This window comes from Perissodus microlepis, chromosome 7 (genome assembly GCF_051167445.1).
Source record: "Perissodus microlepis isolate ML-2025 ecotype Zambia chromosome 7, ASM5116744v1, whole genome shotgun sequence".
NCBI classification, from domain to species: Eukaryota; Metazoa; Chordata; class Actinopteri; order Cichliformes; family Cichlidae; genus Perissodus; species Perissodus microlepis.
The window spans coordinates 38,368,040-38,440,128 of NC_140467.1; the positions used below are offsets into that span (position 1 = coordinate 38,368,040).

Here is a 72,089-nt window from a genome sequence, read left to right on the forward strand (position 1 = left end):
CATTAATTCATGTAGGAATTTATAAACAATCATCTCATATAGTATTTAATGTACATGTACATACATTAATTATGCAACAACTAAGGTATTTCAGTCATCATGATTTATGAGTTATTAATCATGTTCACATCTTCTTTATTCTCCACCCTACAGTTCACAGGACCACCAAAAAAGTGGCGCTAAAATGAGTGAATGTGTAATCAGATGAATTAAAGTAGGTAATCGTGACTGACCGATTAGGTCTAATTACTTCATGACATGATTAAAATATCTTCGTTTTCACATTAAGGCGTGAATAAGAATAATTAATGCATGTACATTCATGATAGTTTATGGTGTTTTACATGAATTCATTTGTGCTTTTTACGCATTAAAGCCATGAAGGAATTCATAATTTATGTACATTTCCCATAAAGTGTTGCCTGCGCTTGCATAAATGAAGGAAACACTTTTAAAAAAAAAAAACTTACATAATAAAGCACAGGTGAATATAGTGCACACTTCAGTTCCACACGCAAGCAGCTGTTTGAAAATTTGCAACCATTTACCAAAAAAGAAAAGAAAAAAGAAAATCTGATTTATGTGTCCTTTGTGTGAACCGTGTAACCCCGTCATAGCACTTCCTTAATTAGCGACTAGATCAGAGTGAGTGGCAGGGTGGGGCATTATGGGATTGACTAGTCAGGGGATTGAGGCTTCCCCCCCCCCTCTATTAATCATCTGCTGCTGCTTGTATCAGGGGAAGATGCTGAGGAGACTGGAGCAGTAAAGCTCACATCTTTCTTACTCTCTTGAAAATGCCCCCCGTTATCCCTGATGCATATGTGGTGGCCATCTTCTCTTCAGCCCTGCTGTAGTAGATTATACCACTTTATACTTTTTGAAAAAATGTTTGTATTCAGCTAAAAAGCCTCCAAAGCATCATTATTAGTTTGGGTTTTCAGTACATTTAAAACTCTGCCACTTGCCTACTTTTGGAAAAAGTATAAGATATTACTGACAATACGCCTGTCTGTAATTTTTGTCATTACTTGTAGTCTTATATATCCTGTCAAATTATTTCAAAATGCCTTGATCCTTACAGAAAGCATGTAAGGGTGAGATCACATCAGTCACTGTATTATCAGTCTCAGTATGATCTCTGTCTAATGAGCCTGGCAACAGCTGCTCACACATGCTTTTCTGAATAATAGATGTGATGGGCCAGTGCGCCCACCGCTCGTCATCTTGTAGTTGGAGAGAAAAAAGAAAAAGCCTAATAACTATTCAATACACACTTTGTGATGAATCCATGGCATTGTCAGTGTTTTCAGTAGTGTTGGGATTTCACCTGCAAAATTAGCAGACCATGTGTCAAAACATTTGTTAGAGACGTGGCGCACGATGTAAGGATGAGCTCATTACATTTTGGTGCCAGTCTGGACAATGTAAAGTAGTAAAATAAGGCACCCCCAAACAAAATGCACACTTAATCCTGCTTGTGTCTTTATTTAACCCAGTTGTTGTTGTTGTTGTTTTGGTTTTTTCTGCCTGTCCCATTTGGTTCTGTAGCCGTCAGAATTGTTGTCTGAAGACCAACAAGGATACCCAATGGATTTACTTTGCCAAATGGATCATCATGGCCTTGCCGTATTGATCCATTTGATCAACCTTTGTTGTTATTATTTATTTTATTTTATTTTCAGTTGTTACAGACGGGACAGACATGATTGAGGAATAGGACAGGGAGAAAGAAAGATGAAGGAAAAGAAAAACAGAAGGGAAGAGGGACAGTGAGAAAGGGCACTTAAAAAGAGAAAGAAGAGGAAAAAAAAATCTCCTGGATCACCTGTTGAGAGAAAAAGAAGAGAAAACAAGCAAAAAAACAGAGCAACATACTAAACACAACACCATCACGTTAATCTAGCTAAGTGTAAACAGCAGTAAATACTAAATATTGAATGTTGTTGTGCAGCAAGCAGGACTGACAGCGCACAATGTGCTTGGAAATAGCAGCCAATAAAGGTGTAGTTTATGTCTATGAACAGTGAACACCCGTGTGCACACCTGTGTGGATCAGCGCGCTTGTATTCAAAAGGTTTCCCCATGTAATGGTCTGCTAGAGGATGTAGAGAGCCATAACCCTGTCCCCCAGGGCATGAAGCAGGCATGGAGGAGATCCAGGCTCCAGACATCCAGAGGCCCCAGAGTGCGAGAGCCCAAGGAGGACCACCGGAAGGGCATCCGTGCCACCCTCCTGGGAAGAGCTGAGGAGAGCCCCAGATGAGGGGTCACCCAGTAGCCACGGAGCAGAAGCCAGAGGGGGCTGTGCCAGAGTGAACCGAGCCGCAGGCCCAGAGGTCTTTGCCCCGGAAGAGGCCTGACCGAGCAACAGGCACCAGGCCCTGCCAAGTAGTCACCGGGAGTGAGCTGGTACATACCTGAGCGCCCAGCCCCGGACACCAAGAACCACCAACGCACCGACCCCTGAGGGCATCAGTTGTTGTTGTTGTTGTTGTGGTTTGTTTGAGTTTTTATTGAATTTTCTAATAAAAAATATGTATTAATTTGCAAATATGAGCTTTTATCTGTATCACATTTGCACATCATGTATTTTTTTGAAATATATTTCTTAAAAATGTGTCATTTAATTTATTTTGGTTTTTCAGTGGGAACGTCTTAAAAACGGTCTGAACATCTATCAAGTATGATAAACAAGGTTAAAACATATATATTGTCAATCCTCATGTACATACTGTACATATAGTAACTATTTATCCATCCATTAACCATTTATTCTATAATCTATTCCAACATCGCTGCACTCTACACCATTGCACATCCATTACCTTTGTCATGTTGTCAGTATTGTCTGCTGTCTATGCTTGTCTGTCCATAGCTGGAGCCTAATTCCTCGTATTTATACACATACTTGGTCAACAAAGCTGATTCTGATTCTAATGGGATTTGGATACCTTGGAAAACATACCCATTAAAAGTACATGCACAGCAAGTCAATCAATCTTCCTTTTCAAAGACGTCTAAAAAGGGTCTCACCTCCTCTGTTTTAGCTTTCTGGCAATTATACAGCTGAAATTAAAGGCTTCACTGCTGGCCTATGTGAGAGGGGGGTTTTGTCTTGTTTTGTTTGTTTTGTTTTTTTCATCTCTATTGAGCTGGGGTAGGAAGGTTGATGGCTGTTTCATGCTCAAATAAGTAATTATGTGAAGAACAAAATGAGCAATCTTAGAATTTTGAAAAAAAAATAGCATTCTTCTTTAGACAGACAAATTTAGTAGCTAGGGATAAAGGTGCATTTAATAGATGCTGCTACATACCATTACATGCATATATATGCAGCATGTACACCCATAAATGCACAGGAACATCTGGTCCTCCAAGATCATAATCCTCGGATGCTGGATGTATTGTACAAGTATCCCATTCTTCACTGTGATGCTTCTCATTTGTGAGACATTCATGAGGTATGGACCATCTTTAGATCCGCTCTGCACTCCAGAGAAAGAAGTCTCCCCATGTTCGTATATGCATTGCCAGCAGGCATGCTGGAATTCAGCAGCCTTTATCCATTTTTCTGGCCTTGGCTCTGCTGGCATTACTCTGACTCACCCCGCTTCCTGTTGCTGTGATCACCGAGCTCTGATCACATCCCTTTATCTGCTGTCCTCAAGTGAATCCAAAGCCTGAAATTTCATCTACTTATAAACACCAAATGTATTTGTGTGATTAAGCAAAGAGTGGACAACCAGAGCCATGACCAGTTGTTTTCTTAACTGTGTGAGGGCTTTCTTTCTCTTTCTTTCTGTTCTATTTGTTGTTTATTTAAAAATCATATTTAAAGACTCCAATCAATCTCTTTAGTGATTAAAACAGTTTTCAGAGCAAATATAAGTGCATGAAATTTATGTTTATAATGTGGAAATCACTTATGATGAACTAACATATTCTGAACTATATTACTGTATATGAACCATTTTAAAGACTAGCAAGTCCTTCTTTTCATATCTCATATTAAGTGTTGTGATTTAGCTCCTTTTCCATTCTGAAAATTACAGTTTTTCAGGCTTTCTACATTTATTTGAACCAGGGTGCATTTACAAAATGACCATGCGCAATATTACTTCAGATACTGCAATGTACACACTCTCTTATCAAATAAAGGCACTCTGTTTAATTGACAGCACTGACTGATTTGTGTTTTGTGTTGAACATTGATTCCTTCGGGGGCTGTTAGTGCAGGATAGAAACATCTTCTTGGTTAGCATAAATCTCATTAAGTATTTCTACAACATCAGCAAACAGCAACAAACCTGCTCCTGTCCTAAAAGCTCTACATCATGTTGTTGCTGGCTAACCATGAGAGTGTCAGCTGGCATCACAGGCACATAAACATCCTCAGACCGCTCAGTGTCTTCATGCTGTTTGCTTATTGCTTCATCTAAAACTCAGGGTTTCTCAAGGGGAATCAATATTAAAGGAGGTTGTGCCTTAGTAAACATAAGGACACTTGCTCACTTTGTTTATTTTCTGAGATTCTTTGATCCAGCTATGCTCCGCAGTCCATCTAAACAACCAAACAGAAGTCGGTGAAGGAACAAAACTGCAACTGATCTTTTAAAATGTTGATGGCAACATAATAAGACCTCAGGGAATTATGGAGTTCTAAGGAAAACTGAAAATGGCTTTCTGTTAAATATTTACAAATTAGGCTTTTCCCAAGCTTTGACTCTTTTCTTGAAGTGTGTTCAAATGGGATCTCAGTTGGATTGTTGCAAATTATGAACAACAGAAAGTATTTCTCGTGCTTAATGATATTGCTGTGAGTATGAAAAATATGTTAATCCAAAGCCTTCCTTGACACCATATTTCGACTGAGTTGATTACCACTGAGATTTTGGACCAATACTAGATTTCAAAACACCAAATTAGGGAATGTCTTGGAATAATGCCAGGTCCTCCTTGTAGCAAGAGTTCAAGAGACTTGCGAAATCAATGTCAAGGCATTTTGAAGATGTTCAGGCAGGATTTAATTTGTCACTTGTCTGTAAAATACTCACAAGCCAAAATGGTATACACACTTGCACACAGCTTCCTTCGATGTCTCTATCCAGCTACAAGAGGTTTGTAATGGTGTACAGTAATATAATAACATACCTTAGCCAGCATAAATTCAAGAGGACGAAGACACAAGCTCCTTTATATACTGTACAAGGTCACTGAGGAAGTGATGGAAAGAAAAATGTACTATTCTATATGTTATGCAATAAATCATGAAGCCCTTACAAGGTGAGACTTTTTTTTGTCTTGAGGGGACGGGGCTGATAGCAGTCTACATTTGTATTCCATTACAGTACTTTTACACCCCATGAAAAGTCTTTTTATTCCCTTAAATCAATCATAAAACTTTTTTTATTTACTGATATTGCCTTTTGCTCTATTGTTTCCATTGTGTGAGTATAGTTTCAGCCAACTTCAAAGCAATAACTGCATTCAATAAGTTGGTCCGTTATTATGTTATATTGCAGAGTACTGCAAGTAAATGTGATTGACTTAAACATGAATCTGAAGCAACACAAAAAAGTATTGTGCGGCAATGAAAGGAAAGTGCCGCTTTAAAAATCGATGAAAACCGTCTAAAACTGCAGTTATATTTACTCACAAGGACTTTATCAATGCAAGGGAGTCCTATTCAAATTAGGATTATTGTTTCACAAGATCTCCTCAAAACAAGCCTTTAAAAAATCACCACAGAGATTCGGGGGGTAAAGGATTTAGACCTCTGAATGTTATCAATAACATTAAGATAAAGGTGCACAGGGCTTATTGATGGGTCAGCCCCGCAGAGATGTTCCTTCTGGCTGCATTTGAAATATTTGCTGTGTACCCTAGACAGCTGCTTTGAGCACACATTCTGATTGCAACGGGTTGAAAAGGTCCTTCAGTCGGCCCCCTGGTCAATAACTTGACGCAGTAATCTGTCTAGATCTGAGGCAACCGAGGGAAATGATCCAAACACCTGACCTGTGCATCTGTCCCCAGAGTGAGATATCCAGACTCATTGTCACAATCTCCAACACTGTTTAAACGTCTTCATTTGGTCTACAGTCCTCCAAATCTGATTCACAGCATCCTAGGGAAGATTCCAATTTTTAATACATATATGTAATAAATATAACCTCCAGCTGATGGCACCCAGCAGAATGGCAATGGAAGGATGTATACCATAAGATGTAACTTGTCCAAATTTGCCAGGTCTGGTTTCCAGTAACAGTAATAAATCCATGTTTTGTGAAAAAATGACAGCTATGAAAAGACTCATCATCAACCAATTTGGGCAGCACTAATGTCAAGCATTGCCAAGCTTTAACATGGGCAATTTAAAAGCCCAGTGCCTGCTTGTTTTTAGCACCCTGAGGCAGGGCTGTTTAAAATGGCATTAGATTCTGGCAGGTATGTTGGTTGTCGTGATTGAACAGAAGAAATTGAATTTCTCCTCCATAGAAATTTGTTAAAGAGGAAGCAATATCCGACTGAAGATTGAAACATAGTCTATCGAGGCAACAATTCTGTCACATGATTAAACACAAGACTTTGACATTGGTAACAGGGTTGTGTCTTGGATTGAATGTGTTTGTCGGACCTTAACAAATTGCTAGTTGCCTAGACAATGACTCCCTCAGAAAAATGTTTTCCATCGCTGCTTTATAAGCATTTGTCTGTATTTAATGGCAGGAAATTAAATCTTTAAGTAAAGGAAAAAGTTAGTGCACAGTGACTTGATTTAATCGGGCAGCACTGTGTCCTTTGTGTGCCTTTTAATAGCACGTGTTTACCAATAGAAGAAAGTTTTTTCTACTTTTCTGCTGGTCTGGTGTCTTCTAAAATGTTCACAAAAAGAGAACTCATTGGTATTTGGGAGTTTATTAAAAGATAAAGTCTATAGTTCGTCCTTAAAGAATCCTTACTACACTTTAGTTCTTTGGAGTGAATACAAAAGGGAAAATCTATTGGCACATTGGTAATGAACATGTCAGTCATTAAAAATAATTCCAATAAATATATTAATTATAACCTGAGACTGTGTGGAAAATTAGAGTGACTCACATCAGTATCTTTTTCTTTAGTGAGTTAAATATTGTGTTGTGCTGTGTGCTGTTATTTCAGAAGAAACTGGAAACATTTACTCTTTCACAGCTAGCACCTCACCGCTGTGCCAAGTACATTAGAAAAACATTGATTCACCAAGCACTTCTTGAGGATCACCTGTCCACATGTTTATTTATAAATAAATTCAATCAGAAAAATCACACTAGCAGTGCAGTATATAAACTAACACAGATACATGGCTTTAGCTAAAGCCAGTGTTTGAATCCAACTTCAGATCTTAGTGAATTTAACCATGGTGTGATTCTTGGTGCCAGATGGTCCAGTCTGAATATATTTTAAAACTGTTGTTCAAGGAGTTTACTCAATAAAGTGAAAAAACTCTAAAAGAAAAAAAAAAGGGGGGGGGGGGGGGAGAATGGCCAGACTGTTTGGCAGCCTAAAAGGCAACAGTAACTCAGATAAATACTCTTTATAATAGTGATGAGCAAAAAAACATCTCAAAATGCACAGCATGTCAAGCCTTAAATCCAAATGGGCAACAACAGCAGAAGATCGTTTTGGATTCCACTCTTTAAGCCAATAACTGAAATGTGAGGCTGCAGTGGGTATGGACTCGCTAAAAATGGGCTGATGAATCTTCTGCTGAGGCATGCAGATGGTGGGTTCAGCATTTGGCATCACCAGCATGAATCCATGGACCCAACCTGCGTTGTGTGAACAGTCCAGGCTGGTGGTACTAATATAAAGATGTGGGGGGATTTGTTCTTGGCACACTTGGGGAGCCCTAATGTAAAGTAATGATTTTAATAATGTAGCCTGCTTGACTGTTGAGCAGTCATCTTAATCTGATCTCATGACAATGATAGCGTACTACGAGGCATCTAACGCAATCTAAGGAGCTTGGAAAGAAAGTGACTGCACTTCTTTAGGTTTGGGGAAGACATTTCACCTCTCATCCAAGAGGCTTCTTCAGTTCTAAAACCAAATTGTGGATCGTCCCAGGTATTTCAACCCTAGTGGGGGTTGTGCATTAAGAAGAAGAAAGAACAATGAAACACTGTGCAGTTTGTACATCTATTATATTCTTTTTAGCAGTTAGGTCAGGTTTATTTATATAGCACATTTGCAAATGCTCATGCTGCACAAAGTGCTTTACCAAATAAAATGCAACTAAAATAAGTAAATGCACAACAATGATGCAATAAAAATATATAAAAAAGAATAATACAATAGACAGTAAAAACAACTAAAGCAACAATGACTAAGGCTGTTTAAATAAAAAGTGTTTGGGGCAAACGTGTACTATAAGCCAGTCCATAAAAATGTGTCTTCAGTAAAGGCTTAAAATGTTCCAGTGTTTGTGCAGATCTAATATTTGGAGGCAGACTATTCACGAGTCTGGGACCTGCCACAGAGAAGGCTCTGTCGTCACGAGATTTAAGTTTAGACTGTGGAATAGATAACATTAGTTTTGAACTGAAGCTTATTGTTCTTTCTGGAGCATGAATAAATAGGAGCTCAGATAGGTAAGATGGGCCTTGACAATTTAGTGATTTAAAAACAAAAAATACAACTTTTAATTGGATCCTGTAAGTAACAGGAAGCCAGTGTAGGGAGGCCAACACTGGGATTATATGCTCCTTCCCATTTCACACCAGTCAGTAGACAAACAGCTGCATTTTGGACCAACTGAAGACAATAAATAGAGGACTTGTCCAAACAAAACTACAGGGGATTACAGTAGTCCAATCTTCAAGTAATGAACAGATGAATAACAAGTTCAAAGAAATTAGCTGGAAGGTATGGCTTTACCTTGGCTAGCTGTCTCAGGTGAAAAAAGCTAGACTGGACTACTGCACTCACCTGCCTACACAGCTTAAAGGAACCATCAAGGTACACACTGAGGGTTTTAACATTTGTCTTACAATGAGAGGATAAAGGGCCCAGAGCACTGTCAATATATTTGCTAATAGAACAATTTCTGTTTTGCTTTCATTTAATTTTAAATGGTTTAAGGACATCCACTGTTTAACGTCTTCAAGGCAACGTAATCACTGCTAAAATGAGTCTGGCCCTGTCTGTGCTTTTAAAGGCAAATAAACCTGCAAGTCATCTGCAAAACAGTGAAATTAAAGGTTATACTGTGGAAAAAATAGACCCCAGTGGCAACATATACAGTGCAAACAAGGCTGGACCCAAAATTGAGCCTTGAGGTACACCATAACTAAGAGTGGCTATTTTTGAGATGTAGGGACCCATGTTCACAAAAAAAGTCCTTTTTACTTTAATTTTCAATTAAGTAACATGGTAAATTTGACAGACTTGTAATAAGATAATATGCTTATTATTTATCTTTGTAATATTGTGGCTCCATACTATAGGAGTTTATACATTTGAACAATAAGCAAACATTTTCTTTGGGGTGGTGCCAGAAAGGGCATCTGTACGGTGGCCCTGAGAGGTTAAATGCACTGAAACCAAGAGGGTTTCAGGAAAGGGAAATAGAAACATTCTGCAAAGGCACACAAAACACAATGGAAGTTGAGTAAAGCAGAACAGAAGAAGAAAAACAAAGAGCTCACAAAACACCACAGAAGTGATCTAGGTGAGATGATAGCATGACAGAACAGCTGTGAAGCTGACTACCCAGACAACACCATCCATCAGCATTTGCTCATTAGTGAGACATCAGGGCAACTTTGATTATCTCTGCTTCAACACTACTTTTTGCAGTGTTGAAGCAGACATTTTCAAGATCATTTGGGAAGCATGAGTAGTGTAGCTGGATAATGCAGTGGCAACATTGTCATTTTTGGAACAATACATAACTGAAGCACAAGGTCACATATTGAGGAACTAGGACATAGTCTACTAATGGGTAGTTGGCTACTGAAGAAGGGACACTTACAGCTATGGATGCCCTATGGAACTAAAGATTGATAGGTCATTTTTTTAATACTGAAAAGAGGTTTCTAATAGCCCACACATTGAACTTTAGCATGTAACTATCGAAGTATTTAGATGTTATGTTAGCAGTAAGCTACATTAGTGCTACATTCTTTCAGTGGGAAAACAATGTCCATACTACATAATACTTCCCTAGTAGGAACAAGCAGACAGAGAAAACCCATGGGTGAAGTAGAGGTAAGCAACATTGTCCTGATGTCTTGCCAATGAGAAAGTTGCAATAACATTACCAAATTCCTCTCGCACAGAGAGAGGTAGAACGTAGGCAAAGCAGCCCTAAGCAACAGAGACACAACCTCTTCCCAATGAGCAAACACACGTCTCCACTATGTAACAACTACTACTACTCACATAGTGCATATAGGTCAGCAGTACTGGGTAATCTACAGTATCGTATGAATTGCACAGTTGAAACACACATTACCCTGCATCTATTTCTCCCTCACAACACTGACGAATTCCTTGTTTTTTTCATTGTGTTTAGTGCAGCTGTTCTGTTTTGCTTTAACTTCCATTGCATTTTATCAAACTTTCCTTGTGATTTGTCCTGGTTTCTGTGTTTTTCTTTTTGCTGGTATTTTCTTAGGTTACAGTGGATTTGACCTCTCAGGGCCACTATACATCAGATGTAAAAAGCTTCCTAAAATAGACACACAGAGGCACCAGCTGTGGAGACCCATTGTAAATAAGAGGCCAATAGTCAGTAGATATTTGTAACAAAATACATACTACACTCAGTTTTAATTGAACTAGCTCCTTATGAACACTGTGGGGAAGAGAAGCAAGGATGTGATCCAGATGTTTAATTCACTCAAGCTGCTCTTTCGGTTCACAATGAAAGCTTGTGTATGCACAATAAGACTCTTAAACAGAGAAGATGAACAACTACAAATAAATAACAGGCTTGTCTGATTTCTGACCCCAGCATTTCCTATTAGGATGTTCAAAGAAGATAAAAACACAAAATTCAAAGACCCAGTATACAGAGGAGAAAAAAGTAATGTACAGACTCTAAGAATTCAAACTGTACCAAGACCGCATGAAAACCAAAATAAATTGTCTGTGTCAGTTTATGTGATAGCAGAGACCAAAATGGAAAAAAAATTAAAGCCCAGACACAGGTGTGGAAGTAAGGGTGACATGCCCTGACTAATCAGACAATTAAGTAGGGCAAAAACGTCAGGATTTATTCTGTCTGGTAGACAATAAGATTTAGAGGGCTTAAGCAAATCAAACAAGGATGCACACAAAAGGGACTACTGATGTTTTACAAGGTCTAGACAGAAAACTTGATGAGGAGGTTATCTGCTGGAACCAAAGAAAGCAAACAGAGGGAGATATTTTTCATTGTTGGCTGTGGAACCAATCAGTGGGACTGCAGGTTCTCAAAGCAAAAGGGAAAAAAAAAACCCCAGCTCATTGTTGCTGGCTAGATCTGCCGTGCTGAAGTGCCAAAAAAAGAATAATAAAAATAATCCTCATTCATTCAGCTCCCCATTGTGAATTTAGCTCCAACAGACACTTAGCAAGAGCTGTCAGCTGTACCAATAAACACAGCACACTGTTAGACATTTTATTGTATTTTTACATTAACTTACTGGCAACACTATTGCCAGTAAGTTACTGTAATTACTGATCTACAGTATCTTTACTGTTGTGATGTTTTACAGTTCAACCACTTTACTGTAAACATATATTACAGTATAACAGCTTTACTGTAAATGTTGTTTGTGGTAATGCAGCTTTACTGTAAACGTGGTTTACAGTTAGAAAGACTTACCGTGATTAAGTTTTATAGTATCACTGTACTGCAATTGTGGTTTATGGTATAACACTGTAATTGTGTACAGTATAATTTGTTTAGACTGTAATTGTGTTTTACAGCATATAAAATAATATTAACATTCATATTCAATATAAGAACATTTACAAAAAACAATATAATTCAATAAAGTAGTCTCAGAATAGTGAATTAAACCAACATTTATTGTTGATAATTTTTTTTTAACAAGAAAAACATTTTTCAACTGAATAAAAACAATGTCAAAATAAATAGAAGCGTACATGAAAACTACACAGTCCTTCACCTTTCTGTGTCTGATTTTTTTAAGGAAAACAGTTTTTCATTCCACTAAAAACAGGACAAACCCACCAGCATGAACATTAGATAAGCTATTACAATTGTAAAACAAAAATTATTTACAAAATGTAATAATTATCAGTGGGTCCCAGGAAATAGAATGTGACATGGGATTTAGATTTCCGTTACCAGGATGGTCGGGTTCAGCGTAGTCTTTATCACCACCTGTCAAAGACACATCATCAATATTCATGTTTGCTCAGGTTATTCACTTGTTCACATCTGTCTGAGATCATTCATACTGTTGTATGGATGTGTGTACAGTATGTATATAATTATCAGCTATGTAAAAGATATTATCATCTCTGTATTCTTACCTAGTTGGAAGTCCTCCATTCAAACTCAGAGAGCCGCTGGAGGAAGGTGGTGATCCGAGGGCTGATGCTTGTAACCTTCCTCTTTACGACACGACCTGTCTTGCGGCTTGTACCAAGTTTTGCAGGGCATTTTGTTCCCATGTCTGGATTGATCCTCACAAAGAACCTTTTAACGGAAAAAAGGCTGCTTTAATTTCAAAATTAAAACATACATTACAGCAATCACCTATATGTTTCTGCAACTGTAGTCAAGCTATCACATATATTTCATTCTTAAATGGTGTAAAGTATTTACCTCTGTATCATCTCCAGTGTGATGGACGCTGACTCCTGATACTCAAGGTTGAAAACGTAGTATGACGCAAAGAAGACAGCAAGGGTGCTGGCAAAGTCATGCATCTGCTCAGGCTCATAAAATACCTTGCCCTCCAAACTGATCATCCAGCGGCTTGCAGACATGAAATTATTCCCTAAAAACAGACAAGAGTCCAATAAGACAATGTGCTCACCCTTACAAATAAGGTTTCCACAAGAATGCTGGATAGCAGGCCTCACACTGTACAAAAATAGAATCCACACGGTTTGCTGCTATTTCTCTTATTATTTATTATGTAATGAAAATTATGATCAATTACAGGAAAAAACTGCCTAATGTTTTGGCATTTTGGCCTGTGCTGAAATGTTAGGCTGTTTTTTCCTGTTGGTCATTGTGTATAATAAATAATAAGAGAAACAGCAGCAAACTGTGTGTATTCTATTTTTATACAATATAAAACAGACAAACCCCTGTTACGTAAGTTGTTGTGGGTACAAATACCACAATAATTACATAGATTTTTTACAAAAATATTACAAGAGGATTGAAACTATTTACTTACCAAGCGCTATTACCCTTGGTGTGATGGGTAAGGTCATCTCTCTCTCAACAGACATCTTGGTGGAAAAAGCCATTAAAACACAAAAGGAACTGATTTGAATGATGATACCCAAAATCATTGAAATATTTTTCCTTTGTTTATGTTGACAGTATTGAGAGTGCATGTGTAAAATTTTAAATATAATTACGTCAGCCAAGATGAAGATTGAGTCCTCTTTTTCTTGGAAGTACTTCATCAGAAGAAGGATGGCTGCTGTGGCGATCTGGTTGTGGTTCAGCTTTGCACTGTCGCACTCACGTAGCAGATGTTCAATCTCCTTGTTCCACTGAAGTCTCTGGCTTTGAAAGAAGTTCAAAATTCTCCTTCCTTTCGTAAGAAGGGCTTCACTGAGACGTGTCTCTACCTCAATATCTGTGAGTGTGTGGAAGTGAGTGCAGAGGCCTCTTTTAGTAAAAAGAAATGGCCAATGCTCTTGAACCTCACATAAGGTGGGGGCAGGCCAAGAATTAAGCATGTGCCTCTGGTAAATATAAGTCAAAGACATATAAGTATTTACATCTGTTGTTTCAATTGCTTGAGGACCTGCTGATCTGAAGACAGTTGACATAGTCTGTCTTTTTGTCTCCAAAGTTTCAGTCGTTTCTCCTTCTGGTAGGGTTGTGGGTTGCCAGTTGATGCAACCATAGCTATCAAGTTCAGATCTCCCCCTTTTGATGGCAACATCACCCTCATTGTTTTCCCTGGTAGACCTTTTTCTTGGCTTTTTAAATGGAACCTATGAAACAATAAACCACAGTTGAGATTAGAGCAGGCTAACCTGCATGAGAAACTTCAAAACTGGGTTAGATTGTTTTAGCAGTCTTTAAATTTCCAAAAAAATGTTGTCTACCTTTATTCTCACTAAATATGTCTTTTTACCTGCTGTTTTGTCTTGTCTCTCAAAGAACTCAGGCTACATCACACTGTCAGCGCGGCCAGCAAGGGCAGGAGGACAGCAATGCACCACACTGGGCGGGAAAAGACAGAGAGACAATTGTTAATTTAATGTTGCATTTATTTAACCCTTGAAAAATATATTTACATAAGTAAATAAAAGAAAAAAAACACACAACCCATCTTTTCCAGAATAATTCAACTAATTGCTCTTTTGACCAACCTAACACAGACGTTACATGGTTTTCCTATGAAAAAGACCCTGGAAGACGTTGTATTAAAGGAAAAAAAACATGCTCTCCCCTTCCCACTTAAAAAAATAATAAATATTAAACTTAGGTTGGAGTTCCTCGCGCCACCAACCTAATGTTATATTAACTTTTTAATGTTGTGTACTGCAGCTCACACAAAATTAAATAAAGCAGGCTAACCTACATGAGCAAGCTCAAAACTGGATACGATTGTTTTAGCAGTCTCTAAATTTCCAAAAAAAAAGTTGTCTTTCTTTATTCTCATTAAATGTGTATTTTTACCTGCTGCTTTGTCTTGTCTTTCAAAGAGCTGAAGCTAAATGTCCCACTGTTAGCGTGGCCAGCTTCTCAATAGTCATAGAACAGAAGCGCAGGAGGACAATGCACCACACTCAGCGGGAAAAAGACAAAGACTGTCGTTGCGCCTGTGTTCCTCGCCCCTCCCCGTGGAAAATATATATCTAAATATATATTTAAATAAGAAAAGAAAAAAAACACACACAACCTATTTTTTCCAGAATAATTCAGCTAATGTGCTATTTCGACCAAGCTAACACCGATTTTAAGCCCCCCCCTCCCCCACACAAAAAATATATATGCTCTTAAAAATTAATAAACGAGTATGTTAGGTAGGAGAGTCCTTTGCATTACCTTATGACGTCCCGTTTGCAGTTTCCACACAGAGGTCCAACAATAACAAGGTGCAAAATCTTTTGTCCTCTCGAGCATATCGTAAGGAAGAGTTAACAAAGTTGGCCTGTCTTTCCTCTCCTGTCAATCACTGGATCACAGGTCATGTCAGTCAGGATATGGAGTGGTGGTTGGTAGAGGTAGGTGGGTGGGCGGGGCCAGCATGCATTCAGTGTGTGTTTCACTAAGTTGGGTTGACTAGTTCCCAGAAGAGTTCTGTACATGTTGCACGTTCAGTAAATGAGCAATTCAGTTACTGCTCGACTGAGAAGCCTCCGCCAAATTATTACAATATTCTCCACTGACTGAAGTTCGCCTTTCTGCGTCTTTTTTAAATAACTTTATTCACTACTTGTCACAAGTACAAAATTACACAAAAACAGACAGCAGCAACAACCTAAGTGAAATCCAACAACAGAATAGTGGCAAGTAAAAAAATTAACAAAAGGAAGTGTGAATCTTGTTCAGGGTTAATCAGAGATAAGTGATGGAGATGCAGCAATGTGAATTCTGCTTTTTTTATTTGTAGTTAACCTTATAGTCTTTACATATGAATGGAAGTCAATTAAGAAAACACAGAATTTTGGGAGAGATTTGGAGAACCTTGCTTTATAAAATTTCCCTACAAGGAGGCCTTTCTGCATTCTTTTCCCTCTCCCCAGGAGCAGCTGTCACTTGAATTGATCTCTATGGCAACGCAGTGGCAAGCACACATTTGCAGCAGCTGTGCATGTGCATACAACTGCATGCAGCAGATTAGATGATCAGAATTCTTGAACCTTTCACACAGGCAAGTCCCCTAAAAAGTCAAAACCATAATACTTTCACTGGTATCATACTGACAAATGGCATAGGTTGGAGGAAAATCTGGAAATGGTTGGCAGTGAAAGAGTTAAAATGTAATGCACTATTGCAACCAACCACTGAAAGAGTAAAAATACACAAACAGTATGATGAACCATTCAAATCACATAATACAGTAGCACTACTGCTAATGTGTTAACGGTAGGTATAACTACTACCGCAATTTTAAAAAATACAGTAAGTAAATGTAAATAACCTTAATATACCCATAATGCAAAGCAAATTACAGTAATTAACTGTAGAAATGTTTTCAGGTAAGTTACTGGGCATTTTGTGGTATTTTACTGTGAAAAATACAGCAAAGGTTAACAGTGCACAGACATGCAGTTACCGCATGTACAAAGTTATGAACCATGATTCAAACAAATTTTGTCTGTTTAAAACATTATATGTCAAGTATGTGAAGATTCCAAGGTAAGTGATATTGTAGTTCCTCTTAAGAGACCAGCAGCTTGAACACTGGTCCCAGCATAATACATTATTTCAGTTCTGTTTGTTCTTTCTCTTGCAAGAAATTCATCTGGCTCTAAACCTTCTTTAGTATGGTATTCCTCAATACACAATGGATACACTATGTGTTTTCATGTGGTATTGAAAGTTTGCAATGTTGGTCACTTTTCTGACTGTACACATTTACACACAAATACATGATTAATTTTCCTTATTTTTTTTAGCAGGGTCCCATAGTCTGCTACTTTTTCCCAGTGATTTTTTAAGCAAAACTACAAGCATTCACTTTGCTATATGCTCAGCTACACCTGGAAAAATAATGTTCAAGTGACCTGTGACAGAAAACAGTTCTAAAATGTCATTGCAAAGGCCAGTCATGCACACGATCTGCTTGCCATGATGTTATTCAGCTGAAAAACATCAAATGCAGGTTTTCCACATATCAGAGCAACTGCCACAATAAAAGATCCCAGCTGGCCACTGGATTCAAACACAGGACTTTATTGTTGTGAGACAACTGTGCAGACCCAATGAAATGTTTTGTGTGCAAAATTATTTTTAAAAAAAACTTGTGCAAAGTAATATTTAGCTATAACTGACTAAAATCTCATATTAATAAATAATATATTTTTTGGCACACTTAAAAAAGTAGCAGATGGCTGGTCAGTCACTCCTTTCTACAAGATTGCAAATTATCTCAAAAATAAAGGAAGTCACTCAGCCGCAATCTGGACCCTTGCAAATACTCGTTCTCTGAAGCAGCAGAGAAACGCTGTGAAGTTTGTTTACTTGCACTCTGATTATTCCATTAATGTTAATTTAACGGAGGAATCAAAGGGAGAAATTGAATATTTTGAAAGCTCAAAGCAGAGCACACTCATCTGTGCTATGTTTCTATAAATAAGTAATCAGGAAAAAAGGTTAAAAGTCATTATTAAAGTCATATATTAAAAGATATTAAAAGTCATGGGAGGAATCTAGTTTGCTTATTTTACTGTGTTGAAGAGGGCTGTGCTGATCAAATCAAACCCATTGTTTTTAACCATGTAGCATTTGAAATTTTGTATGGTTTTTTTTTCTGTTTATTTTCTGGAGAGGTATTTTCACCGCAGTGACCATAAGGTTAACGCAGATATACGCATTAAACCTGACAAAGCATAATTACATTCTGTAATAAGAACTAGTTAATTCCTACCAAAGCTACAGCTGTGATAATCCTTTTAATGTCATCTCTCACCCTTCCATTCCAGTTCCTAATGTTTACACCCAATTAGTGTCTCTGCACAAGTCTGGCAGTTGGACTTGTACTCTTATGCATGACTTCGTACAATCTCTTGGGCCTTTCATCATCTCTAATACCTTGTTATCTGCAGTAAGCCAAGGGCCAGCTGAACCCGATATCGTATAATTACCAGTGAATGAGTCCCTAACTGCCTTTTATTTGTCATCAATTATTCATGTACTTGCAGGTGAGCAAGCTCATGCATCTGAGCCATACTTGTATGACCTTTTCTTAAATGAAAGGGTAACAAACAACCCCTCACACACATTCAGTGTTCTACAACCAAAACTCCAAAACAAAAACAAAAGTTGGAACAACATTTGCATAAAGTGTAAATCAAAAGAATGCAATCTCAAACTAAGCCATTGTGAACATCTCAAAGAAGCAAACACGCCTCAAAACAGTTTGTCGTGCCCAATAGATTCTTACTCAAAAAACAAAAAAACAGTCATTGACCCTGTTTTACTATTTTATTCATATATATATATACATATACATATATATGAACAATGTCGTTGACCCGCTGAGAATAACATAGCTGTTTGACTGACTGGGCATAGGCTTTGGCTTCCCCCCAGCACAGAAAATCTGCATATATTGTCAATCTAACACTAGAAAATGCCAAATAAAGAGGACATAAGAACAGTGCATAACCATAGTTATTCCTATGACTTCTGGATTGTCATACTGATGAATCCTACCTGTGGGTAATTTTCCTCTTTTATCTCATCAAAAACTACCAGAGACACGAAATTAATGGTTCACTACCTGCTGACCTTTCACTTTTCAGGCACCCCATGCTCATGTATGGAGGACTTTCCCCCCTTTGTATCACAAACTGTCCATATAAGCTGTTTTCATCCTTATTCAGCCATTATTGCTGGGCTGAGGGACCTAAAATGTCCACAAGAACATCTTAGGATTGAGCTTTCTATCATTAAAGTGGGTTAATGATAACAGCTTCATTCTGGGTTGGGGGAAAATTAAATCTACTGTGTTTGATTTAGTAGACCCTAAGTAAAAACAGCAGCAAGTTGCTTGGAGAACTGATGTCTTTGAGATCTCCAGTTCAAACAGTTATTTAGACTGAATGGCCATGATGGGATTTAAGGAAGATTAACTCAAGAATGAAATCCTAAATCCTAAATACTAATCTTCTAAATACAATAGTCTTACCCTAACAGCTTGCTTTTTTCCCAGTTCTACTTGCTATGAGGGTCACTCTCTAATGCTGCAAATGGAACATGTTTCTAGAAGTAGTTTCTTGATTTCTTACTTCATAACTGTTTTTGATGTTAAGGCACAATAAAATTGAAAACAAAAAACAAGCGAATAAGAATGAGAGAGGGGGTTTTAAATTTGGAATGCTCCCAAATGCTTTGGCACATTTTTCAAAACATTGTTTTTGGATTTCTCCAAACAGCTCATGTGCTGCAGATTGCTGTAATTCATCCAGAACCTTTTTGTATCACTGGAAAAAGCCGTCGCCACCAAAATGACAAGTTCCTTTGACAGTGTGTAAAACCAAGGAGGTCGACCTATTTAGATGGTGTATCAGAGTGAATACTCTATATTCTGATACATTCTACATTACACACAGACAAAACTATTATTTACCTTTTGTGTGAGAAAAATATCAAGCAATAGTAACACAATGTGGTACAATAAAGTACAGAAAAAATGAAAACTTACATATCACAGCACTGAACAACAATGTAAAGTACATAGATAGCACTTTTCTAGTCTTACTGGCAACTCAAAAGTTACAAGTCACATTTTAAAAATTCAAATCTATACATTCAAAGCACTTCACAGAGATATGCAATCACAAATTGCATCTCTGTGAACTGTGGGAGAAGGCCAGAGTACCCAGAGAGAAAACCAACATAGACACAGGGGCAACATGCAAACTCGGCACACAAAGGCCCCAGCTGGTGGTTTCAAGCCCAGGATGAAGTGGAAACCTGTATAGGGCGTACCCTGCCTCCTGCCCCATGACAGATGGGGTCTCCAGTCCCCCGAGACCTTGAATTGCATAAATGGAAGAGATGGATGGATGGATGGATTTCCTAAAGTGATCCAACATGCACACAAAAAATTGTTTTATTCTTTTGTACAGGTGCTACTAATTTTTGTTAAATTTGACCCACATCTGTTCAGATGAAATTTAGGATTACAAGGATGAATCAAATCAAATACATTTGTGTTTTTTATGGAATCTTGAAAGTTTATATGCCATGTCTGTGCATTTTCTATGAATAGAGTTCACCGGGTACTTTGACACTGTGAGAACTGTCTGTGTTTCTACTATATTTGCCCAGGTTTCTGCAGAGAGACAAACCTAATGGTCTTCAAATGATCATGAGGGAATTTTGAATCAGTGAAAACAACATAATGTATTTTTTGGACCACAAGGCGAACCGGATTATAATGCGCAGTCAGATAAGTCAAACTTTACTCAAATCATTCTTCTTGCTTCCTCCACTTCCATTCCATTGATTCATTAATGGTGAATTCTCTCGCAGCTGCTCTATTCCCATGTTGTTGCAGTATATTCATGACTAACCTCGTATTGTGGATGGATTATCTCAGTTGTTCTCCTGACTGAAGTTTGGTCCAGAGGTGTCGAACTCCAGGCCTCGAGGGCCGGTGTCCTGCAGGTTTTAGATCTCACCCTGTTTCAACACACCTGAATCAGATGATTAGTTCATTACCAGGCCTCTGGAGAACTTCAAGACATGTTGAGAAGGTCATTTAGCCATTTAAATCAGCTGTGTTGGATCAAGGACACATCTAAAACCTGCGGGACACCAGCCCTCGAGGCCTGGAGTTCGACACCTGTGGTTTACAGCATCCTGCCATGCGATTGCATTTGTCCCTAACCATCGGGAACCCTCACGTTAATGTTCATCGAGAGGAAAAAAGTTAGTGTTCATCCTCCAGCTTCACTGTGTTTATGTTATGCTAACATAGCTGTGTCGCTAGCTATCACGTAGCACATCATTATACACCAGCTAGTCCAACTTCAGTAATCCTACAAAAGTCACTGCTGTTTAGTTTCCTGTCTTCATTTATGTTGGAAGTGATAGCAGAGCTGTACCTTTTAATTCTTTCAGAAATTTCTCAGTCAGAACATGGTACATCATGTTTAGGTGGAAACTAGCGAGCTAACTTCCTGCTAACTCCCACTCCGATAAATTTAATAAATTCTGTTTTTATGGATGCCTGGATGTTAAACTTTATTGTTACAACTGGTAAAGCAGCAACACTGATGATTTTATTAAAGATGAAAGAATTTAGACAGTTTTTAACTCTCAGTGATGCCACAGTGTTCGTTTGACTTTGGGACATGAAGCAGAGTTTTCTCCTGGATTACTCCACGAGGCTCCTGACTACGGTACCCATAATGCTCTGACAATCCATGAAGCGGTGTGGCTTCGTAGCTTAAAATTAACGAATTTTAAGTGCGCCTTATAGTCCGAAAAATACGGTAGGAGTGATAATACGTATATAGTACACATGAAGAACAGAGGTCAGAGGGTGTCTTGAGAAATGCTGCCTGAACACAGACACACAATCTCTAATAGGGCAGCAGGATTAGCAGTGTTTTCTCATAGGAAGAAGGTTCTTGGTTCAAATCCCAGCTGGTGCCTGTTTGCATGTTCTTTCTAATCCTGCATGGGTTTCCTCTGGCTTTCTCTCAATTCAAAGACACTGGGTTAGATTAGGTTAAGTTAACTCGCAATTTTAATATGAAATTAATGTATATGAATGTATAATTAAAGTGTGACTTGTACTTAAAAGTGCTTTGAGGGGGTGCAGTAAGACTAGAAAAGTGCTATATACATGCAGTTGTATTTCATTGCACCTGAAATGTAACTTCAGAATCATCTAAAAATAAAAATCACAGAATCCATTTATTCCAAGGTTACTGAGATTAAAACAGAGATTAATGGGCGGGGGATAATATGATTATAAAAGCACATGAGCTGCCATTTCAATGAGTGTGGGGAAACACATGCAAGGTTTCCTGTCACTGTTTTGAATGCACAGACTAGTTTCCAAAAAGCAGTTGTTTATGTTTTGTGTTCTAAATCTAAATCAATATTATATTCACATTGGTAATTATGGATGGTAGTTATGAGGATTTTTTAATGACACAGCAGCGATGACAGTGTTTAAGTTGTTTAGTTGTATGAGAAATCCCAGTAGTTCCACAATGTTCTTTCACATTCAATAAAACACATTAAAATGATTCTTGTTGTCCTGTGTGATATTGTGTGATAACAGATAAAAGCAATTAAAAAAAAGAAGAAAAAAAACAACTTTACAGGTTTCTTTCAGCAACAAATCTAACACAACCTTTTGGGAAGACAGCTGTTGTATTGCGCTGGTGGTCCACAGCAGAGTCCGCCAGAGCAACGCCTTTGTGCAATAACAAATGTTGCCTGACAGAATGTCCTTGAGAGATGTGTGGAGGACATTAAAGGCGTAGATGAATGCATTTCTGTCCTTCAGTCACGGCAACACTGAATTGTGACAAGCCAGTTAATGCTAACTATTCCTTCCTTTGCTGACAGTCATTAACTTTGAAGGAAAAGCAGAACTGACCCTACTCCTGTGCAACAGGAGAGCAGGAAAGTGACACAGAGAACATAGAGTAACGCTTCCTTAGAATTAAACATAAAAATCAGAGGTGTGCTCTGAGACAAAAATCTCTATTTACTTGTAGAAAGATATGAACGAGTTGGGTTTTTTTTTTTAGTTTTTTTCCATGCAGGACATGGTACCATCATGTGCAGCTGGATGGACATGGCGGATGAGAAAAAAGATTACCTCAGGATAGGTGTAGATGAGCCCCAGGCACAATTTCAGAGAACCACTTCCAATCTAGGACACACTCACAAAACCTCTGGGCGGAAGGAACCATCAGGATTACTCTCCAGTCTGATTAATATGGACAAAAGAAAGGAAAGATGTGTATGTACTGCATGCCCAACCTCTTGGCCTCTCATTTCACTATCCAATATATGTTGTTTTTCTTGTTTTCCTTTTTTTTCACACTCAGGAGGACTAAGAAGAAGGAGGCGGTCACGTTGCACCTTCTGACATTCATCTTTTTTACAGCAGCAGTGTAGCTTGTCTGCATGCAGCTCTTTCAGCTAACATAATCAGATTTCATTATACTGTGCTACAGCTGGCCTGTTACAGATTTAATCAATCGTCTAATCGTAGTATTGCCACTAATTACAAATACGTATTGAGATCAATATGCATTTCACACATGCAGAATCTCTCAGGAGAAAATGCTGCACAGTGTGTGGCATCGTGTATAAACCAACCAGCTGGAGAGATCCGTAAATTAAATATGAATATCGCATTCATACAACTGAAACCTCCCCTGTTCTTTCACGTGAAATGTAACCCATACTGAATACTGTAGGATAATGCTATAAAGCCAATTTAGGCCCCTAACTGAATTAATCTGGTCATTAATTAAGACGGGATGATTAAAGGGAACACCCCGAGTGTGTTTCTGTCTTGAAAAGCTGCCACATGATTTTAAGCCAGTCTGTCATAAATCTATCTACCATTTATGTTGCATGGTTTGAGTGATGAGTTTAACTTTAAATGAAAATGTGGAATAGAAATTAAGCAGTCTGGCTAAGGTCTGGATTTCCAGCAAATGGAATTAGCTCAGATTTAGTTAGCTAGTTAGTTACTATAGTTAGCTAGTTAGCTAATAGGTAGTATCTGAAGCAAAAGTTCTTGTGCAGGAGATGTTCTTGAGGTCATAACCTGAAGACTTCAGTCAGCCTTAAAGTAACTGACAAACAGTCAAAACGCTCAGGAGAGCAAAGCATTGTTCTGCCTACTACACCTAAAGGCCAAGGTATTGCTAACTGGTTGATCTATGCCATGGTCTGTGGATAGTGAGTGAAAGAATAAAAATGCAGATGCAAGAACTGGAAATGAGTTTCCACTGAAGCATGTCTGAGATGGGAGCATGATCCTACAGGAGAAGAAAAGCTATTACTCCTCCACATCAAAAGGAGACAGTTGAGATGGTTTGACTAGGATGCCTGTACGATGCCTTCTAGTGTTAGAGTGTTTCATTCTCCTACTGGGGAAAGACCTGGGGCAAACCCAGCAAATGGAGATATTATGTTCCAGGGATCACTTAAGAAAATCTCTGTGTCATTCTGGAAAAGTTGGAGACAGTGGGTCTGGGTATTTCTGCCTACACTGCTGTCATGAAACTGAATGGATGAATGCAGAGTTGGAGTTAACTCCATGTGGCAAAATGCCATATGTTATTGTCAGAGCCCTTTGTGTATGCCATCATTTTGTTTGTTTTTTTTAATCTTGTTTGGCTTTTAATCAATAGCGATGTTTATGATTGTTAACAACAACAATTTTTTATATGAAAGGGTTTAAGTAAATCTTAAGTAAAGCCAAACTGATTCATCCATGCATTTGTTGGGTCTTTTCTGTAACTCAATTGCAGTCAATCAGTGCTCCCCCGTTTATCATCTATTAGATTCCCAAGCAGAACAGAACAGAGGACCAAAAAGTACAACAATCAGCTCTTCTTCATACAATTAGTTTTAAAATTAAGTTCGTGTCATTTTTTTAAATGGTGTTTAATCAATATTGGAATCAAAATTCGATTACAATATAATATCTGTTAAAGATTGATTCAGCATTTTGAAGACAGTTAAATTAGGTGTTTGCACTGTTATTACTTAGAACAAGCCTACTCCCCCAAACCCCCATAAACCTGATTTACTCCAGTTCCAGAAGAAGCATTTCCTCAACTGTAAAAAAAGTCAGTAAAATATACAGCAAAACACCGTCAAATTCCAACGGTAATGGAGCGTAAAACCAAAAACTTCCTTTTACTGTATTAAATAGATTGAATAACCGTTAATTGTGAGACTGGATAAAACTTTGTTTTTTACTGTAATAAAATGTTGAAATTATAAATATTTTCTGTGAAAACAAATAAATATGCATACATTTTACAATTAAATATTGTAATGTTGAAAATGTCTGAAAAACTTAGATTTTACGGTATTATTTGAGTAAAACTACATCTTTTGGGGTTGTGCACATTGGAATTCACAGTATAAAGCTGTAGATTTTTAAGCAAACAAAAACATTCATTTTTACAGAAGCAAGATGTTAAAAAATAGGGTCCACCGTAATAATACAACCAGTAAATAAATTTTTTTTTAAAAAAGAAGCAAATATCAGCAGTGAAAGACAATAAAATTGATAGTATTTTTTTTTATTTTAAAATTCAGATACTGATATACAGATTAAAAGTTAGGCCTGCAGTATATCATTGTTAACCTTCTGATAAAAAAAATCAACAGCAAAAGAAGATGTTAAAAATAAAGTTCATGGTTGTGAATAAAATTGATTTCAATAATCTTTTTTAATTATTATTTTAAAACAACTTTATGTTGTTGTTTCACGCCATATTATCAGACCACCTTAAGTGGGTCCGCCTTAAATTTTGAGTTTGTGTGATCGCTGTTGATTGGTAGCTAAACTGCTGGTAAACTGTGTACAGGCGTTTTACGTTCGAATTGCAGAGAAAAAAAAATTCTGGTAGCAACATTGTGCAGTATGAGCGAACCATTTCACCAAAAAAAGGGGAAGCAAGGCAAGACGTGGCTGCAGCGGTCTGCAGACGTGACTTCTGATCAAATTCGAACCTCCTCCTAAAGAAACAAAGAGCGACGTTACATTGCGGGATGACGTCACCTGAAAATGACCAATAGCGCCGCGCGCTGCTGAGCTGTGTGCCAACCGCTCTTTTTTTCATGCAGGAGACTCAAGTTGGCTTCGCTAACGGACACAGTTTTGAACTCGTATATTAGCGCCATTTATTGCTGCTTGGACCACAGCATCTTCGGAATTTGTAGACATCCTGGCAGCTTACAATTAGTTCGAGGTGAGGTAAGTACATGCACCTTCAAGTTATCTCTGTTATAAAAATCCACCAGCCCAGCGTTTATAGATAATTTTAGCAGTTCGTTTTTTATGAGTGAGGTTGTGAATTTAGTTAGCATTTGTGAGTTGAGTTAGCATTACTGTCGCGAGGGAACCATTGCTCTGGATTAGTTTCTGTGTTTGGCGTGCTTAATTCGCTAGGGAGGAATTACCAAAGTACATGGAGTTATGTTAACCTGTAATTTCTGTGGTAAGGTAGTTCAGTCATCAGGGGGCTACGTGCTTCATTGTAAACTGCATCGGAATGAGCCACGTTGTTTCTTTCGGTGTATTGAAGCAGGCTGCAAGCAGACATACACCAGGTATGGCGCGTTTACCGAAGACACTCTGCCCCCACCCATGTCACTGGTGTGGCGGTGGTTTCTTCGTTTACATGTGCAATGGCGATGTGTGAACGTCAGTGTCAGAACTCTAAAGAGTTAATAGCTCATCTGAAGAGCCATATTGTGGAAGGACACGTGGTCACTTGTCCAGTAAGAGGATGCACAAATACCTTTAGAGTTAAATCATCTTTCACTGCTCACATGTCACGTAAACACAGAGAGTTTTCAGACAGCAGCATTGGTGATTTATATAGAGAGTCTGCATGTCAATCATCATCTGTTCCAACCACATCAGATGACTTTGTACCCTTGATTTCTGAGCCTGCTGCACAGTCTATTACAGATGAAGATAACATGGAAATGCCCCCTGAATTCTGTGATCTTTTTCTGAGAAACGTTTCACTATTCTACTTAAAATTGCAGGGTCAGTTTCTACTGCCTGCTTCAACCATACAGAACATTGTGGAGGAAATGCAGAACATGCATGAGTTGGGACAGACATACAGTTTGGGTAAACTTGCATCACTGTTAAAAGATGACACATCATTATCAGAGGAGGACATCAACAAAGTCTGCGAGTCTGTCAAAAGCTATGATCTTTTTTCTGCATGTCATACCGGGCCATTGAGGACAGTGCACTCCAGAGCTCAGACCTTTAAAAAAGCCTTCAACTATGTGGAACCAAAGAAAATATTTTTAGGGAGAGATGAAAACAGAAAAGATAGGTTTGCCTATTATGTGCCTTTAAGAGAGACTTTGAGATGTCTGCTAGAGTCTGATCTGTGGCAGAAATCAGAAGAGCCCTCTACTGAGCCTCCTGCTGATGTTCTGTGTGACATAAGTGATAGTAAGCTGTTTAAATCAAATGATTTTTTTGGTCAAAACCCATCATGTCTCAAGCTAGTACTCTACCAGGATGCCTTTGAAGTCGTTAACCCTTTAGGCTCTGCAAGGACAAAACACAAGGTATTAGCTGTATATGCATCAGTGGCAAACTTGCCACTTCATGTACGCTCAGACACAGATCACATGTCTCTTGTCTTACTGTGCAGGGAGAAAGATTTTAAAGAGTTTGGTCATGCTAATGTGTTCTCTGAATTACTGGCAGACTTGAAAGAATTGGAGGACAGTGGGATTGTTGCATCAGATGAAACTAGAGTCAAAGGAACTTTGTTTTGCATTGCTGGTGATAATCTGGGTTCTCACAGTATTGGTGGCTTCACTGAAAACTTTAGTTCTTCAAAGTACTTCTGCAGGTACTGCCTGATAACGAAATCTGAATTTCAGGGTGCTGACCCAAATCTGTGTGGACCAGAACGTACCAAAGAGAACTACAACTCTGCTGTTGATCGCCTCCAGATTGACAATACACCAGACGTCGAAGGAGTGAAGTTCAGGTCAGTGTTCAATTCACTGAAATACTTCAACGTTTGTATGCCAGGCTTGCCACCATGTCTAGGTCATGATATCTTTGAGGGAGTTTTGGCTTATGATGTGGCACTGTATCTGAAATACTTCATAAAGAAAAAAGCATGGTTCACTTACTCCACTCTGAACCGACGCATCAAACAGTTTAGTTACCATGCCTCTGATGCTTCTACAAAGCCATCTGAGGTCAGTCCTCAAGCAGCTAAACTCTCAGGACAGGCTATACAGAACTGGAACTCCCTCCGATTGCTGCCTCTCATAGTTGGTGACATAGTGACAGACCCCACAGATGATGTGTGGAACTTAACTCTGCAGCTGAAAGATATTGTAGACATGGTGTGTGCTCAGAAAATTTCAGTGGCTCAGGTAGCATATCTTGATATTCTTATTCAAGAATATTTAGAGTCAAGAAAAGCTCTGTTCCCAGAATGCAACCTGAGACCAAAACACCATTTTCTACGCCATTACCCAGCACTGATTCTGAAATTTGGCCCACTGATAAGATTATGGACAATGCGCTTTGAAAGTAAGCACAGTTATTTCAAGAGGTGTGCCAGAAATCTGAAAAATTTCAAAAACCTCTGCCATACACTCTCTGAAAGACATCAGAAGTTTCAAGCCTATCTTGCAGCAGGGTCATTGTGTCAATCTGTCTTGAAAGTCAAAGATGGTTCTCCATTTTACTCACTGCTGTACAGTAAAGCCATTCAAGAAGCAGTTCAAATGTTTGACTTTACTGAAACCAATACAAAGGTCACAGTAGAAATGATGTACAAGGGAACACAGTACAAGAAAGGACACTTCCTTGTCACAGGGGGCTCTGACTCTGTTGAGTTTGGTGAAGTAGTTCTCATTTTGATTAAGAATGACAGTGTTTATTTTCTGGTGTCGGTGCACCGTTTTTCCCCACTCGGTGACACACCCGCCGGGGGTCAAACTCTGGTAATTGGTGATTCTGTTCTCAGACATGTGAAGCTAGAGACACCGGCAACCATAGTCAATTGTCTTCCAGGGGCCAGAGCAGGCGACATTGAAGGAAATTTAAAACTGCTGGCTAAGGGTAAACGTAAATTCAGTAAAATCATAATTCACGTCGGCAGTAATGACACCCGGTTACGCCAATCGGAGGTCACTAAAATCAATATTGAATCGATGTGCAACTTTGCTAAAACAATGTCGGACTCTGTAGTTTTCTCTGGTCCCCTCCCCAATCAGACCAGGAGTGACATGTTTAGCCGCATGTTCTCCTTAAATTGCTGGCTGTCTGAGTGGTGTCCCAGAAACGATGTGGGCTTCATAGATAATTGGCAAACCTTCTGGAGGAAACCTGGTCTTGTTAGGAGAGACGGCATCCAACCCACTTTGGATGGAGCAGCTCTCATTTCTAGAAATATGGACAAATTTATTAAACCCCCCAAAATATGACTATCCAGAGTTGGGACCAGGAAGCAGAGTTGCAGTCTTACACGCCTCTCTGCAGCTTCTCTCCTCCTGCTACCCCCCCCAAAAACCCATCTCCATAGAGACTGTGTCAGCTTCCAAAAAGACAAAAAACAAACTAAAAACCAGCAACAAACAACTTAAACCATAAACAATCAAAAAGAAAGAACAATACAGTATCCACATCTGAACCAAAGAGTAAAACAGTGAAATGTGGATTATTAAATATTAGGTCTCTCTTCTCCAAGTCTCTGTTAGTACATGACTTAATAATTGATCAACAAATTGATTTACTCTGCCTTACAGAAACCTGGTTGCAGCAGGATGATTATGTTAGTTTAAATGAATCAACACCCCCGAGTCATTCTAACTACCAGAAACCTCGAAGCACAGGCCGAGGGGGCGGTGTGGCAGCAATTTTTCACACCAGCCTATTAATTAATGAAAGACCAAGACAGAATTTTAATTCATTTGAAAGCCTGATGCTTAACATTGTCCACCCCAGCTGTGAAACTCAGAAACCAGTCTTACTTGTTATCATCTATCGTCCACCTGGGCCTTACACAGAGTTTCTGTCTGATTTCTCAGACTTTATATCTAATTTAGTTCTGAGCTCAAATAAAATAATTATTGTGGGTGATTTTAACATCCATGTAGATGCTAAAAATGACAGCCTCAACATGGCATTTAGTCTGTTATTAGACTTAATTGGCTTCTCTCAAAATGTAAAAGAACCCACCCACCACTTTAATCACACTCTAGATCTTGTTTTAACATATGGCATAGAAACTGAACATTTAACAGTGTTTCCTGAAAACCCTCTCCTGTCTGATCATTTCCTGATAACATTTACATTTACAATAATTGATTACACAGCGGTGGAGAGTAGATTTTATCAAAGTAGATGTCTTTCTGAAAGCGCTGTAACTAAGTTTAAGAATATAATCCACCCACTGTTATCATCTTCAATGCCCTGTACCAACACAGAGCAGAGCAGCTATCTGAACGCTACCCCAACAGAGGTTGATTTTCTTGTTAATAATTTCACCTCCTCACTACGTACGACTCTGGATACTGTAGCTCCAGTGAAAACTAAGGTCTCTAATCAGAAGTACCTGACTCCGTGGTATAATTCTCAAACACGTACCCTAAAGCAGATGACTCGTAATCTGGAGAGGAAATGGCGTGTCACAAATTTAGAGGATCATCATTTAGCCTGGAGAAATAGTTTGCTGCTTTATAAGAAAGCCCTCCGCAAAGCCAGAACATCTTACTATTCATCACTGATTGAAGAAAATAAGAACAACCCCAGGTTTCTCTTCAGCACTGTAGCCAGGCTGACAAACAGTCAGAGCTCTGTTGAGCCAACCATCCCTTTAACGTTAACTAGTAATGACTTCATGAACTTCTTCACAAATAAAATTTTTATCATTAGAGAAAAAATTACCAGTAATCATCCCACAGATGTAATATTATCTACAGCTACTCTTAGTACCATTGATGTTAAGTTAGACTCTTTTTCTCCAATTGATCTTTCTGAGTTAACTTCAATAATTACTTCCTCCAAACCATCAACGTGTCTTTTAGACCCCATTCCTACAAAACTGCTCAAAGAAGTCCTGCCATTGATTAATTCTTCGATCTTAAATATGATCAACCTATCTCTAATGGTCGGCTATGTACCACAGGCCTTCAAGCTGGCTGTGGTTAAACCTTTACTCAAAAAGCCATCTCTAGACCCAGCAGTCTTAGCTAATTATAGGCCAATCTCCAACCTTCCTTTCATATCAAAAATCCTTGAAAGAGTAGTTGTCAAACAGCTAATAGATCATCTGCAGAGGAATGGTTTATTTGAAGAGTTTCAGTCAGGTTTCAGAGCTCATCACAGCACAGAAACAGCTTTAGTGAAGGTTACAAATGATCTTCTTATGGCCTCTGACAGTGGACTCATCTCTGTGCTTGTCCTGCTAGACCTCAGTGCAGCGTTCGATACTGTCGACCATAATATCCTATTAGAGCGATTAGAACATGCTGTAGGTATTACAGGTACTGCACTGCAGTGGTTTGTATCATATCTATCTAATAGACTCCAATTTGTGCATGTAAATGGAGAGTCCTCTTCACACACTGAGGTTAATTATGGAGTTCCACAGGGTTCAGTGCTAGGACCAATTCTGTTTACATTATACATGCTTCCCTTAGGCAGCATCATTAGAAGACATAGCATACATTTTCACTGCTATGCAGATGACACCCAGCTCTATCTGTCCATGAAGCCAGATAACACACACCAATTAGTTAAACTGCAGGAATGTCTTAAAGACATAAAGACCTGGATGGCCGCTAACTTTCTGCTTCTTAATTCAGATAAAACTGAGGTTATTGTACTCGGCCCTGAAAATCTTAGAAATATGGTATCTAACCAGATTCATACTCTGGATGGCATTACCTTGGCCTCCAGTAACGCTGTGAGGAACCTTGGATTCATTTTTGACCAGGACATGTCCTTCAACGCACATATTAAACAAATATGTAAGACTGCTTTCTTCCATTTGCGCAACATCTCTAAAATTAGAAATATCCTGTCTCAGAGTGACGCTGAAAAACTAGTTCATGCATTTATTACTTCCAGGCTGGACTACTGTAATTCATTATTATTAGGATGTCCAAAAAACTCACTGAAAAGCCTTCAGCTAATCCAAAATGCTGCAGCAAGAGTACTGACAGGGACTAGAAGGAGAGAGCATATTTCTCCTGTTTTGGCTTCCCTTCATTGGCTTCCTGTTAAATCCAGAATTGAATTCAAAATCCTGCTCCTCACATACAAGGTCTTAAATAATCAGGCCCCATCTTATCTTAATGACCTTGTAGTACCATATCACCCTATTAGAGCACTCTCGCTCTGCAGGCCTACTTGTTGTTCCTAGAGTATTTAAAAGTAGAATGGGAGGCAGAGCCTTCAGTTTTCAGGCCCCTCTTCTGTGGAACCAGCTTCCAGTTTGGATTCGGGAGACAGAAACTATCTCTACTTTTAAGATTAGGCTTAAAACTTTCCTTTTTGCTAAAGCATATAGTTAGGGCTGGACCAGGTGACCCTGAATCCTCCCTTAGTTATGCTGCAATAGACGTAGGCTGCCGGGGGATTCCCAAGATGCATTGAGTTTTTCCTTTCCAGTCACCTTTCTCACTCACTATGTATTAATAGACCTCTCTGCATTGAATCATATCTGTTATTAACCTCTGTCTCTCTTCCACAGCATGTCTTTTATCCTGTCTTCCTTCTCTCACCCCAACCGGTCGCAGCAGATGGCCGCCCCTCCCTGAGCCTGGTTCTGCCGGAGGTTTCTTCCTGTTAAAAGGGAGTTTTTCCTTCCCACTGTCGCCAAAGTGCTTGCTCATAGGGGGTCATATGATTGTTGGGTTTTTCTCTGTATCTATGAAGCGCCTTGAGGCGACTTTTGTTGTGATTTGGCGCTATATAAATAAAATTGAATTGAAATTGAATTGAATAGAATACCATTCTCAGTATCATCTGCACTCAGTGAGAAAGGAAAAAGAAAAGATGCAGTGTGTGAACATCATTGACTTAATTGATTTCTATCCATTAACATCTTACATGAAGTATGGGTACCAAATGGTTCCATTGAAACACAGAGTGCTGTCACAATAATGGTGCTGTTAGTTTGGTACTTACGAAACACTGTATAAAAGTGTAGTATCAAGCAAGATCAGCTTCATATTTTAAGACCAAAGGTACCACTTGGTGTAAATTGACCTTTATTCACATTCTTTTATCAGACATCTCAGAAATGGGGGACAGCATAAGGAGTTCCATTACTAAGGTGCTGCCGGACCTGTCTGCCTTAATCCTTGAAATTGTACTGGAGGCACTACAATCATTAGGAGTGGAGACATCTGAGGACTTGCAGTTCATCAGTGAGACTGATCTGAACTCTGTCCTGAGACCAGTTCAGGCAAGAAAACTGCTGGCTGCCTGGAAACAAACCAGTAAGTATTATGATTTCATTGCACAATAGCCATGAAGGGCTTTCGGTTTTTTCTATTATGCTTTGGCCAAGGTCCAAAAAGTACAATTAATCTATTGTTTGTGATATTGTTTTACAGCACCAAATATGGAAATTTCAAGCCAGGCCAGCATATCGTCTCCATCTGTTTTAAGGTTTAAGGGTGGTGGCACAGCTAAGACCCAAGAGTCTCTTTCAAGGTTAGTAAAGTAAACAGATTCAAGAAGATATTTTACACATTTCTTTGTTGTCTGTCTCTAAATCTTATTTTGTCTTTATTATGATTAAAAAGGTTTGTTTTGTTCCTGCCCTTTTCAGACACTGAATTTGAGCAGAAACCATAAGGATACTCAAAGGACCTGTGACTCTCAGGAAATGGTGAGATTTCAGGTCATAATCTTTTTTTCTTTTTTTTCCCCATTAAATTCATTTTCCTTTTTCCCTTTACAATATTGCTGTTTTGTTTTTGTAAACAGCATCAACTGAGAGGGACAGATGAAACAGTTTCAAGACAATGGCAGGAAAAACATGCTGAAGATTGAAACAAACCTTGGCTGGAAATATTTGGTATGTGTTTTACCGTAAATCAAATTGTTGAAAAACATTCAGCTACACTGAAACACAGGGAAACTTGATTTGCACTTATTTTGTTACTTTAATTTCTTGTCTCATTATTTTTGTCAGTTATTATTGTTTTTGGTGTATGCCCTTTTTGTTTTCTTTCTGAATGCAGAAGGTATCTAGCCAGTCCACAATGAAAGCTTCGTTGCACCCCATGAGTCTTCTGGCAGAAATGATGGCGCCTGTATTCTTTGGTTTCCCTAAACATCACACCCTGCCTGTTTATACGAGGCTCTTCAATTAAGTCTGCACCCAAAGATTCAATGAGAGGTAAGCAGTGGTATTATTCAAGTTTTGCTAAAGAAAGATGGACAGGAGACACTAATCTTAATCAGCCAAGCTCAGGTTCATGTCCAGGTGAGCAGTTTCATACGCTATAAAATGTAGATTGAATGATAGGTCTCATCACCATGCATTCAGCCATTAACTTCAAGTTCTATGATAAATCAATAGGAAACTTAAATACGTTTTCCAACAAATTATGATTGTGATTAGGGCTGCGTTGTCTATGTATCACTTTTACATAAGTAGATTTAAAGGATAACTATTGCCAAAACGCAACCTGGGCTGTTTTTTTTTTTTTTTTTTTTTTTTTTTTTTTTTTTTTTTTACTGTATCGATTTTGATGCGCTCAAATTTATGCCCGGCCCCCTAGTATTCCCATTCACTGGCTATTGACCACAAAACAAAATCACGGTCAATCTCAAAAACGGCTCGTTTGTCGTAATTATGCTTTTATATATATGTTTGTCTTGTTTACAGTTTAAAAAAAAAAAAAAAAAAAAAAAAAAACAGCCCAGGTTGCATTTTGACAATAGCTATCCTTTAAGAACTGTATATTTTACACTTAAGAAATCATTTATCATTAGATCTGTTTTTGGCAGCACGTTTTGTTCATTTCTGTGCATTTTGCTCAAGCACTGATCAAACTTTGTCCATTTTTTGCTGCAGAGGGGATCCTGCCAGTCCAAAGTGAACTCCTGATGGACATTGAAGTACTCCTGCAGAGCTTGTATCTTCGACACCATGCGCATTAGAAACTCCACTGAGTCCTTTCCTTCACCAAGGCAGGACCCAGTGACTCATTACTGTTGATAGGTCAGGGGCAGGTAATATTTTGTTTCATGTTTATTCATTCCTCCACGGATTACCAGCCACATATATGGACACATGCTGTATTCTCAAGATCTATGCTGTTTTGTAGGAATAGAGAAAATGATATGTTTAGTCTGTTTTCAAATGGTATGTCAAATTTTCTCATTGTTTATCAGTAATATTCACTACCTTGGTTATATATGAGCATCTTTAGATTTTTCTATATTTAGCAGTTGCAAATGTAAAATGTACGGTAAACCATTTATGTTCCTCATATTGTACTGTATTTTTAGCGGTAAAATACCGGCAGCTGTGGTTGCCAGGAATTTACCGTAAAATGTATCTGGTCAAAATAAAATGCTGTAATTTGTTATACAATTTCACTGTGTTTTTTACTGTCAAAGGTTTTAATAAGGTTTAACATATTTCTGTTATTTTTACAGTTATTTACAATAATAGGGTCTATCCTATTACTGTTAAATTAACAACAAATTACTGTAAATATTATTATATTATAACTTTTTTTTTTACTGCAAATATCCGTAAAAAGCTTTGGAAAGTTGCATTTTTTACATTAAATTGCTGTATAATTGACAAATATATTTGTTTTTTTTCTATCATGATTTTGGTAAAATAATACGTTGTCTACCTTAAAATTTAGGGTTACAAAACCAGTATACCGTATTGTCTTTTACAGATTCCACATTTTTTACACGGTATATTCCTGGCAACCACAGCTGCCGGTATTTTACCGTGAATTTGACAGTTTTTTTTTTTTTTACAGTGATACTGATAAGAGTGAGAGACTTGACTATATCAGTTTAACAGCTGTTATCACTAATTAGTTTGATTTTTAATTTACATAATAAAACATGCAGTCAGATTATAAAATGTTATGGATTCAACCACCAGCCGGTATTAATTAGTTAAAGCATCTTAAAAATCAGTGGAAATGAGGGAAAGTATATCTTCAGATATATTTTTGTGTATTTTTAATGCAGGACTTTTAACAGAAAATAATGTAACACTGCATTTTTAGAGCAAGGTAGAGCTGCAGGAGAACCAAATTAAAAAGTAAACGATTTATGGGCCTTCTTGGGTCCAGTACAGAATCATCAACTTATTTTACATCCTGGCTGACCTCATAACTATTTACAGGTGATAGAACACATCCATGGGCCCAGCCAAAACCTTTATTCTAAATCACTTGGGGATATAACAGGAGAGACAATAAAAATCGAAGCATGCAGGTAAATCACCTTCAAATAATCTCTAGGCTATGTAAAAGTATAAAGTATTCAAAATAGTTTTCTATGTAAAGTAGCAGTATATATAACAAGTGTAGTTAAGTAAGTTATTTTAATTGTTTTAAATAACAGAATAGGGTTTCCGTAAGTGTTTAAGAAAAGCTTACTTAATTACTAACTACTGCTGTTATATTGTCCTCTTGTTACAATAACTCAGTTTCATTTCTCAGTGTATTTAATGTGTTTACGTAACAGTTAATCATATTTAAGCCAACATTTTTATAGAGATTAACAGCAATTAATAGAAGAAGAAGAATAGTTTGGAAATTTAAAAAATATAAATGCCCAAACAAGTAACTGGGCAGGGCCAGCAAAATTAATCCCATCAGAATGAAGATTCTCTTGAATGTTTTGTTTCTATATCAAAATATTCCTATTTTGCTATTATTATTATTATTATTTTTTAAATCCTCTTTTGTGTTTTGATTTATTTTTTTGTTGTTGTTTTTTTAACATCCGATGACATTTATTGTTTTTTCTGGAATAAGAAAAAACCCATGTTAAGAAGGTATACTGTATTTGCAAAACCCAAGGTCTGTTGAAGGAATGGTACAATCACACTTATTTATGCCTTTTGCACCCAGAGCGATGAGCAAACTACACATCCAATCCAGGTACAAATGGAAAATAACTGTCCAGCTTCTCTTGCTGCTATTTTGTTTTCTTAAGTGCCTTAACTATCACATTATGATAAGCAAAATCTCATTGTAACACAGTCTAAAATTATTAGGAAAAATCTGAATGGTAAGACTGGCAAGATCTCTCTACTTATCCAGTTTCTTCCAACTACCAGTCAATTTTGAATGACTCTTTTGTTACTTGGAAACAGAATGGCATAAGAAACATTTAGGCACTTTCACAAATTGAAATAATAATTTGGTATAATCACGTTTTTTTTACGTTTGTTTGTTTTTTGTGACACCTGCAGAATCTCGTAGGGAAACTATGTGCGTGATTCCTGCTGAGCCTTTGAGAAGGAGTGTAATCTCCTTTATCTATAACTGCTTACTCAGTCTTCAAAATCTATCAATAGAGTCCCTAAAATATGCATAGCAGGGAGATTTAGCAGGGGAACGAAGCACTGGAAGGGATACATAATGCCTAAATTCGTGCTAACAAAAAAAACCACAAATGTTGCATCGTCTTCATTTTTCCAAAATGTAACCTTCTGAAATGTTTAAAAATATAGATTCAACATGTGTTAGTAAATACAGATTGACCCCAGCCTCATTGGCACATTCTCTCTGGTAGCATCCCAGTTCAAGGTCATATTGGAGTTCAAACTTTTAAACACAGAAGGTAATGCTTGAGCTTAAACTTGACTTTCTCAAAACAATTACTTCAATTTATTTAGTCAGTTAATACATTTGGGGCTTGCTCGGGACCCTTCGGGGGGTGGGGTGCCCTTGGCCTCTCGGCCTGGGGCTCGGTCACTCTGGCACAGCTGGCTGCCGGCGGAGCTCACAGGCATGTCACTGCAACCCCCCATGTTGTTTATATTCTGCTTCCAAAAAGCCAGAGTTTCTTGTTGTTGTTTTTTGTTTTGGGTTTTTTTTTTAAGTGGTCTAGATCAATATTTCTTCAGACTTTTGGAAGATCTTTCAGATTCTTCTTCAGACATTGGCTGCTTTTTCACTTATTTTCAGTTCAGTCCTTGTACTTGTATGGGGGGAAAACCCCGACAAAGACCTGACACAGAACCTGAGAGATGCATTTGGCCCTTTAGTTGATTCATCTACTGCTTGCTGAAGGCTCATCTGAAGAGATGGCCTCAGTGGAAGGGTGGCTGTCACTCTTCTTTGGAAGGGAAATAGGGAGAAAAAGCTGAGGTTACCAAATTACACAAGAACTGGACTGAAAATCATTGGTAACAGATCTGATGGAGTGATGAATCCAAATTTGAAAACAGTAGTTTTACTGACCATTGTCAGTATATACAGACAAGGTCATGAGAGAGATAAGGTCATCTGTAGCCACATGTAACACATGGTGGAGGTGTTTTCATGGTTTGGTGTGGGAAATTTGATGGAATTATAAATGCAGAAAAGTGCTGTTAAAAATAACACCTAGAAAGCATCGAATTGGCACCAGCTTCATTTTTCTGTATGACAATAAAAGCATAACTGGATAGAAAAGCACACAATTGAATACTATCAGCCACAAACTGGCCTCCCCAGAGCCAGGACCTCAACATTACTTTGAATGTCCTTCAAGAAGCCTTGAGAAGTATGGAGAACCTTTCCATTTTCCTAGCAAAATATTTAAAAATAAGCAGTAGCCTCATAACTTTTTCCTGGTACTATATAGTCAGCATTCTGACTGTAATTTTAAAATAATTTAAAAAGTATCTTTGAACTATTATTTTTGGTTTTGTTTTGGGGTTTTTTATCCTAGCTCAGAAAACCCATCTCAATAGGACTACAGAAGAACTCAAGCACCTGTTTGTTTGTTTTACTAAATTCTTTGCTTTGCTGCATTTTATGTGTTTTGGAAATTAATTTAAAAAGAACAAACAAAAGCTAAAGAATAGCAAAAAATAAATAAATTTACAGAGAAGATTAGCAAAGAGAGTCAGTAATCATCCATCTGCAAATGTCAATGAGCATGTGTGCAGACCAGCCAGCTCACAATATGGTGAAAATGTCTTCACACAGGCCAAACAGCTGAAAGCTGATAAATGACCTGTGTCTGCTGTATATATCTACATGCAGACCTGAACTCTGTTTCCTTTATGCTTATTTGTTTTTGGACACTTCTGGGCTTCTCCTACTAGTCGTACTTTAAAAGACACAATCATATGAATTATGGAGCATGTCCTCAAGCATCTTACAGAAAGCGTGCATGAAGGGCTGAGAAAGTCTGCGGGAGATCCCTCATGTCTTCTCACTGTAGATTTTATGGTGGGCTGCCCCCAGCGTTTGTGGACTTACAAGAACTATACATCAAAGTCTGCAAGAGTGTGACAGAAAGATTGGGTAAGGCAGACTTTGAAGGGGAGGAGGAAAAAGAGAGATGTAGAAATAGAGAGAGACGCATTTGAATCAACGACATATGCACACACAAACACACAATGACTTAATTATAACATATCCTTGATTGATTTTACTGTCCAGGGAGATATTGTTAACTAAATAAATGTAATCAGAAGCATTATTTACAGTAAAGCTCATGCACTCTGGCAGGCTAAATGGAGTTTACTACATTCAACCTTCCCAGGGGTGAATATCTACATTTAACCAGTTTATGTGTGTATATTATTTATGCAGTGTTCCTGTGGTGCATCAAAAGCTATGTGTTAAATGCCACATAAAATAATTTTTAAGACTCAGAAAGGGCCACAGTCGCCACTGCTACTCCGGATTGCTGTGAGCAAGGCAGCAGAACCTGCTCAGAATGAGAACAAAAATGTGACAAATGGATGCTGTTTAGATGAAATTGAGATTTCAGAGTATACCTCCAGTCTTGGCTCTGGAAGTTTAAATAGTTCAGGAGGGTCAGTGGAGATGGGAAAAAGTATTACTGTGGATTTTTAACTATTTTCAACAAAATGGTAAACATTTAGAAAGACAGCAGATCAAAAGATGTATTTTTTTATAAGTCTGAAACAAATCAAGCATAATTTGTTTAATTATTTGGATTATGGTAATGTTGAAAATGTTGCTTTTTTTGTAATGTAGTTTACTCTTGCGTAAATATCTCTGCAACAGGTTATGAAACAGACCACAGAGGGTCTGACACACACGCAATAGACAAAGATAAATCATTTACATGACTTAATAAGAATGATCAAATGTCGTCTCTCTGATCACACAACAACCCAGTAAGGCACGCAACAACAATCGCATCGCTGCTCAATGCCATCAAACAATGCACTTGTCTGTTGAGTTTTATCCTGAGGAATTCAAAAGGTCTGCGGCCATTTGGCACAATGTTCTACAATAAATATTAAAATGCACACGCTACAGTAGCAGCGGCCAAAAAACTCAATTCAGTCCACGTCTGCAGTGGGCAATGACTCTTCCTATCATTATGCGATCTGACCAAGAAAATGAGCTAAATTTCTCTGGGAAGGAGTCTGAGGATGGCGAAACACTTCAGGTAAAATGTGCACAGCAGACTAAGATGAGTAAATGGATGTTTTAACCTTCTGTTAATATAAAACCAGATGATTGAAGCTTCTTTTTTGCCAGCAGGCATGCTGTGAGACACAATATTCGGATGCTACAATTATCATAATGTTGTGGCAATATGACTAGTCTGACTGGGACTGGAAGCAGCTCTAACACAGCAGAACTTAATGCAGCTGAGCAAAAATATATTTTTCATGTCTTTCCCCCTCTGGACCAGTGACGAATGACTGCTGTAATGGATGAGAATAAATGTGTGTATATGTGCAAGTGTGTTCGTTCCTACCAAGAACAAGAGCACGACAAAATAAAAACAAGCATCAGTCATTTAAATGCATTCAAATACTTTATTCCGTTTACATCGAGTGACCAGTCTGCATATGAACTAGTTAAATGTGCTCTCAGTATGCTGGTCATTACAATAATGCACCTACAATACCTGGTGGATTTAAATATTATGCAACACAAAGGAAATAAATTAGTGCATTACCCCTTTTTTTTAGAAGAAAGGAACCGCCTCATACCACTGTTTCATATAATAATTATCTCTGTAGCGCAGCAAATTGTTTTGTGTTTTCTCTGATGTTTTCTCAAATATGGTGAAAATAGAAGTGTAATGAGGGGTACAAAATAAAACATCTTTGCATTTCAGAGACATATGCAGATTCTCTACTTCACTGACCTAACTTCTGCTGATATGTTTATTAATTCCCATGTTCTTTAACTCTTTGAGCACTCACTGCTCATGGTTTAATTGAAAATCTGCATCAATAATATTACTACTTAGATGATTGCTTCGACTACGACTGCTGCCACTGTGGTGTCCTGAAAGGGCACAGTGGCGTCAAAGAGCTGACTGAATAACCTTGGCTGTGATCTACTTTGAAATGTTCCCATGGATGATGCCGTAAAGAAGCAACCATGACGTCTGCCTGTCCAACACCAATCAAATAACCCTTTTAAACTCTTTATGTGCCAATTAACTCAAAGTTTCTTCATTCCTTGCCATTGCATTTTCAATCTGTCCATCCATTCACTTTCACTTATCCAATGCAGGGTCATAGGATCTTATACCCACTGTCGCAGAATGAGAGGTGGACTACATCCTGGACAGGTCGCCAATCTTTTACAGGATTGACACAGGGAGATAGTCAATCATTTATATGCGCCAATTAACCTAATACATGCATGTCTTTGTTACTGGGGGAGAAAGCCAGAGTACCAGGACAAAACCCAAACAGACACAGAAAAAAACACATGCAAACTTCACATAGAAGCACTATGATATGATTTGAACCAAGGACATTCCTGCTGTACAGCAACAGCGCTAACCACCACACTGCTGTGCTGCCATGTATTAAAATATTAGTTGAATAAAGTCACACTTAGGGAATAATAAGGACTAAAAATTGGATCACCTAGCCTTAATTAGCAGTGATTAAAACTGCACCATGAGGAGATCTGGAAGAGTTCCAAGTTTACTATTTTAATGGCGTGTAGCAAGCTCATTCAAAATGTGTGATGGTAAACCCCAACCCACTTTGTGCCTTAATTATTACTTTATCTCTAAGTCTTGTGTTGTAAATGTACTCTTTGTCAATAACACAAATTCAGGACTAAGATTAAGACTAAACAGACAAATTGAAATTTATATTCAAAGTCGTATTTCTTACCACAAATTCATAGAGTCCCCAAAGTGGAAATGAGACCACAGTGTTTGGCCTTACAGGAAGAAAGTAGATAAATTGGCAGTCTGGTGCTCTGATCACACTCTGCCTGAATATCAGCAAAACAAAAGAGATGATTGTGGATCTCCTGAGGTCAGGTCTGTGTAACCATCCCTCACTTTACATTAAGAGTAAGGAGATGGTGTGTGTCACCAGCTTGTAGTTCTTGGGGATAATGTTCACAGGAAACTATCCTGGGACTCCAACACAGCTTTGGCCATCAGTAAAGCCCAACAATGCCTCTTTTCTTTCAGGAAACAGAGGAAAGCAAAGCTACCACAGAGACTGTTGGTCAGTTTCTGCCTATGTGCAATAGAGAGTGTTGCTGCCTGGCTCTTTAGCTGCACAAAAGGCAGAACAGGAAGCCATCCAGAGGATCATTAAAACTGCTGGAAAGATCATTGGGGCAGAGCTTCCATATATTACAACCATCTCCTCCCGCTGTTTGCAGCTACCTATCCTCACTGACTCTTCTCACTCTGCCAATCACCTGTTCCAGCTGCTCCCATCAGGCAACAGGTTCAGGTCCATTAAAGCAACGACTTGTGGAATGACAAACAGTTTCCATCCACAAGCAATCAGACTTCTTAATGGCTCACATACACAACTCTTCCTGGCTTTAAATTACATAAAATTAATTTGTATTTACTATTTTAATTTTACTATTTATTTATCATTTATTAGTTATTATTAATTGTTGTTGGAGAGCCTGTACTGTCTTGTTCTTGTGACAATGACAATAAAGGCAAATGATCCTGGCGGGTGTATCGATGCATCCACTTGCAGTTAATCCATAATAAATTATTCACTTTTTTTTTTTTAAATCCACTGGCACCAGAGGAAATTCGAGCAATCATGAAGTTAAGAGGATTTACCAACTGCGAAATAGGAATATCTCAAAGATTTTGTCTGACCCTTCCAGTATATATTGCTGTATTTCCGTTTCAGGGAACAACAAGCATACTGGTATTGTAATGTTATTACCACGATGCATGGTTAAAAGACGCTCTTTTGCATCTTTCTTCGATCTCCTGTTTGTGTAACACACAGACAAACTCAAATTCACGCTACTGCTTCAAAACAGGATTTAGCCCAAGAAATATACACACTTAACACTGACACATTTCTCGTGTAAGGATAAAAGAGCAAAATCGATAAACTGTGCTTTATGTCTTAACCCAAGCCACCCCCGAGACCTTCACGTTACGCACGACGCGCGTCATACATTAAGTAGAGTCCAAGTGGGCTGAGAAAGGCGCTGAACTCCCCTTCTCCCCCCCTTCTCCCTCCCTCCCCAGAATCCTTTGAGCCAAATACTCATCCACTCTCTCAGCGTGCCTGTCAACGTGCGATCTCCTCTCCTGCCCGGGACAAAGCCGCACACAGCTGCTTTCTTTCCACAGTGTTCGAGAGTGCACGATCCGGAGCGGACCTCGGGTGTCTTGCTGCTGGAATAAATAACCTGTGAAGGACTTCTTATACAGACTGAGAATATTCAGTTTGTTACTTCTTGTTGTGACCACTTAGGCGGTGATCACAAGTGTTATTTCGCAGAAAACAAAAACTTGAAATTCCTTAACGTCCCTACCGAAGAGAGAGAGAGAAAAAAACGGGTTTAATGTGTTTTATGTGCTTACGGTCAACAGTGAGGTAGACTGACTCGGGCACATTTCACAGAGTGTCGGCGTACGATTTATCCAATGGATGCGGCTGCCGGGGTCGATGTCTGAGCCCTGCAGGATCAGCCTGTCATAGGGCATCATGATTTCTTTGGTTCTTCACAAGTGGATGAGGAATATCTCTCCTAAGATGCTGCTGCTGCTGGTGGTGATGCCGGTATTGTGGTTTTTACCTCTGGCTGGAGCGGCTCCTTCTCTGACTACCGAGCAGCTGGACATGGGGGTGGTAAGTTTTCCATCTTTTTACACGGGGATAGGAAGTTTGCTACATTAACGTTTTTAGACATGCATGGGGAGTGGAAAGTTTTCAGACCTCCCGTGGGCATACCAACTCTCGGAAATGAGCAGTTTACCCTACTTTTGCATGTAGGAATGCCGTCCTTTCCATTTGATCGGAACTGTAACACCTCGCAGCGGTCCAGTGTCCCTAGGGTAGCTTGGCGTTGCAGACTGGGTGTAATGGAGAAAAATAGGAGACTGTTGCCAAAGCAGGAATCAGAGTCCCTGTAATGGTATTCAATAAATAAATGTAAATGTATTTGCCTTGGCGGCATATCGACCTCCTCCACAGCATGCTGACATAGTATATCCTCCACTGATGAATGGCAAGCGGGGCTCCCTTCCAGCGCGACGACAACCTCAGCCATAGGACATTATTTCCTTTCCTCAGTAATGCCTCTAAAAGACTACTTCAGTATATTTTCCTCATGCTGAGTTTGATCAGCATGAGGGGAAAAAAGATAAAGCGCAAACCTATTACTGGCGTGAGCTGCTAGTTTAATAGGTTTCATTAGTTTACTGTGGCGATAAATGGAATTAAAGTGTGGAACAAGTCCATAATTGTAATGTGAATTTTACTATTTACACTCTGTTTTATGCATAAGCCTTGGTACAGTCAAAAAAAATCACTCCATTCCTCTCAGTGAACTGTATTCAGCAAATTAAAGCTATTGTATAATATTTTCATCAGCAGCTTGGGCTCACAATACTTCCACTTTATATTTGGAGTTTAATGAGCTGCAGACTTGCAAATTAAACAAGTATCTGTTAATTAGGAACTCTTGAGACACTCTAATTAAGTGTATACATTAATGGCTATATTACAGATCAACTTAACTGTCTCATTAGGTTTTACTATTTCTTGTTATCTCCACATTGTTTTGCCTAATATAAAACCATAGAGATTCATCCCTCCGAGCTTTGATGGATTCATATTGTATTGCTGTTCATTCAGCTTGTGTCTCCCTGCATTCGTCTCTGCCAGCTGCTTGTTTGTCTTTTTTTGTCGTTGTTGGTGGTGGTGATGGAGAAGATTGCACATTAAGTCTGTTATCAAAGAACTTTCAGGGTTGGTTTTCAAGCTCGACCAGTTCCACATATTACCTGGTGGATGTTTTGGAGACAACATTTTGTTTCCTTGGTCTTCAATACTCAGACCTGCAGACATGTTTTGACCTTCAGTTTCTCAGGTTTGAAGAATACAGTGTGTTAATTGCAAATGTTTGGTCGCCATACCTTAAAGCCATCTTGATACTCAACAAATACTTGGTCTCTTATGTAGCCAGGAGAAACAGAACAATGTGTCCTTGACTTAAGCAGTTTTTCTTACCACTAAACCATCCTGGTTTGAGTTGAAAAGACTGGTTGGGTTTAATATTTGCTACTTAAAGCACTATCCTCATCAGTCATGTGTTTACATTGGCTCTCCTCAGGTTTGTGTTAGCTGCTTCACTACGAGTGGCTTTAGATGGGTTTAACTATAATGTTTACGTAATTTTTAGCCTATAAATAGTAGTGGGGGTAAGGTCTAAGCATCACTGACAGGAGTGGTTAGACACATTGTTTTCATTACTGATTATTGGAGTAATTTCTGCAATGAAACAGTTAGTTGTTATGTCTAAAATAGAAATAAATAGAAAATAATGAAGAAATACCTGTCACAGTGTCTCAGAACCCAAGGTGACATCCACACATTTCTTGATTTTTCTAATCAACATTCCAGAACCTCAAAGTCTCCAATTTGTTATTTGATAAAGCAGAATAAATACACAAATTAACACACTGGAGAAGTTTTGCTTGGAAGCTGGGGCTTTATCGATGCTCTGACACCATGTCATTCCCTATCGTAACGTTAGCACCTTAGACTCAACAGTTTCAGCATATAGCATGTGTGCAATACCAGGATTTTTTTCCTCAGTATGTGAAAGCAGCTTTAGGATGGTCATGGGTAGGCAGATGGACAGATGAGCACCATTCTCCCCTGTGATTGGTTGATTAACTTTTAAATAAGACTTCTCCTGCATTGATGAAACCACCCTCAGCTGCTGAAAAACAGGTGGATAATTAGTTGTTGAGGGTCTGAGTAGCTTCTCCCCGGCTCAGCCCAGTGGTTTTCATAAGTGCTATACATATGGGACTCGGTCCACAAAAACAACCATCTACCCACAGAAGCGTGTCCTGATCCCCAGCTCTACTGCTCCACAGTCCCATTACACTTCAGAGCCATTACTTGGCTTTTAGTCGTGCTGAATGTAGCGCTGAATGTATCCATCTCTCTTTGTAACCACTGTACACAGTGACCATAATTAACTGCACCACAAACTTAAGCACAGCTCTGAGGCATGCAGTTTTCAGATTTGCTGTTATCTAGCCCAGTACATCACTGCAGAGCACCAAGTTGCAATTTCAGCATATGAGGGAACTACTACACAACAGCTATAATGGTCCCTGCACTATGTTTTCCACTCATAATGTCATTTTAATCCTGATGGCTGCTTTCTACTCCAGTACTGAATGTCTGACTTCCTCTGGGAACTGTTCATCTCTAATATTGTACTTACTATTGCAGCTGTCTTAAGCTAGAGGTGTGGTGAGCGTAAAAGTTGTTGATAAAAGCACCTTAAGTACGCTTTAATGCTGTAAAAGTGTGGAAAAAATGCCTTTCCTGCATTTAATCTTTTAATGATGAAAATGTTAACTTATTTATTTTTTCATGTCTTTAAGCAATAAAACCAAATAAGTGTGTGGTATATGCCTGATGGGATAACCATTCCTTACCAGTCTGCCTCTAACTCTCATTTTGCTTCATAATTCCTTTAATGAGAGCACCATCTGGTCTTCTGTCCACTGAGTAGAGAAGGAAAAAAAAGGAAACCCTGGTAGACACCACCCTCTTTACCACTGCTCCCTTTTTTCCTCTTCACTGCTAGACCTCATAATACTGAATTCTCATGCAACCGGCGTGCCCAGCCCCAACACTCCTCATTAGCTCTTTCTTTGCCTCTCATGAGTGTGCAGTTCACCAGTATTATATTCTGTCCCCTCAGTCATTCAGTCTCCTTCCTTCAATTTTCTTCTTCCAACCCAGATATAGGATGCTTTCTTTCTACCAGCACATCATGGTTCTTCTGATTACACGTAGAGGCCCAGGGAGAGAGGCAGCTCAAAGAGAAAGCTGGATGCAGAAACAGTCAAGGGAAGGAGTGATGGAAGCATTGTGCACTGAAATGACTAATCAGCTATATATTATCAAAAAAACCTAACAAAGAAAGAAAAGAAAAGACAGCAGATATTGAAGGAAAAGCAGGAAAAAGTAAAATGCTACTTCATTTCTATCATGCCCGACTTTTGGATACTTTTAGCACTACCGTTCCACTTCTATCTTGACGTGTGACCCTTATGTCTGTACTACTGCGCCATGGGGATTATATCCAGGACAAGGGCATTTTTTTCTCTGATGTCACAGGGTAGATTTCTGTGCAGCATTGTGTCATGATTAACAGAGAGCGAGAGAGAGAGCGTTCATCATGTAATATATAACACATTCCCGTCTTCTCGGGAAGAGGGAGATACTGTGGAAATGAACCAGTCCTTCAATCTGCTCCTTTCCAATCTGTCATTGCAGCTTTGCTAAGTGTAAAAGTTCTCTTGGGACTTGCAAGTTTCTGAGGAAACTGTCAGAGTTCATAATATCCTTAGAGCCCAATTCAGCAAGGATCTTAAGGGCCCTGGTGCTCTGTTGGCTGCGCTGTAGCATGCTGGTGTGGGAGTTAAGTGTGGCAGATGCAGCACTTCTGCATAATGTTTTCAGCCAGCAAATGAATTTGTCTGTATTATTTAAGCCATGAATGTGATAGTTGGTCTTGCCTTGTTTGTTCAAACTGCTAAATCCCTTTCTAATAATGTTCTGAATTTTCCTGATCTTTGGCTGGTTTCACAAAGAGTGACTCTGACAATGGCTCAAATGTAAGTAATCAGATATCAGTGGAATAATTTGCAACACATTTTGGGAAAATTAAGACACAGCTGGTTATGCAACCACATCAAAAAACGTATCTTTATTTACACCAGCAGAAAATGGAAGCGAGTCCATAAAACCAGTGCTCATTTCTGTGTAACTCTCTGAGTTAAATTATGACTACCTAACTATACTGGCGAGTCTAAAATATCCTAGTAAAACAAGCCTCTAGTGCTCTGGGATGTGTTTTTGTGGGTTGCATGTGCATTTCAGATTTATATGCACCAAAACAAATTCACTCTTTTTCTGCCGTCTGACTTTATGTAACAGTAAAATGATTGAACTGGTTGGTGGCACAAGCACTCCAGGCTGGATCTTATCAGTTTATCTGCTTTTTATTTCAGCAGAAAAGGGTGGATATCTTAGTCTCAACACAGTAGTTCTCTCCCATCTATTTTTGTTTACTTTTACAGTAGTGATGGATTTAATATTGTGGGCAAGTGAGTGATGTTTTCCACAACAGAGCTGCACGCGATTGGTTTGAACTGACTTCATTACTTGTGCAGGCACTCTCCAGGGCTCCCCATATAGAAAACCTCAAATCAACTCCATGTGGACAGTTCTATTTTAACTTCGGGGGCCCCGCCTTCCCTCTTGTCTTTGACCGGATCAAGGTTTTGGTTGCCATTGCTATTCAAAGGGCCGACTACATCTTGTAATTACAGTGGTTTCTGGTGTTATGCTGGCTCACATGCTAAAACCTAAAATAATCCATAGCCATGCCAACTGAACTGCCAATAGACGGCTTTACTAGCACGATCAAGAAAACCCAAAAGGAACAACAAAGCTTCTCTGAAATTGCTTGCAGAAATTGGCAGAATTATAATAAATGTGGTTATGTCTGTATGTGAATACCACTTTCTTCTTGTTTGTGTGTTTCTGTTTTATAAGTTGTGTATAGATCGGTCGGTGTGTGTGTGTGTGTGTGTGTGTGTGTGTGTGTGTGTGTGTGTGTGTTGGTCAGTGCCACACTAGTGATCTCATTATTTGTCGTTACAAAGCAGTTGTCATTTCTGAACAAGTGAAATAGATGGTTGAAATAAAGAAAAGGTGAGGGACTGGATGAGGACAAATGTTTGTCATCTTTGGAGTCAACTTCAAGACCGCTATGGGTTCATGATCCTATTCGTCTGAATGTCCAAATAAAATGAGGAGAATTACAGGAGCAGGAAGAAGACCAAGAGAGATTGAGTGGGTGGCAGAGATAAGCTGCGTCTCCATCCAAATATCACTGGCAATTAGACCTACTTTCTCTAGTCCACTGTTGATACTCAAACTCCTATCAAGTGAATATAATGAGCCAGTAACAATCTGCAGAATTTTAAGAGGCACTCGTGATCCTGTAAATTGCAGTTTATTTGACTGTTTGAATCGCATTCTGAAGTGGGCTTAATTTTGCATTTGGGTTTATGGTAAGAACAGAGCTTTGCTGTTTCGGACTCAAGTTTAAAAATAGAGTCAAACACAGCGATATGGACACACTTGCACGTGTGTGCATGCTCTGTGTGTATTTTTGAATGAGCATGCTTAATGTAGACATGCCAGTTGCCAACATTCCTCAGCTAAAGCTAAACAGACATCACTGCAAGGATCACTATAGAAACATGCGGCAGCTCTTTCATGGCTTTATGAATTGTGTACCAGGGCAGTCCATATATACATCCTTACATACATAGTCACTCCTTTATCTCTGAACTTAATAAGGCCCCCTCCTATCTTAAAGACGCCATAGTACCTTATTGTCCTAACAGAGCACTTCACTCTCAGACTGCACTTACTTGTGGTTCCTAGGGTTTGTAAAAGGCGAATGGGAGGCAGAGCCATCAGCTATCAGGCTCCTCTCCTGTGAAACCAGCTACCAGTTTGGATTCAGGAGACAGACACCCTCTCTACTTTCAAGATTAGGCTTAAAAATGTTCCTCTTTGATAAAGCTTAAATGTAGGGCTGAGTCAGGTGACCATGAACCATCCCTTTTAACTGCTACAATAGTCATAAGGCCATTACACACCAAGCAAGTTGCAGAAAAGTGACATGAAACTCGGAATTTTTCAGACACAAAATTGTTGTGAAACTTATATACATACTGAATGTGTTGCATTATTTTTTTCACCCTAAAAAAATGCACTGTGGAAAAAACAAGCGATGATGAGCTGATCCTAATATTTATAAACAAGGAAAGGGGAAAAAAACAGATTCTGGGTTCATACAATTGTCCTGTGAAGGCACCAGTACAGAGAATTTCATGGTTTGATCGAGGAGTTGAAACTGGCCTGATTGGTCAGATCTGTTTATTTGCATGCAAAAATCAGAAAAATCAAACTTGATCCAAAAAAGAATAAATGCCACAAATTCGTCCTTCATAATTACATGGTCAGTGTGAACGGCCACATTAAGCATAGCTGAGTCTGAAAAATATTTCTAATGCTCAAAACATTTGCACAAATATTACACACTCGGTATGTAAAGGCCTGTAGACTGCTGGTGGGCTTCCCAGGAGCATTGTTACTTCACTCATCTCCTTTCCTTCTCTGTGTGTTTATACTCCTCTACTGCATTTAATCATTAGCGATTATTAAACTTTGGCTGTCTCTCTCCTATAGTTTGCTTTTTGTCTTATCTCCCTTCTCCTCCCCCTCATCCCCAATTAGTTGTGGTGGATGGCCGCCCCTCCCTGAGCCTAGTTCTGCCCTGTCTCACCAAGTGCTTGCTCATAGGGGTTTGGTAACTGTTGGGGTGTCTTTCTAATACTGTAGAGTCTTTACTGTACACAGTGCCTTGACGCAACTGTTGTTCTGAATTAGTGTTATTTAAATAAAACTGAATTGAATTGAACTTTAAAATGGAATTACATAGATGAATTTGCATACTACCTGCTCATAGAGCAAACATATTGATGCAATGCCACTCTATTATACAGTTCCTAGCTTATGTAAAGTGGATTTGATTGACAATTTTCCATACCATTAAAGGTCACAGAGATTAACAATGGTGTACATGTGACACTGATTGCTGATTATTTGAATGACAGGCAATTACATATCACCGTATGACCTTTCTGTTATAGTTTGAGATTTCCCAAAGTTGATGCAAGCAAAAAGAACAAAAACAAAGGCTGCTTTCAGATTTTTAACTCAACATGTTTCCATCACTCGGCTGCACAGATGAGGAAGTGTTTTTCTCTAAACATCCATCAACTGGATGTGTGCAATGCATAGAGACAGATAATTGCTAAAAAGTGCCATGTGATACAGATCAAATACTCGAATTTCACCTAGCATCTGGAGCATAAACTGGAGTAAGGCCATGAGAGGACATGTTTATTGAGTGAGATTCCATTTGAAATACTCCAAAAGGCTACAGCATCACAGACGCTGTCCCGTCAATCAAAGCAGCCGCACCTTCCATCTTTAAGCTCGAACAAAATGAAAACAAGTGAGTTGTTTAAAAAAAAAATCCAATGACCAAACAGTTTTTTAAAAGTGGGAAACTATCCAAAATCTTGTCTTGTACCAGGCTGTAAACATGCATTTTAACACTGTTGATTTGGGGCTTACTTTTACAGTCAGCCTCAGTGGGCTGCAGTTTTGGCACTTCCATGTTGGCTTCCTCATGTAGAGTCTGCAGCAATATTAAGGTGGATATTGCATGTCAAAGTTAAATCAAGAGGAATGCCGGGATCCAAGATTTCCCAGCAGAACATTTGTTTGTAATATGATTCGTGCTGCACACTCAACCTTCCAGTGAGTTTCTAGTGTTGTGGATAATTGGTGTATAGGTTAACCCATAGAAACAAACAAGTCAAAGTCTAATTCTGTCAGGTCTGTTATGTATTTGTGTGTAACCTTCTTTTATCCCCACTATCAAGGGACACTGGCTAAGCTTTATTCAGTCCATGTGTCTGTTGGGCTTTCTCTCATTGCCATGCCACATTAGCATCCACAGAGAGAAGAACTTCAAAGAAGGTTTGGGGGCTTTTTACCCTCAATGGAGACACTTAAACTTATGCTTATTAAATTAGGCTCCAGTTGTAGGGGGGCTGTTTTAATTGGCTCCATCAGTTTGTTTATCTTTAGTCTCTTGCTGACATTTTAAGTCCTCTTTCTACTTAGCATCCCCGTTTTACCATCTCCCACTACCCCATTCAGTCACAAAGGTTATCTACCCTTCTGTTATTGATGCATGTCCATATTAGGAAAAAAAAACACGAGAAGTGGACTTCTAACAGTGAAACTGTAATAGATTTGTTTTCGGAAGTGAGGAGAAAGACACATATTACACTAAATGTTTTGGGTACTGAGTAGATTTTCCTCTTTAACTCTGCTGGATTTTTCATTGACTTTGGCATCACTCAGTACATACCCTCTGTCTTCTGCCATAAAGTGAAGGTTAATTTGTACTGTAATTTTTAGGCCTGCCATTAATACCCTTTGTACTGAAATTTGCTAATTTTGGGAAAAAAGAATGCAGAGACTTGTGTTTAAACAGGTGCATCTTTCTGGCCTCTCAGAAATGAGGTACAAGTTGCACAAATTAAGCACATTTTTCTCATAGTAAACAAGATTTTGTGACAAGCCGGTGGCTGTCTCAGCAAGGAGGTTTACACACACTCTCTGACAAAAAGCATTCTTCAAAATGCAAAAAAACTGCAAGCCATTGTGGGCATCATTCCAAACAGTGTGTAGGTGTCCCTTTTATAATTTATCATATGAAACTAAAGTATTTCCCACAGAATTTGTTTCTGTTTGTTGCAGTAATGAGGGTGGATATGCATTCATGCAAGCACATGTATGGAGGCAGACCCCATACCTTCTTATAGAAATAATTAAGTAGCACCTTATATTGTGACTTTGTCAGTAAATTATAAAGCAATAATTAGCATTCTCTCCAGTGTGTACATGGACTCCAACTCGATCAAATAAAACATTAAGCAATATAATCAGAGTTTCCCTGACCCTGCAGGCTCACTAAACTTCACAGTCTTGGACTGCAGTTGATGACAGTAGTCATTGTTCTGCTTTGCTGCCTCGGTGAGGTTGACATTTTGGCACGTGAACTAATATCCATGTGCTGCAGGTTCTTTTTAGAGAGGCACTCAAGCAAAAAGTAGATCTCCGGAGCAAAAGTATGGTCAGTTGTAAATAGCTGCAGTGGAAGTTAGAGTCCATCTGATGCCTTACAAGTTTCTTTTTGCATAAGGAACTGAATGATATCAGGGACTGCAACCACAGGAACCTGGCCAGCAAGCCTGCCAGAAGATAAGATGCCATGATGGGAAATATGGGGAAATAAAGGCGTTATTTGCTAGGAAATAAATCACAGATCTTGATCTTTTAGGCAATTAAAAAAAAGAAGAAGTTAAAATCAGTCAAAAAACATGCAAGTTACTGTCATAGTACTGGGTCTGTAACTCAGTGTTTTGTGTATCTTCGTTTTATTATTTGATTGTTGTATGTTCTCAGTGTTTCCTGTTTTATTTTAAAATAGTCTGTTGTGTCTTTATCATTGTGTTTAGATTCACTTCCCCTGTAATGTCCTTAGGTTCATTTGTGTCAGCTGTTTCCTCATGTGTTTCCACTCCCCCTGATTACCCCTAGTGTGTATTTAGTCTGTGTTTCCGTTCACTCGTTGTCAGGTCATCTGTTATTCCACACCATAGGCATCATAGTTGTCACAGTTTCATAGTTGTTCATAGTCTGCTCCCAGTGTAGTTTTGTCGTTTTCTGTTTTTCCCCTTAGCATTCTTCTTGTTTGCCTTCATTTAGCCCTAATAAAGACTCGCTCTTGTTTCGCAAACCAGCTCCGTCTCCTGCAGTGTCTACTCTTGGGTCCGTTTAAAAAATACATCGACGCACCCCGCCGTGACATGTACCTAAGCACCCATCTCAAGTAAACTCTGTATAGTAAACACAGATTTTGTGTTTTCTCAATCCATTAATGCATTTTCCATTCCATGACTCCTGGGTTGACCATGTTCCATTATTAGTAGTCAGAAAAGCAAGGAAAACAGGATTTGTTTTGCTCACTTGCAAAGTCAACCCATTCATCAATCATTAACAATACATCACATTGCAGTTCTTTTTTTGGCCCTGAAAAACATTGGCATTTCCAACTTCCATCTTCAAATGGAATGCTGTATATATCCCAGTTGCCATAGTGTGACAGGTTGACTACAGCCTGGACAGGCTGCCAGTCTATTGCACTGCTAACATAGATAGATGAACAGCCATTCATGCTTGCATTCAATTTAGACTCACCGGTTAGCTTAACATACATGTCTTTGGATCGTGGGAGGAAGCTGGAGTAGCTGGAGAAAACCCACGCTCCACAGAGAGACCCGAGCCCACCAGTGGATTTGAACCAGACGTCAGTGCAAGAGTGTGATGCCTTTTATCTAATTCTGCTTATAATTTCCACATAGATTTGTGCTTACATATGCTTGATTATTGTCTAACTAACCCAACATATTACAGTTCATATAAAAGTATCACACTAGTCTTTTGTCCATCCAATCACCTGTATTTTCTTCTTCATGAATACAGATTCAGAAGGGTGAAAATATATCACATTTTGGGTCCAATTTCGTTTAAGTCTTTTCTCATCTATACTGTCTGCTTTTTTTACGTTCTGTATTACTTTTTCTGTGACTTTGTTGACTCATTCTGTGCCTCTTAATGTCTTTCCTCTTGTGTATTCTCCACTATTGTCTCCATACCTCTTTCTCTAGACAACTCTTGTCTCTGCACCCTTCTTGTTTCTTCCTCCAGGAACAGACAGTGGTTCAGTCTCATCTTTTTGTATAGCGAGCTGTCCTTAAACCAGGGATTAAATGATTCATTTACAGTCACATTTTAATCCTTGTTGCCATGCTCTCACACATGCAAACATGCAAATTAGGACAGATTTTCCTCCCAAGTGTCTGGGGAAAATGACATTCACACCTCCAACTGAATGGAAACTTGGTGTCAGAATAAGCTCATCCATCAGAATGTACCACATTCTTTCAACTAGTCAGACTTGTATCCCATTATATGCACATTGTGTATTCACCAGAGCAAAAATACTTCCTGAAGTGAAGTGATTGAGTGTTTCAGCAGGGTAGCGGGTGTGCCATCTGCTTGCAAAATAGTGTGTAGCTGTGGAATCTTACATTGAATGCCATCCTTGCCTCCATTTTCAGTCTTTTCTGTTCACTGCATTCAATTTTTGCAATCCAGTTCAATTATAAGCCATTTTAACTGAAAACAAAGTGGAGCAGTATTCTTCAAATTTTTTGTGCCTTCTTGTGCTAATGTCAAGAAATATGCCAGTTAATTTTGATTTTGGACTTGGTATTTGTGTTTCTAAGAGGAAACTTGCTTTTTAAAAATAAAAAATAAAATTAAACGAATGGCTTGTCTTTAACCATTTAGTCAAGAGTCCAAATCATTCAAGCTCAAGTTTGACATTTGGCAGCAGCGTCCAGGCTATGATCAGAGCTGTAACCCTCTGACTCTGGATTCTTCTTTACTCTTTTTTCCTTGCCGGAAAGATATTCTGTAGCAAAGATGGATCTTGTTAAAAAGAGGTCAGTGCTAGAATTACAATAAATAAAAAAGGACAATTTATTCCTAAGTATTTGTACTTACTAATCTGTTTTTAATATTTGTTCTTTAGCATCCACTTACGAAAGGGTTTAAGAGCTTATATATACTGTAATCTTTTTGACGCCTACTTCCTATAGAGCTTTTGTCACATCTCTTCTTAGCAGAGGTGGTGCTATGTGCCAGATCCATTGTGGCTCCCTTGGAGAAATTACATAGTATATGGATAAATAGTGCTAAATATATCAAGTGGGCCAGATAATTTGAGGTATACAAAGAAAGTCATGGCGTGGATGTAGGTCCATTCAGTATATAAGCCTCATTGTTTTTGGTTCTTGTGATCTTCACTAAATAATGCTCAGCTTTTTAAAAGAGGCGAGTGGTCTAAGCTGGAATTTAATTTAATGCTACCACATATCTCGCTCCTTTTACTTCTGCAACAAGATATTGAATGCTTTTCATTACAGCTAAAATCATCAGACATACTCTTACAGAATCAAATAAAAGTAGCTAATAATGAAATTTTCACAATAGCTTTAAAGTGTTTTACAACAGTCACAACTGTCTAACTACCTAACCACTGGTCTATGAAAATCTGTCCCAGTGTTCATAAACTACTGAAATAAAGAAAGACTTTTACTGCAGTTTCCTATGGGAAACATTTAATTAGCGAGCATATATAGGAGCTGCAAAAACATCAAAGGCTGACGTATTTTGTTTTAAATAAGGTTTAAATCAAGCTCTAAATTTTTTTTTCATTGAAAAAGTTGTTAGTAACTAATTTAAATTTCTTATTTTCAGTAATGTGACGGGGGTGGCTGTAGCTCAGGTGGCAGAGCAGGTCAGCCACTAATCAGAAGGTCGGTGGTTCGATCCCAGGCTGCCTCCTGGCTGCATGCCAAATATCCTTGGGCAAGATACTAGATGTTTGCCTACTGGTGGTGGTCAGAGGGCCCGGTGGCGCCTGTGTCCGGCAGCCTCGCCTCTGTCAGTGCGCCCCAGGGCAGCTGTGGCTACAATGTAGCTTGCTATCGCCAGTGTGTGAATGTGTGTGTGAATGGGTGAATGACTGAATGTAGTGTAAAGCGCTTTGGGGTCCCTAAGGACTAGAAAAGCGCTATACAAATGCAGGCCATGCAAGCCATAAGTCTGTTCATTGGCTTTTAAAAAATTTGATTGTCTTTAGTAACAGAACTTTGTTTTTAAATTTACTATTATTGTTGTTGTTGTTATTGTTTTTTATGATTTTTTTTCCAGAAACCTTAAAGTCCAGCTCTTCGCACAACACATAGGAAATTGGTGGAAAATTAAAGATGCAGCTGGAAAGAAGAAGAATAAAAGAAATAATCACAAACAGATTAGCAGTAACCGCGAATGACACAAAATAACAGCACACTTTGTTGCTAAACGTAGGCATTAAAGATATTCCACAAAATCTGCACCTCCCCCTGGGCCTAAAATTCATAAAGATAAATATTAAATTAATATAAAAAATGATAGGAGTCAAAAATAATTGAGAAACAAATAACCAGTATGAGTAACTAAAAATGAGTGTACTATTGTCATATCAATTGAGCTAAGATACAATTTATGCATTAAGTTGTCAAGCAACATTATGATAAAAGCCTGAACAAGCTGATAAATGGGACTTGACCTGTTTGAGTGTCACATGATCTAATGTGCTTCCTCTGATTAGTGGTGTTGTCGATATAGTAGCTTTTGCTGACAAAGGGAATTGAAGTTTCTGCCAGGAAAAAACAAAACATGTTTTGGAAGAGACTCAGTGGGAGTCTGTAAGGGCTTGTAATGGGCAGGCAGCCTGTCCAGTGTGTAACCCGTCTCTTTCCATATGACAAATGGGAAAGGCTCGTGCACTCCCACCTCCCCGCAAGAAGGCTTGCATCAGTGGTTAGGAAAATGAAGGCATGCATAGTTCTATACAAAAAATATTACAATCCAGAAAAATCTAATTCTTTGTTGAAATGTTTCTGTATTTTCTGTATTTACATTCAAATTATCAACTTCAAGTATATTTAGTGTCTTGTGACAATGTATCTCTGGGATAACGGCACTGAGAACTACCCAAAGTTTGAGAAACATTTATTTTTGACAAAGCACCAGGAGCACATAGTAGAGGTGACCAGAGCAACACTTCAAACTGCTCGAGTCATGACTGACTCACTGATTCAGTTTAAGTAGGGCTGCCTCTTGTTTTAAGTGAAGCTTATCACACATAAAATTGGCCGTCCTTCTCTGCTGAGAGAAAGTCCTGTTTCCATGAAATTTTGCACTTGTGCTATTACCTATGTCAGATAAAAATTATCAGATAAATTTATCTCAGATAGATTAGTATTAGCACTACCAAACGACAAAGCAAATCTTTATTTTCTAATGGTTTAGCGATGCACCAGTCAACCAGCCATGGACTGAAATGGGAAGATTTCCAATGTTCGTGGTCAGCTGAATGGCCTGTCAGCGTTCCACGGTGAAGCAAACAACCATGTGCACACTCATTTCCACACACTAACATGATCTTAGCAAGGAAACTCTTAGTTGTGAATGAAGACAGAAAGTTTGCCAAAGTAAACCGTGGGGTGGACCACCTGCAACAAATCTCCTTCACAGCAGCAGCAGAGCGTTTTATTTTCCCATGTTCAAGTGAAAGAAAAACCTGTTACTTAATGTAATTTTTGAGAAATTATAAAATGTAATAATTTATTTTACTATTAAAAATTTGGGGGTTGGTTGGTTGGTTGGTTGGGTTTATTTTTTGTTTTGCTTTTTGGTTTGGTTGGTTTTTTATTTAACTTCTTTATATGTACAGTCAGTTATATATCTTAGAGAGAAAACTGGAATTTGCAGAAATCGTTATCAGCAGGTCAAACTCAGGGAGAAATCTGAAATTGTAATTGGCCAAGAAAACTGCAGTCGATGCGTAGTTTTAGCATGGGCCCTTAAAAATGCTGCTTCACTTCGAGGATTTTAAACAAGCTATAAACCTTGAAAACATATTCATGGAAACATGCAAAAAGATGAGAGGGGTAAGTGCTCACTGAGAGGAAAAGTGAGCTGAGGAAAAAAAATGCATTAAAATAGACGGATGATTTGCAGGCCTGGATTAATTCTCACTCCTTTACTTGCTTGGCAATCCAGCCTCAATTTTCTGTTCAATTAAATGTGTCATTCAGGCTGCATGTCATCCCCAATTTCCTTCTCTTTCTATCCCCCTATATTCTCCCTCTTTGATCTTATCTGTTTGCACAAATGAGACTAAATCTTTAATTTCGTCAGTAAATTGTGTTTACACTCAGGATATGCCTTTGGAATGGTTTCAGGAGCTTCTCAGTCAAATACACTTAAGCAAGCTCTCATTCCTTGGATCCTACATCATCCCAGTGTAATACTTTAAGTAAACCATCTCTCAGTATAAGCTCCTGCTATAAAACGCTAAAGCTGTTACAACTGCTTTGAATAATGATACCATCTTAGCGCCTGCTGCAGAACCCATGGATGTTCTGATGAAATTCAGTTGAAAGAAATGTCCTCATTGGAGAGCAACATTAGAAGCAGAAGACTGTTTGATGTGAGACATTTACATCTGTGTGATACACATTTATAGTCTCATATTGCTTTTAAGTGACTTTTTTTTTACAGACTGGAAAGATTGGCATCTCTGTCTAGTCAAAGCTGTTTCTTGATTATAGATCTTTTTGGGTTGTGTTTTTTTTTCTCAGAACTTACCTCCCAGATCCTGATTTTAACTACTGTAGATTTTTCTTCTCAAGCAAAATGTTTGTATATTCATAATAATTACACGCATCAGGAATTTTCTTTTGCTATGTGGTTTGGAACTTGTAGAAAATGTTTTGTGGCACTAAAGAAAGGGAGCACAATCTGAGAAATCAAAAATTATATTAAATACCTGTACATGTATTTCTTTGCCAGTTATTTGAAATTGCTACCAATCAAATATCAATATGTAGCCCTTGCAGTATGCAATTACACTGCACATAATGGCCATATTTACCACATTTGATGTCCATGTCTGTGGAGATTCTCTCTGAATGCCACTGGAAGTGTGAAAATAAGCCCGGTCGGGCAATGGATGTGCATTGAGAAAGGGGTCATTTTAAAATAAAGACACTACCAGTACAACGTATTTTGTGATTATTTTTGGTTCAGTGTAGGTGCTATAACTTTTATAGCAAATCATTACTCTTTGATCACACAGTAGACAGTGAAAAAGAAAATCATGATATGATTCAATTCAAGGTAACATACCTATCAAGATTAAAAGAAAGGGATACAATAAAACACTCATCTTTAAAAGCTGCCAGTAGCAACTAGTTTGCTTTCGAGGAGTACAGTGAATTTGATCATTTTTGGCTACTACATGACCAAAAATATTTTTGACCACATACAACAAACTTGCGATCTTGTTGCCTTTAAATGGTTACTTTGGACACAACAAGCAGGTCTACGATCACTTGCTATCAACGATCAATGCGATAGGATGGCAATGAAATGATAAAAAGAGGGTGCTGGAGTCTGGTATCTTGTATATTAGCAGGATTAACTGCCACAAATTGGTAAAATCCCAAATTGGCAAAAAAAAAAACCTCTACATATAAAAATTTACATTAGCTGCTTATATTTAGTCCAGTCTAGTAGATTCAAAAGAGAAAGAAAAATTGTCCTCCACAGTTACTTTGCTGCTGCAGGATGATTTAATTGCAAAATGACATAGGTGCTAGGTAGACTTATTTTTATATAGGAATAGAACCAGTTGGCAACCAGCTGAGTCAAGCATTGCAGACAAATGAGTTGCAGACAAGTTATGATCACCAGCAATTAACACACGATTGTCTGTAATTTTCTTGCAATTAAAAGTGGTCACTCAGAGGTTGAGCACGTTGCACTCTGTTTCAGGCTTTTAGTCACATTTCTACACAGTGATCTTTCACTATTGTTTCTCTTTTTATTCTTTCTGTTACTTCATATGTGTCAAAACGCACACAGTCAAAACGTAGCTATAGATGGGACTACATGGTATGTGTTCGACTAATGTCTGAATGTTATAATATGTTGAAGTTAGGGTAAGTTTAAGTTAAATTAGTATGTGCAATATTCCCAGTTTCAACCTTTGCTTTTCAGACACTTACAAACGCAACAATACAAACCGTTTAACATGCCAGAATGAAATTCCCCATCCACTCAGTGCTATTTGACCAGCTGTGCTACTTAATGCAACAGCACAGGATGTTGTCAGAAAGAATTAATATTAGACTACAGTAAGTTCCTAAGAAAACAATCTGGTTTGATAACAGATTTTCTTCTGCTTTCCTGCTGTTGTCTTCGGTGCGTTACCTATTTTTTAAAACCTACATTTGTAAATCTCCATACAGACGAGGAGGAAAGTTGTTCCACTGAGATCAGCAGCAGATATTTGTTCTTTATAAGTTAATAAATGTGTGAAAATGTCTCGGCTCTGTGATGCTCTTCACTCATCTGTGAATGATGCAGTGAATGACAGTCAGGTTAGGGTTAGGGTGGTTGCTCCTCTCTGTTTGTCCATCACAGGAGCTGCAACATCATCACCATTTAAGCCAAAAAACCACACACGTGACATTTCTTCAGCGATGCCCTCATAGCAAGGTATTTTAACAGCTTGGGGTCTGACATCAAATGTTTTGTGTTCTTCTACACATCATACATGTCAGCTGTTACACACAGATTTTACATTAACATTTTTGCATAAATCGCTCCACATGAGTTTCAGTTCTCAGGACCACACACAGTCAGAGGAGTTCACTCTTATATTATAAACATATTGATTCTTTGTCAGCCTCTTCTCATCTTTCTGAACAGCCACATAGTTTTCAAAGAGAAACAAATGCTTAAAACCTGCACTTAACTTACATGTGCCCTAATTTTTGAGCTAAAAATTTGCACTGCTCTTGGTGATAAAGGAAATGAACCGCCAGTGCCTGTTTATGTGTAAAAATTTAGGAATTATAAATTAGCCCGCTGTTAAGTTCTGGCCAGTCTGACTGAAAAAGTCACAACTGGTGGTGAGTCCGCACTTGGCTCCAATACAAAACTACACAACTGATGTAGATGGCAACAGGTTTGCAACAGACGGCAATAGATTTGAGATTTTTCACAGTTAATTGCAGTATTATCGTAAACAGATTGCATTTAAGTGCCAAGTTGTCCCAGTTCAATCAAAAATTGATAGCAGACTGACTCTGTTGTGTCAAGATGGCGATAAAATGGCAATAAAACAAAGCTGATGAAACCAACTGACTGCAAGTAGTCTGAGACTTGGTTCTGTCTTTGAAATGGCCATTTAAAAGGTGAAGAGATTGCAAGTTAATTGCACACAGCTGCAATAATTTTGGGCGTGCAGCAGTCTCCAATCACTCTTTTCCATAGTGTGACTGTAGCTTAAAGAAGATCCACATCACTATCTTCAAACATCAGTAGACACGTCCTTTTTCTGCTTTTTATGACTTTTGCATCGTGTGTATGAAACATTTTCTGCCGTGTTTTTCTGACAAACACTTAGTCTCATTATTTATTCAGCTGCAGAATTAGGAACCCAAGAAGATGCTTACTTAAACATTCTTAATTGGCAGTTATTAATGGACTTGCATGATTGGATCTGAAAAAAAAAACACTTTACATTTAGTGTAAATTCACACTTTTCTCTCTAACCTTTAAAAGTCCAAGAGGTGCGCCACAGATCTGACCTCATCCTCACGCTATTAAGAAACAATGTAAACACATTAATAGACTGTGCTACTTTGTGACCCTTTAAGTGTCACAAGGTTGAAGGGTTAAATGTCTCCCAGTGACCCATTTCCTGTCAGTGAGGCTGAAGATGAAGGGACTTAGCAGCTGTTCACCATGGCTAAACAGGGAGGTATTGTGGGGCAGAGGAGATCAGATGCACTGATGCAAAACGGATTCTGCTTGGAGAGGGGTTGTTGCGATGATACCATCGTCACAGAACTCATTATGTGTGACTGCTGGCTGACAGCTTAACGATACGGGAGCAAAAAAACAGGATGTGATGTCACAGGCCAATCATAGTCCAGAAACACTTGTGTTTCCAGGATGTCGATGAAAAGATTTTTCACACACAAAAAAAAAGACATTTTTTGTTTTAGCAGACATGCTGCACACTGCAGCCAACATCTGGTAAGGAGTTCAAAAGCTTGTTTACTTTGCTGAGCTTGTCCATTTCCCCCCACTTCTCTTTTTCATCATATTAGATAAAAGAAGATTGTTATTCTCTCTGTACCAATTTATATTCAGTGCTATGGCTCTGGCCTTCCACAGGTGTATATATATAGAAATATAAAAGCCTAAGGCAAGAAGAGCAGCAGCAAGATCCCTCAGGACAGTTCATAGATGGCATAAATGGTAGCACGTATGATAACAATTAGATGAAAAACGGTATGAAAACAAGGAGCTGAGGTAGTGGTGGGCTCCAGAGCGCCTTGGAGAGGCAGTTAATGGCCCGTTTATAGCTGCCACATTGATTGCTTTGCATGCAAACAGAGAAGTCGCCACAGTACTGTACCCTTTATACAAGCACTGAGGGTGTAAGTACTTGTTGCACTACGATAGGAGTCACACTTAAAAAAACATAATATCTCCGCTAGCACAGGAGAAGTCAAAACCGCAAGCAAATAATTTGAGTTTTTCCAAGAAAGTGTTATGTTTTCAAACTTTTGCAACATCTCCTGCTGTACATTCTGTCAGTCTCTGAGCTTCTGTACTGATACATCATTAAAGTGGCAGTAAAAACCAACAAGACTGTAAACTCATGTCTCCAGCCCACCTGTGGCAACAGCGGCGCCTATGTGAGATGTGAGGTTACAACTTAATCAAACAACAACAAAGCGTGCTTTGCAAAAGCGTCATATTTGTCGACCAGCACCGTTCACAAGGTGGGGAATGGGAAGCAAACATGAGCCATAAAGAAGGTTAAACAGCCAGCCCCATAGGAGACTCACCAACAGAGTGTACAGAATCAGCATGAGGCAAACACAAAATCACATTTTAACAGCTATCCACCGTAGTCAAACTTTGGAAATAGAAATGTTTAGTTGTGAGGTGATAAAAAGTGCTCTGTATGAAAAAGGTCCAAACTGAGGGAGGAGAAAAGTACCTTTTTATTAAGCCAGCTTATTTTGAGAATTTAGTTTTCGTCCATCCATCTGGGAGGAGAGGGTGAGACGAATCTCTTTTTCTGCTGCAAAACACATGAAAGTGAAATCACATGTAACCAGCTAAATAGCTTTCCTGTCAAAATCATTCACTTGTCCTCTCCTATCTTTCCACACAGCCTTTTTGTCTCAACCCCCTGCTGTTTCAAACACTTCACTAATAACTGACAGATCAGCAATTTGGCTGCGCTTTAATTATGAGCCCAAATTATGTCTCACGCGCATGAATCTTGACTTTTAGTGCAGCACCAACTTTTGCTTTGCTTGAACAAGCAGCACAGTTTCAGGAAGACAATGAACAGTTGTCTCACTTTGTTTTTCTCTGTTCGCAGTCATTTAATTAGGCTACATCTAGGTTATTTTCTGTGTCAGACTGTGCAGACTCCTATCTCCAACAAGCTCTAAACATAAATACTAAAAATACATCATGCTGTAATATCCTGTCAATACCACACTAGTGACATAAACTTTAATGAGATGAGAACAGATGTTGGCTATTTTGATCTCAATGCAACATTCTCTCACTACTCTCTCTCTCTAGCACAGACTAAGTGTGTGTCAGATCCTGTAATGGCAGAAGATAAGTGTCTCCTAAATTAATGTTTTAATGTAGTTACAAATAAGAGGCTTAAATGCGTGCATGAGCCTTTAAGTAAGGAATGTGCATACATGGTTTAATGAACTGCGTCAGCTTGGAGAGAGTCTATACTCAGGTAGGTAATCAACTACCTTAAATACTTTTTAGATCCATAATTGCAACATTGGTTTTGTGGATTTATGTGTTTGTTTAATCTCAAAGCATTTTTTATTCTGCAGTTTCCCGCCATACGTCATGGGAAGATAATTTAGGTTCAAAATTAACATGTGTTCAATATATCCAGAATCCTTTAATACATTGTATCTCATCTTGTTTTCTGTCATGGGTCTTAAACTACCAGCACATGTGCTGGAAGTTTAATGAGAGTTTGGATTTGCGTCTCTATCAAAAATTTCTTTTCACATGCATCCAAATATTTCTGTTTAGTTATCATTTAATTTTTAATTCCATAATATGCAAGTGTAGTTAGGAACAGCAGTACTAAATAAAGTTCTGCTTGTTATTTTGTTTATATGAGATGTATGAAAATGTACAATGTGTTGTGCAAATATTTACATATACATAGAAACATAAGTTAATCAAAGATCATTGACTTTTAAACCATGGATAAATTAAGTATGGTTTAAAGTCTTTTAGTAATAGAATACCGTGCAAAAGTTTTGAGCCACTCCTCATTTCTAGCATGTGTCAAATTTCTTATATCAACACTCAGCTTCAAAATCCAGTCCAATAAAAAAAAAATCAACAGAAGAAAAATCAACAGAAGAGAAAGTGATCTCATGCCACAGATTTTGTGAAACAGTTTCCTGCTTACTAATTATAAACAATGCCAAGCGATATCATAGAGAAGAATCAACCCCAGTAAAAGCAGTAGAATCTGTGAGCCTTCTATTGTTTAACATTATATGATTGCACTAGCCACCCACTGGACTCAAGGTATCCATGATGTGAAAAAACGTAAGAAGTAAGCACAGACTAAAGAAGTCAGAGAGTCACATCACTCATTCAAGTTACAAGCTGGGAGCACTGACAGCTCTTGTAGTAGATGGTACATTAGACAAGTCTAAGGCTGGTTAATTGCACCACTGTGAAGTACATCAGTGTAGCTCCGTCTCCCATGAAGTATATAGAGGCTGATATAAGTATATGTCGTACTGACAGTGAGGAAGTGTTGCTTAGATTGATAATACTTTATGTTGATGCAGCGAAATGAGAAAACAATCTGGGTGCATGTTTTCGGATCTTTCTGCTCAGTACTGGATGCACAAAATGGCAATTTCTTATATAAAGTTTAACCCTGAAGACCGACTCCTTTAAAGTTTTGATTATTTGTCTGTACAATTTACAGAACTACTAAACTGAAATGACTCAACAATTAAGGTTTAAAGACCCAAAAGCTCACGGTAAGGAGCTGATTAAGAAATTGTTTACAAGGACTTTAAGCAGAAAATACGCGATTTTGTGTAAGCTGCATAGTATTGTTTGAATTCAGTTCAGGAAGTGCTTCCCACTCTAGCTCCATGTTACTTCATTTCAAATTTTGATGGCATATTATTCTGAATAAATAAAGAGAAATTTCACATTGATATGATAACATCTCACATTTGTTGCTGATTTGCCAGATGCACATAAATGATGTAGCTCTCCCATCCCAAAGATGCTCTGTTGGTTTCAGATCTGGTGAGTGAGGAGGCCATTTGAGTACAGTGAACTCACTGTCATGTTCAAGAAAGCAGTTTGAAATTATCTGAGTTTTTTGACATAGTGTTTTATCCTGCTGGAAGGAGCCATCAGAAAATGGGTACACTGTGGTCAGCAACAATATTCAGGTAGGCTGTGTTCAGCAACAATGCCCAGTTGGTACTAAACAGCCAAAAAAAGAATCCCCCAAACAATTACGCCACCAACAGTCCGAACTGTTGATACAAGGCAGGATCGATCCATGCTTTTTTTGTTGTCTGAGTCAAATCCTGAGCCTACCATCCAAATGTCCTGCAGAAATCAATACTCAGACTCTAGCCTCAGTTTCCTGTTATTAGCTGACAGGAGTGGCACTCAGTTGTCTTCTGCTGCTGTAGCCTATTTGCTTGAGAATTTAATATGTTGTGCATAGCTCGCCACTAACAAGTGGTTGTTTAAATTACTGTTGCTGTCCTCTCAGCTCAAGGCAGTCTGGCCATTCTCCTCTGACCTCTGGCATCACCAAGGCATTTTCACCTAGAGAACTGCTGCTCACGGAATATTTTCTCTTTTTTGGATGATTCTCTGATTCTTTCTTCCTCAGTCTGATGATCCTTTTGAATTTCAGCTGGTCTTTTTGAACATATTTATATGCCTAAATCCATTTGCTGTTGCTGCCAAATGACGGGCTGATTAGATATTTGTATTAAACCTTATGCTTGTAAAGTGGCCAGAGTGTAGGAAAAGTGTGGGAAAAGATAGCACTTACTACAATTACTTAGCACATAATACTTTATTTTTGGAAAGGTCTGGAGAAGCAAAGTGAATAATAACACTGAGTAGGTTATTTGAGAAGCAAGGAGCCTAAGTGATATGGACCTCCTGGGCCTGAGCTGGGACATGGGGTCAAGCCCCCACGTCAGCAAGCATTTGTCCAGCTGAAGGGAATGAATACCAGCTCCAGTGCTGCTGGACTGCAGCAGAGCCGGTGCTGTGACTTCACTACATGAAGAAAGCAGATAAAGTTTTGTTTGTTTGGGTGTGGAATGTACTGTCACAGTTTTCGGTACGTGCTCTCAGATTACACATAGAAAAGAAATTGCCCCATCATTTAAGGGTGTCACTATCTTGCGTGCGACCCACTCGACTCATCACACAGCAACACTGATGATCATATTTCTTTGTCACTGAAAAGCAGCTTGTTTGTATGCAATGGAGTGTGTGTCTCTCTTGTCTTTTATTGCATCTGAAGAATGACTGAGGCAGTCGGATAGCAAAAGAACACTGTATCTTATCAACTTTGAATTTAAAATAGGAACATGCTGTACTGTTGTGACCGTCTAGTCATTATCACGTTTACTTGATTGTGGTGTTCACTGATCTTGGTAGTGTGTTTAATTAACACTATTGCATTACGGCTACAAATCTTTCTTTAATTTTACATAATTCAGATCAAAACGGGATGCCTGGTGATTTTTTTTTCCCAGCTCTATTGTGCAGAGTTGACTTTCATTTTGATTGATTATCTGAGTTTGCTGATCATAGGCAGATCTGAGCAAAAGCTGAGCTTGCCTTCACTTTCAGGATGTTTTTTTTTCACTAAAACCTGACTTACAAACACATTTGAAGTATAAACTGATTAAAAGGCAGACACAGATTTGCAAAACCTTTTTTTTGTTCGATCTCAACCAATGTAATTGTCACTTTAAAGCCTTTATCCTACAGACATGGTGTGCATACAATAAGGCAGGTGATTCAAATAAGTGTGACTCAAGGTTAAATGGTTAATAAAGTTAAGAAATCTTTGCCAGAGAGATTAAATTCTTCTCAAGATGACTTTGAAGCCTTTTTCTTGACAACTTTTATTTGCCTCCACTGTTTTGCTTCCACAGTCTCAAGAATACTATAATGACAGTGAAAAAATAGAAGTTTTCTAAAAGATTTTGCCCCTTGAAGCAGTTTGTTGAACTTTATGACACACAGAATATTCTTCAGATACGGTTTACAGTTCCTTTTCAAGAAAAGTAGGAGCACACACTCCTATTTTATGCAGAACACTACACAGCTATCAAAACATTGCTGCAAACATGAGGCAAACGAGTTACAGCCATAGCATCAAAGATTTTACTAACGGTCTCTTACTTGTGATGCAGCACACTGCTACAACGGTGTTAGACACAATTCTTGTGTAAGTGTATATTTGCATGTGTATTGTTTATCTGTCTATGTTCTGTAGTTTTTTTAAAAAGTGGCTACAATACCCAGAATGCCTGGCTTTTCATGATTTCCATTATTGTTGCCGTGTAAAGTGTGTGTAGGGGGCCACGAAAGTGTCACTACCATTCTGTGTTGTTCATAAAGTAGAACTAAAGATATATTCTGCCTCCTTGCTTTAGCATGGTAAATGAAGAACTACACAATATTCTGAGCCAGTGAGTGAATGATAGCATGGAGATCTTGCAGTTGTTCTGGATCTGGGATTTACAGTAAGATTCGACTGGGAATCTGGGGAAAAATTGGGCTCAGTGACAGGTCTGAATGCCAAGAAGGTGGGATATACAACACACTGGTCATTTATCATGTACGTAGATCCAGACGCTTTGTCAATATTTTGAAAGCTATTTAAGCTTTTTGTATTTCAAGGAGGAACACTGTATTTAAAAGACATAAATTCTAGCTTCATCAATTTGAGGAAGGGGCATGAATAGACAAATTTGTGACTGAACTGTGACAGAGAGCACAAAACTGAATTTAAAGAAACTGAAGCTCTAACGATGAGGGACAAACCTGTGTTTAGTGTGATAAACAGGAGACTACATTACCCGCTACTGGCCACCACCTTTGTTTCGACCTGACAAAGGTAATCTGCAGATTGTGCAGAAGGAGGTCAACAACAACACAGGAAAGTCAAGTCAGGTGGCACAAGCACTGTACAAGCAATAAAGTTCAAGTTCAAGTTCAAATTTTATTCACCACATGCAGTGGCAGGCTGCCCTGCAGTGGAATGAACCGGCCCCCGACCTTACACACACTACACAGACATCACATGGGGATACAAGTCAGAGAACGGTTGCATTACAGAAAAAAATACTGAAATGTACACTACAATGGGAAAGTACAAGAGGAAAAAAAGAGACCTCTACTCATGCTGGGCTATAGGAGGACAGCATGAGAACAGGAAACAAAAAAACTCCTCTGCACAGAAAGCACATAAATGTCCACAGTACAACATTATGGACCACATGACCAGCAACAGGGTTGGGTAGGGGATGAGGAGTAATCCCAGGCAACACAGCAGCCATCGTGCCACTGCACCGACTCTCCAGCGCGGGCCCAGACCCGCCTCGTGTTCCCCAGGAGGCAACAAGCATCGAAGGCATTGGAAGGGGAGGGGGGATGTATGAGTGCTTGTCAGTGTAAGTGTATGTGTGTGTCCGTGTCCATAGTTCAGCTGAGACAGTGTCCTTTGCCCTATCAGGCTAAGTAAACAGTCTACCAGCCAACCCAGGTGGCCTTGCATAGAGTGGGAAGAACAGTCAAAACACAGTCGTTATCAGGGAGTTTTTGTTCGGCTCCAGCCTTCAGCCCACAGCTGGCGCCGAGGAGGTATCCGCATTATGATGTTGATGTTGTTGATTTTTCTTTTATGCGAGCAGCTCAGGAGAATCTCAAAGCTGTTCTTTAACACTCCGACACTGGTCTCTCAATCTTCCATTAGAGAACCACGAGCTTCCCCATGATGGTATCAAACTTCCGTTCCGTGGTCTTGTCATTCTTTTGCTCAGATAGCCGATTCTGAGAACTCACGACTGCAGTGAGCTGTTCTGCGATGTAATCCAACTTTTGCTCAAAGGTGTCATTTTGAGCAGGCCTCTCCTTGATGTAACCCAGTATATGCTCGGAGGTGTTATTCTGAGTCTTCACGGCAGCTGTAAGCGTCTCCAAGGTCTTAACCATGCTGCTTTCAATGAGCCCGTTCTGAGAAGTCGCGCCTCGTCCCATCGTTTCAATCCCAGCGGGCAGCCTTGGGGGGGTTTGAACAGCCGGTTCCGCTTTCTTAATTCTCTGATAAGCCAGGGCCAAGCCAGCTCAGATCAGTAAGAACCCTGTTATCATGGTTCCGAATAGGTAGATATCTTCAGCGTCCTCGATCGACAGTCCCGCCAGGCACACGACCCTCCATTTCTGCCACCCGTCCATCGTGTATCCGGCAGGGAAAGTCCCTCCAGGGCACTCGGGCTCTCCCGAGCCCAGACTTCTCGTTGAGAAAAGGGTGTCAATAGCATTCAGAGACCAGTTGATCAAATCCATAATTCTCTTTTAGGTTTAGAGAACAGACTGTGAGAGAATGTTCCAGGGAAAAGTAATACACACGAGACAAGACAAGGACACAAGAGGCTAAGCAGGGAAGATAAGGGGAAGGAGGAGAGGAGAAAAAGTGCGACTGCCTTCACCGAGAGCCAAACGAGAAAGCCTGCCATAGAGGAAAGTGTCAGCAAGGCAAAGCCATCAGTCCAAGCACAGAGTCATTGTTTATAGGAAAAATTCATCAAATTGGCCTCAAACTTGCTGGTTCACAAATCTGCCCATACGAGAACAGACTGTCAACATTAAGATGGACACTGGTGCTGACGCTAATGTGCTATCACGGACTATTGCAGGTAGACTGGGAGTGAAGTATGAACTACAGTATGTTGACACAGTGCTCATAGATTTTGGAGGGGCACACAGCAGACTTAAAGGAGTCTCCAGGTAAGCTGTGCTTGCTTGTGCTACGTGTTAGGTTTAGTTTTGCCACAACGGCATCAACTGTACTGCTACTGGGTGCAGACGTGTGAAATTAGGTCTCATCAAAAGAATTAACACCATGGTACATCAGAGGCCACCACCGTCAGGAAAGAGCTGATGCAGTTGTGTTTGAGGACCTAGGTGAGTTTTCTGGTGTGAATCAGACCTGTGCAAACATAAGCATCCCAGCAGTTGTGCGCTGCCACCAGAAAATACCATTTTCACTCATGGATAGGCTGAAAGAGACATTCAGCACCTAAAAAAGAGGAGTCTGATACACAACGTCACAAAGTCAACAATGGGTTACCAGCCTGGACGTGTGTGTAAAAAGGTCCACATCAGCTTTGCTTGGACTCAAAAGACATGAACAAAGTCATGCAGAGCCAGCACTTTTGCATACATCATAAGCCTCAGTAAGAAAGAGGGATACTCACAAGTAAAACTAGAAGAAACATGTCGACATGTGTGCATTCAACACACTATGGGGAAGGTACCAGTCCACCGGGCTACTCTTTGGAATACTCTTTCACCTGCAAAGCTCCTTACAAGCAGCGTTCTGTGGTCCAGAGCTACACTTACACCAGTGGTCCCATCAAGTTTATTTATAAAGCACATTTAAAAACAACCAAGGCTGACCAAAGTGCTGTACAATAAAATACAAATATAAAATACAATAAAACACAAGTACATAAAACACCTCACTGATAAAACAATAAGTTGAAACAATAAGTTAAACCTTGCTAAAAGCCAATGAGAAGAGGTGAATTTTAAGAGCAGTTTTAAAAGTTCCTAGGCTTGTGGAGAGTCTGATGTGAGGAGGTAAACTGTTCCACAGTCTGGGTGCAGCCACAGCAAAAGCCCTCTCTCCCCTAGTCTTTAATCTGTACCTGGGAACATCTAAAAGCATCAGGTCTGCTGACCTCAAAGATCTCCTGGGGCGGTAAATGCTAAGAAGCTCTGCCAGGTAAGAAGGTGCAGTACCGTTAAGAACCTTAAAAACCAGCAGTAAAATTTTAAAATCAATCCTAAAAGCAACTGGGAGCCAGTGGAGAGAGCAGAGGACCGCAGTGATGTGGTCTCTCTTTTTGGAACCGGTCAGCATGCGAGCAGCAACGTTCTGCACCAGTTGGAGGCGATGCAGACAGGAACGATCTATACCAGCATAAAGGGAGTTACAGTAGTCCAGCCGTGAAGTAATAAAAGCATGGACCACCCTTTCTAGATCGTTCCTGCAC

At 38.9% G+C, this 72,089-nt stretch overlaps 3 protein-coding genes across 3 annotated transcripts in view; 2 read left to right on the forward strand and 1 right to left on the reverse strand.

The window, feature by feature from the left end:
• Positions 1-12,041: 12,041 nt before the first annotated feature.
• On the reverse strand, positions 12,042-16,728 carry LOC146383594 (uncharacterized). Its single transcript, XM_084934925.1, has 6 exons — positions 15,245-16,728; positions 14,328-14,416; positions 13,410-14,184; positions 12,827-13,001; positions 12,532-12,697; positions 12,042-12,379 (listed from the first exon to the last, which is right to left on the reverse strand). Exons 3-5 carry the CDS (start codon positions 14,014-14,016, stop codon positions 12,532-12,534), a joined length of 948 nt encoding a protein of 315 aa, XP_084791051.1. The 5' UTR covers positions 14,017-14,184; positions 14,328-14,416; positions 15,245-16,728; the 3' UTR covers positions 12,042-12,379.
• A 9,496-nt stretch (positions 16,729-26,224) lies between these two features.
• On the forward strand, positions 26,225-35,277 carry LOC146383595 (uncharacterized). The gene is made up of 7 exons (XM_084934926.1): positions 26,225-27,621; positions 32,891-33,100; positions 33,218-33,317; positions 33,436-33,495; positions 33,594-33,684; positions 33,851-34,008; positions 34,690-35,277. The coding sequence occupies exons 1-2, from the start codon at positions 26,282-26,284 to the stop codon at positions 32,931-32,933; spliced, it is 1,383 nt and encodes a 460-aa protein (XP_084791052.1). The 5' UTR covers positions 26,225-26,281; the 3' UTR covers positions 32,934-33,100; positions 33,218-33,317; positions 33,436-33,495; positions 33,594-33,684; positions 33,851-34,008; positions 34,690-35,277.
• Positions 35,278-43,287: 8,010 nt separating this feature from the next.
• Positions 43,288-72,089, forward strand: part of LOC146383596 (matrix metalloproteinase-17-like) — an 89,937-nt gene continuing 61,135 nt past the window's right edge. Inside the window, exon 1 of the mRNA XM_084934928.1 lies at positions 43,288-43,899. Within this exon, the coding sequence (XP_084791054.1) occupies positions 43,756-43,899 (144 nt within the window). The 5' untranslated portion in view covers positions 43,288-43,755. The remainder of the gene's footprint in view (positions 43,900-72,089) is intronic.

What these genes read in the sequence shown, in the direction of transcription:
- LOC146383594 (XM_084934925.1), bottom strand. Translation starts at nt 14,016, where the DNA reads ATGTCAACTGTCTTCAGATCAGCAGGTCCTCAAGCAATTGAAACAACA. An exon ending in ACCAAGGGTAATAGCGCTTG is followed by an intron (nt 13,002 to 13,409) that starts GTAAGTAAATAG and finishes GTCTGTTTTTAG; the next exon opens with GGAATAATTTCATGTCTGCA. An exon ending in ACACTGGAGATGATACAGAG is followed by an intron (nt 12,698 to 12,826) that starts GTAAATACTTTA and finishes TTCCGTTAAAAG; the next exon opens with GTTCTTTGTGAGGATCAATC.
- LOC146383595 (XM_084934926.1), top strand. Translation starts at nt 26,282, where the DNA reads ATGGCGATGTGTGAACGTCAGTGTCAGAACTCTAAAGAGTTAATAGCT. An exon ending in GTCGAAGGAGTGAAGTTCAG is followed by an intron (nt 27,622 to 32,890) that starts GTCAGTGTTCAA and finishes TTCTTTTATCAG; the next exon opens with ACATCTCAGAAATGGGGGAC.